This window comes from Diadema setosum, chromosome 19 (genome assembly GCF_964275005.1).
Source record: "Diadema setosum chromosome 19, eeDiaSeto1, whole genome shotgun sequence".
Taxonomy (NCBI): domain Eukaryota; kingdom Metazoa; phylum Echinodermata; class Echinoidea; order Diadematoida; family Diadematidae; genus Diadema; species Diadema setosum.
The window spans coordinates 33,158,620-33,230,708 of NC_092703.1; the positions used below are offsets into that span (position 1 = coordinate 33,158,620).

The 72,089-nt window shown below is 39.4% G+C and overlaps 3 protein-coding genes across 3 annotated transcripts in view; 1 reads left to right on the forward strand and 2 right to left on the reverse strand.

Moving 5' to 3' along the window:
• Window positions 1–209: 209 nt before the first annotated feature.
• LOC140242234 (CTP synthase 1-like) lies at window positions 210–21,025 on the reverse strand. Its single transcript, XM_072321977.1, has 16 exons — window positions 20,892–21,025; window positions 17,450–17,569; window positions 16,272–16,464; window positions 14,376–14,546; window positions 13,806–13,906; window positions 12,835–13,032; window positions 12,226–12,306; window positions 11,335–11,486; window positions 10,370–10,502; window positions 8,608–8,696; window positions 3,910–4,004; window positions 3,332–3,438; window positions 2,766–2,862; window positions 2,338–2,393; window positions 1,044–1,140; window positions 210–451 (listed from the first exon to the last, which is right to left on the reverse strand). Exons 3-16 carry the CDS (start codon window positions 16,435–16,437, stop codon window positions 210–212), a joined length of 1,785 nt encoding a protein of 594 aa, XP_072178078.1. The 5' UTR covers window positions 16,438–16,464; window positions 17,450–17,569; window positions 20,892–21,025.
• Window positions 21,026–24,023: 2,998 nt separating this feature from the next.
• LOC140242449 (histone deacetylase 8-like) lies at window positions 24,024–36,854 on the forward strand. The gene is made up of 10 exons (XM_072322184.1): window positions 24,024–24,476; window positions 28,307–28,496; window positions 29,559–29,700; window positions 30,356–30,468; window positions 31,172–31,249; window positions 33,373–33,481; window positions 34,153–34,325; window positions 35,108–35,202; window positions 35,644–35,749; window positions 36,786–36,854. The coding sequence occupies exons 1-10, from the start codon at window positions 24,024–24,026 to the stop codon at window positions 36,806–36,808; spliced, it is 1,482 nt and encodes a 493-aa protein (XP_072178285.1). The 3' UTR covers window positions 36,809–36,854.
• Window positions 36,855–47,607: 10,753 nt separating this feature from the next.
• The window catches only part of LOC140242667 (PAX3- and PAX7-binding protein 1-like), a 25,399-nt gene continuing 917 nt past the window's right edge, over window positions 47,608–72,089 (reverse strand). The window contains exons 2-17 of the mRNA XM_072322426.1: window positions 68,750–68,860; window positions 62,862–63,086; window positions 61,874–62,107; window positions 61,081–61,217; window positions 60,133–60,386; window positions 59,115–59,304; window positions 56,059–56,285; window positions 54,772–54,887; window positions 54,015–54,214; window positions 53,472–53,619; window positions 52,372–52,490; window positions 50,720–50,796; window positions 49,639–49,705; window positions 49,091–49,237; window positions 48,166–48,326; window positions 47,608–47,733 (exon numbers count right to left, since the gene is read on the reverse strand). Coding sequence (XP_072178527.1) covers window positions 47,619–47,733; window positions 48,166–48,326; window positions 49,091–49,237; window positions 49,639–49,705; window positions 50,720–50,796; window positions 52,372–52,490; window positions 53,472–53,619; window positions 54,015–54,214; window positions 54,772–54,887; window positions 56,059–56,285; window positions 59,115–59,304; window positions 60,133–60,386; window positions 61,081–61,217; window positions 61,874–62,107; window positions 62,862–63,086; window positions 68,750–68,860 — 2,528 coding nt within the window. The 3' untranslated portion in view covers window positions 47,608–47,618. The remainder of the gene's footprint in view (window positions 47,734–48,165; window positions 48,327–49,090; window positions 49,238–49,638; window positions 49,706–50,719; window positions 50,797–52,371; window positions 52,491–53,471; window positions 53,620–54,014; window positions 54,215–54,771; window positions 54,888–56,058; window positions 56,286–59,114; window positions 59,305–60,132; window positions 60,387–61,080; window positions 61,218–61,873; window positions 62,108–62,861; window positions 63,087–68,749; window positions 68,861–72,089) is intronic.

Consider the following 72,089-nt stretch of genomic DNA (forward strand, 5'->3'; position numbering starts at 1 on the left):
TAGCATTTGTCTTGCTGCAGTCCACAAGTTATAGTGGCTATCCCGTAAGGATATCCATGTTATCCTCCAGACATTCTACATCATGGCAATTTCATTCATGGCTTGCAATCACAGGCACGACATTGCGATTTAAGGAAACAATAAATTCAAAGTTTGTGCACGAGTGTGTCCCCAAAATACAATTCGGTGTGATGTCTGCAGCGTTTCCCTCACGGTGTCACCCCGTACTGAAGGTGCTTGGCATTCTCCGTCAGAAAGACCATCTCCTCCTCCGTGTCGGACGACTCGTTGTCGCTCAGCGAGCTGCGGGGTGAGAGGCGGCAGCCCCGGGCGATGTACTGGTTGAGCCGACCGATGGATTGAAGGATGAGGCCCAGGTACGGGGGAGAGGGCTTCATCGGCCGCGAGATGTACTCTGGGTGGTACTGGACGCCGACAAAGTATGGGTGGTCTGGAATGGAAACAATTGGTGAAAAAGGCATGAACTTTTCAAATTCATGACTGCATAAAATCTGAATTGAATTCATAATACTGTGAAACCTGAAACATTTGTGGCATGAATTTGGGCCAACAGACTTCTTCTTTTTTTCTGCATGAAGAGGGGTCCAAGCCCATCAGGGAAATCAGGGAAAATTATTTTTCTTTTTTCCAGTCAGGGAAAAGTCAGGGAATTTGATAAAAATACCTTCAATGGAACTCTCAAGAACTGGCAACTAGCATTCAATGCATTATGTAGCGACAAAAAACTTTTGCATGCATTTTATGTTCACGAGTCTTGGCTCCCTGCAAAATTTGCAAAAGATTATGTACACAGAAAGTTCTGGTTTTACAGTATCCTTTCTTTGTACCCTTCCTTTATACTCTGCTCTTGACCAGGATTCCACATCCTCTGACACTGAATTTCGTAAGATATTCTATGTCATCACTGCTGACACCGAGCCATCCCCTGAAGCAAAACTTCATGCACAAATCTAATGAATATGAAGAGGCAGTGGAATATTTTTAAGACAAGAATCTTCACATGAGAGGAAAACTTTTCTTACCTGCCAGCTCCATAATCTCCATTCTCTGGCCGTCTTCGCTCTGCCCAACAAATTTCATGCCATGATTCTCGAACTTCTCAACACAGCTGGGATTCACCTGCGAAACAAAAAACCAACAAAGCTAGAATTATCACTGAATGTGATTAATACCCCCGCCCCTAGTGTTGCTTTATAGTATGTGATGTCATGAGGGCAATGACGTTAATACCAAGTTTGTGCATTTGACGAATTGGAAACAGAATAATTTTAGTTTACTGTACAATTACAAAATTGACACCGAGTATAAAACTTACAGCAAATGGAAACATGCTTTCCCCCAGCATCACTACACGTAAAGACCATCATACACACCAAATTTGACCTTCATAGCTTGAATGGTTTATTTTAATACAAAAATGAGTGGTTACCAATCAAATACTGTATACGAAAGTAATGTAACAAACATGAAACCGATGTTATGTATACTCTGGTATCACACACTGTCTTCTTCTTCTAAATACTGTGCAACGTTCCACTCACTATCAACTAGGCAGGCGTATTCAATGCACACATTGCGGGTATTTGGGGCGGACCACTTTATCGAGCGACACCATGCTCTTTGCAACGAATGAATGGAGCAGGATCTTTTACGTGTATGAGTTGTGACTCTCTCACACATTGGACCTCCATTTTATGTCCTATCCCGGGGAGAGTGTTTTTGGCTCTTACCAAGTGGGAGAAAGGTATGATTACACACAACATGGCTCAGTTAGACTCACTGGACCTTGAACCCCGAGCCATTTGAGTGCAAGGCAGATCCTCTGTTCTTGCTTGTTAAAAAGAGATTTATCCTTCACACAATGGCAACATGTCTTCTTTTGCAGTTAAAGTGCATTTCTACACTATGTTAAAATTGGCCAGAACAGATTAAAATCAGCCAATCAGGATGCTAGATCTTCCATGGAAATTTGATCTAGAATGAGAAAGTTACAAAATTTCAAAATTTAATGTCTTTTACAGAACAGCAAAAAATAGTTGCAATGACATCAATCACCATATCCAAATGTAGTGAACAAAATCCATTTTCTTATTCTATGTGTCATTGTTTCAAAAATCTCTACCATCCTGTTTTTTCTGATCTTGCTCAGTTAACGGCTCTCAACTTGAACAGAGTACCATGTCTAATCACATTTTAACTGTACTGGTCAGAGTTGACCACTGTCCTTCTGGCAGTGCAGAGTGACCATTAGCAAGTGACCAACATCTGCCCATTACTTTCAGTAGTCTGTTTCAAAGACAGGGTGAAGATCCTCACCTCATATCTATGCCTGTGTCTCTCTTCCACATGGTCCATCTTGTTGTAGAGAGTTCCTGTACATGCAAATGAAATAAAATTGAATGATGAACAATGAAGGGATGCCAACCTTGTTAACGGTATTGCAGCATTGTGAGGGTTAAAAAATTTATGGTGGAAAACAATATTTTTTACCTTTCCTGCAAAAGACACATGTAAGAACCCAATTTGGAAAATCAGTGCTTTGAAAGATGACTTTCAAAAGTGCACAGTGAATAAGTACACAGAATTAATGCATGAACAAGGAATGAGTCTGCGAGGGTTCATTTCCAAAAACACACCAGGATCTGACAAAAGCCCTCTCCCGATCACCCCCTCCACCCTCCCCCCCCCCCCCCCCAAAAAAAAAGAAAAAAAAAAGAGAGAGAAAAAAAAAGAGAGAGACTCACGCATGACGGACTCCTCTGACTTGAAGAGCGTGGTCCTCTTTCCCAGCCGCATGGTCCCACCCATCTGGCCAGTGTTGTGCTCCGGCATCTCAACCACCTGAACCATGAAGAGAGAACAATAGACAAAATGAGCGGGAGGTTGATGACCTTGCCTGCTCACCTTCACAGACCAACGGACATACTGATTCACAGGAGAAAAATATTTTTTGAAGGAAAATTGTCAAAACGTATCACAAGTAAGTCCAAACGAACAGATTTAGTTTACACACTTTTAGCATATACCTGGATGAATCAAAATCTACATTGATATAAGGAAAATTATCGTATTTCAGTTTAAAAAAGAAAACAAAAATTGCTTGAATGAAATGAGGTAACTAAAGTTTCAGGATTAACATACTTCTCATATCAAAAACATCTTTTAATTTTGCCTACAGAAAAAACATACTTCACATCATTAAACTCCATCCATCCATTATTCTCCAACATCAGCATTTCAAAAGCTTTTGGATGGAACATTCTGTATGTTCTCCCTACCAGTCACCATACACAAAATATCAATGTCTCACCACATGATGTGTTGACTTGGGATCAAACTCCTCCGAGTGTGCATCCTCCCAACCCAGGACGTTCCTTGCAAACTCGATGACGGCCACTTGGAGACCCAGACACACCCCTGGTTCGGAATCAAAGAAAAACAAAACAAAGTTTGTGACCACAACTCTATTCCTCTGGAGCAACATCAAAGCTGGATCGATCAAAATTTTGCTTAGACAAAAAATGATAAAGAAATAAATGAAATATGAAACATCCCACATGATGTGATAAGGTGAAAACCAAAATCTACAATTGAACTGATTCACACTTGCTAATTTGGTATTTAATGATAGGTCCACATGACAACTTGCACACCCCAGGGATACCAACCTTGTAAACAGCACTGTAGTACTCTAAGGGCTGAAAAGGCATATTTTTGGTGGAAAAACAGTATTTTTACCTTCCTGCAATAGACATGTGCATTGATACAATTTGGGGGAACAGTATTTTCCCTGAAATATATTTTTGACAAAAGACACAAGTACTAAATACCGCCAAAAAAAGTACAGTTGGCATCTGACAACCACTAGATCAGGTCCACTTTACTTACCGAGATAAGGTTTCTTATTGACTCTCGCCCAGTTTGCTGCTGCTACCTTCCCCTCAATTCCCCTTCCTCCAAAACCTCCAGGCACAAGGACTCCACTGCAAGATGAGAACACGATGACACTCTCCATTAGACCGGCTACTTCCATGGTGGTAGAACATTTGGTGGTGAATGCTATCAGGTTACACCATGTATTTTTCTTTTTTTTTTTTTTTAATGTGAGTGTGGTCCTGAAAGGGGGCCTACTCAATCTGAACTTTTTAATAAGTATGTTCCTAACATCTTCGGAAGAAGTGTGAAGAGGGCATAATATCTCAGAAGTCAACATTAATTGTTCAAAGCCAAGGTCTTATGACAAATATATATATATATATATATTTATATATATATATATATATATCTCAGGGATCTCGCCAGCGTATATCACCCTTGTCGGCACCGACAAGCGTGCGGTTTGAAGAAACAATTGCCGACAAGGGTAACACCACGCGTGAACTTGCCGACAAGGGTAACACCACGCGTGAACTTGCTTGACGAGCTAAGTTCGGACCAATTTCTCGCCTTTTTTACTCTTTATTATCTGGCTAGAAAAGAAGCTAGATGTCGAAAGGAGCAGCAGTTTACAAGCGCAAAAAGTTATCCACGCAATCACCGCACCGATCACAACAACGCGGCTCAACATAACGACGTACATGTACAGCACATCACACACTTGCTCACTGAATGCGCTCTGATTCGGGATCCACACACACAATATACACCAGGGAGATCCACCTCCCTGGTTGTATGCACCCAGCCGGCCACAGACAGCCGCCGGTGTGTACGACGGTATTGTGAGAGGGAGAGAGAGGACGGAAAGAGAGGGTCGGAGGCCGAGGGAGGCTGAGGAAGGCTGACACGTGCTCGCTTGTTGTCACGCTTGTTGTCGGGTTACGCAAAAACAAACGATATGAAATGCATGTCCCCCTCCGCCAAAGGTTGTATTTTTTTTTTTTTTTGCTGCTTTGGTTTGTTTGTTCGTTTATCTGCCTGTCTGTCTCTCTATTCGCAAAATAAGTGACCATTTGGGAACAGATTAGGATGACATTTTCAGGAACAGTTGGTTGGTAAAATGGCGCAAGGAACAGATGATTAAATTTTGATAGTGATCAGGATTTATAATACCACCGGAATTCACCGCCAGGATCCAAGATTTTTAGACTTTGTTTCGTATATTTGAAAGGATTCGTATCAATTCTTTAGGAAGCTGGCCATCGGCAATGACGCAAAATATTAGATGCGTTCAAAGCATTGCCGCAGAGAGAAAATTAACTCTATCTTTCGTTGAAAAAAGAATGTGCGATGGAGTAAGCAAATGCAAATTGTTATTTTTATTTTTGGTAGTTTCAGCGGGTTATTTTTTGTTCTTTTTATTTAAAAAGCCATGCGTTCCATTTGAGCCTTTTCACTTTCAATGGATTTGTAAACGTCATTCGTGAATATTCCATTTTCCTTCTCCGGGCCGACATTTATAGTAATTCTGTCATGATGGTCTTTCAACTCAAGTTCAACGTAAGTAATGCTCCACGTGCTTCTGGCTTGGTTTGTTAGCAGGTGTGTTAGGGGGCCTTCATGGGCAGAAAATATATGGATAATCATTCATCAATGTTCCCAGTTGGTTTACATGCTATTTACACGCTGTTTACGACCACTGAAGCAAGGTGGCAGTACGCGCGGCATTCCTTTATCTGACACCTGGCTTTCGTGGAAATGTCGTGGAAATTTCCACAAGCCATGATATCAAGTTTCCCCACTGCCTGTGGTCGTGTTTTTTTTTTTTTATTCTTTATTACGAACATCAATTTGTTCATCTTGAAAAGTGTATCTGTACATTTTTCTGTAATTTGCTTCGAGCACGTGTTTCTTTTTTTTTTTTATTGACGCGTCGGTAACATTTTGTTTTGTTCATCGTCCGTGCATGGCAGGGGTTCATAAGAGTAGAACGATAGGAATGACTGGGGAGAAAATAAACTGAAAGAAGGAAGCATCTAGGGCAAGCTGTCTGTTTTTCTCTACACCAGCATCATGGTGTGTCTGTGTTTATTCATTTTTCTTTTATCATGCTCTTGCTTCAAGGAGCTACGCTTTTCCCGCGTAAAATTAATAATGGATACCGCACGCAGAAGCCCACGTTTTGACGTGTTATGAAGAACCATACATTCTTCATCTATTTGTAATAATTTTTGCAATTTAAAATAAAGAATGTTTGGTTGTTCAAGTAATATAAAAAAGATTATTTTGACATTTCATGCGCTTAACTGCCGAGCATTTTCTTCTTTTTTTTTCTTTTACGGGAGAGAGCGAAATGTTCTCTTTAGCAATGACGGCCTACCTAGACATGTATACATATTGTGACGTAGTTTTGATTTTCTTGAACACGTGAATTGTTCTCCTTCCAGATCACTTCTTGATTTAGTGAAAGTTAACAATGTTTTTCACATTCACAAAAGCAGTTTGGTTAGCCTGTGTTCAGTTCGCTGCCAATGAAATTTCTAATTAAAGCGATGCCCCAAACGGGTTTACCTTGAGGGTTTGTTCCGAAATAATAATAGAATAATACTACATTCCTTATCATTCTGAAGGTTTGTTAATTGGACAATAATAAAGAAACAATGTCCGTTAATTTCCAAACAAAATCAGTTTTGTTATTTCGAACGTTCTGCCAGTGAAATTTCGGAATGAAACAGTAACAGTTTTCTTACTCTGAGGGTTCGTTACTCCGACAGAAAAAAAAAAAATAGTAATGAAATAGTACTAGATTCTATATTCTGAAGGTTCATTAACCGAAAGATAATAAAGAAAAAAAAATGTCCGTAAATTTCAAAACGAAATCAGTTGTCATTTCGAACGTTCTGCCAGTGAAATTTCGGAATAAAACGACGGCACAAAACAGCGTGTTTTCGTACTCTAAGGGTCTGTTACTCCGACAGAAATAGTAGTGATAAAATAATACATTGTAGATTCTTTATTCTGAAGGTTCGTTAATCCAAAAATGATTAAGAAAAAATGTCCGTTCATTTCATAACGAAATCAGTTTTGTTATTTCGAACGTTCTGCCAGTGAAATTTCGGAATAAAACGACGGCCCCAAAACGGTTACAGTTTTCTTTCACTCTGAAGGTTCGTTACTCCGAAAGAGTAATGATGATAAAATACTTAAGATTCTTAATTCTGAACGATCGGTAATCGGAAAACGATAAAGAAGAAATGTTCGTTTATTTCCAAACGAAATCAGTTTTGTTATTTCGAACGTTCTGCCAGTATACCGGTAATTACGGAATAAAACGACGGCCCCAAAACGGTTACAGTTTTCGTTCTCTGAGGGTTCGTTACTCCGAAAGAATAATGGTAAAATAATACTCTACATTCTTAATTATCTTATAAAAAAATATTCGTTTATATCCAAACGAAATCAGTTTTATTTCGAACGTTCTGCCAGTATAATTTCGGAATACAACAACGGCCCCAAAACGGTTAGTTTTCTTACTCTGAAGGTTTGTTATTCCGAAACAATAACGATGATAGATGACAGATTCCTTTCTGAAGTTTCGTTGATCGGAAAATGATTAAGAAAAAAATGTTTGTTAATCTCCGAACGAAATCAGTTTTGTTTATTTTGAACATTCATCTGTAGTACCGACCTTTGGTGTTGTTGTTTTCGATTACAAACCTTCGAAGTACTCAGTAATGAATCGTTTCATTTTATGATTAAACAAACCTTCGGAATAATGACCATCATTACATTTTTGTATGATATCTGATGTCACGGCCAAACTACCGCAGTATACACAGAAAGGAAAGTGCAACGATGTCCCGAAAGTTCTCGATCGGTTCTCGCGCATCTGCATGCAATAGGCCTACCACGTGGTCGAGCAGACGGCGAGAAAGCAATTTACACCATGGGTATACGGCGCGCGTTGTTGCGATGCAGAGACGGCTAATTATTGCAACAATGAATGAAACAACAATGAAACAGGAAAGGCCTAAAAGAAATCGGAACCTTCACCATCAGCACCTACTTCTCTGTCATTTATTATTTAGGAACTGCCGCCAACAAAAGGTATGGAGTTTCTGCATTGTTTCTGTGAGAATATACCCTTTACAACGTTCATTACATCTCTGTGAAAATGTCGCATTTACTGGCATTTTAGCGGCGATTTATTTGTGTTGATTTGAGCATTAGCGAAGGCTTCCGCGCTTTGCGCGGGAGGGGGAACCCCCCTCCCGTACCCACCTCCACAAAAGCGCGAATAAATGCCGACAAGCGTGAAGAAATTCCTGGCGAGAACCCTGATATATATATATATATATATATATATATATACATACATATATATATATATTATATAATATATCTATCTATATATATATATACATATATATATATATTTCAAAGGTATACAAGATGATTAGACAACAAGAGTGAGATAAAATGCCCATGGGAGCTGCTTATGTGGTTGTTTATGTCAACCTTCACAACTTAAAGTTCTCTACCTTATTTGCACATCTGATATCGAAAGCATACAATACTAGTGCTTTCTTCCAGAAAGACATGTGATGAGTAATTGAACTAACATCTAGTAAGAAATCTTTTCAGGTGCTGCCCAATGGCAACTGACAACACTAAATACACAGCACTGCATTCAAGGGTTCCCATACTCACTCTGCACTACACAACTTCTGCCAAGCTTCATGGTAGCGGACTGGGTCAGATTTCATCACCTCCTGTTCCAAGTCATCGGCCTCAATGTACTGTGGGTAAGAAACAATAAACAAAAATAAACAACACTGATACAATATGGCAAGCATGGGAATTTCTGGCGACACACTGCTTCTGAATATTACAAATACCAATGAATGCTCAGAACCAAACACATGCACACACACAAGAAAATATAATCACATGGTTTGACATGTACTTTATATCCAATACAGTTTTACATATGAGCACCATAGCCTCCCTTATTTTTGAACATATCTTTGATTGTTGCATATCATAAATGGGAACTCTAAGAATAATTGCACTTTCTCACAAAATTTGCGCACTGTCAAAGTGTATATGCGCAGATTTTCAAACATAACTGCAGAGTTCTGAAATGAAAACCTGGTAAATTTTGGTAATATGGAAGTTATCCATTCTACTGTAATTACCATGAATGAAATGTGCTGTAACTTGATATCTTGCACGATGCAAACATTCAGATTTTTCCATCTTCTTGGTAAAACATGCACATTTCAGAGTATAACAAGGAAAAGTAGAAATTATGCGGTGCGCAATATATATGTCCCCGCCGGAAGTAGCATTTTGTAGCCAATGTACAATACAGGTCAAAAATCAAGGTCAAAGGTCAAAGAAGTCAAAGGTCAAAATTCTGTGTAGAAGTTTTGAAGCCCTCACCTAGTGCCATCACATAAAGCAAACGGAATCGAAATCGGGTTAGAAATGGCGAAGGAATAGCATTTTGTAGCAAAATGTACAATACAGGTCAAAAATCAAGGTCAAAGGTCAAAGAAGTCAAAGGTCAAAATTCTGTGTAGAAGTTTTGAAGCTCTCACCTAGTGCCATCACATAGAGTAAACGGAATCGAAATCGGGTTAGAAATGGCAAAGGAGTAGCATTTTGTAGCAAAATGTACAATACAGGTCAAAAATCAAGGTCAAAGGTCAAAGAAGTCAAAGGTCAAAATTCTGTGTAGAAGTTTTGAAGCCCTCACCTAGTGCCATCACATAAAGCAAAAGGAATCGAAATCGGGTTAGAAATGGCGAAGGAGTAGCATTTTGTAGCAAAATGTACAATATAGGTCAAAAATTAAGGTCAAAGGTCAAAGAAGTCAAAGGTCAAAATTCTGTGTAGGAGTTTTGAAGCCCTCACCTAGTGCCATCACATAAGGCAAACGGAATTGAAATCGGTTAGAAATGGCAAAGGAGTAGCATTTTGTAGCCAATGTACAATATAGGTCAAAAATCAAGGTCAAAGGTCAAAGAAGTCAAAGATCAAAATTCTGTGTAGAAGTTTTGAAGCCCTCACCTAGTGCCATCACATAAAGCAAACGGAATCGAAATCGGGTTAGCAAAATGTACAATATAGGTCAAAGGTCACAACTGAAATTCTGTATAGAAGTTTCAAAGCTCCCATGTAGTGCTATCATATAAAGCAAACAGAATCAAAATTGGCTCATAAATGACAGAGAAGTAGCAAATTGAACATTTTGATCACACACGGACGCACACACAGACAGACGGACGGACGGACACACGGACACACACACGTGCGGAGCCCGTTTCATAGTCCCCTGCTCGAACTCGTTCGGCGGGGACCATGAGTGATGCCAATAGCAGCTGTGGTCAATTTTTTGGACAGAAAAAGAAAATAATGCATGAACACAATCTCATCTTAAGCTACATCAAGCAGTTTCTTGGCTTACTGTGAGGTTGAGCTTGTGTCGACAGGCGAGGGCAGCATGATTGAGTGCCTTGGTGACAGATATGTACGAGTCCTCCAACTTGGTGTACTTGCCAACCAGAACGATAGACACCTGTTTGGACGGCGACTCGAATCTGAGGGTTTCAAGAAGAGACAAATTGTGGTTAAATTTGTCATCTTTCCAATTAGTGTCACTCAGTATCAATCTATATTCTCACATCATCTTGTTGCTTGATGCTACATACAAAAATATGACATCTATCCTGTGTTACAAGGGATATTCATGCCAAAATAGATAGCATGCGAAAACTATTTGACATGCTCACTTGGAAAAACAAAACCATACAGAAGATGCAAGAAATCACTATCTTACTTTAAAAGAGGAACTTTGCAGAAAAATGGCACAACAGCAAAAAAAAAAAAAAAAGTTCAATTATTGTGAAACAAGGATGAAACATTGGTGAAAATCAATTAAATCAAGCACTGATTGTGCTGTCTCCATCATAATTTCCCTTTGAAGATGCATGAATCCGTAAGTACAGAATATTCTGTTTAACTGAGTGTAACAAAAAATAAAAAGGGGTAGATTAACAGACACCAACAAATGTCCTCCTTTTTTCCCCATCATGCTCAGTCTTTTAAGATTTTCTTCAAATTTCAACTCTTTCGGAACTGAAGTGTGATAACTACACACAAAAAAACCTGCACTCCTTGAAGTAAGGGTTCCAGAATTCTTTTCACTTCATAGCTCACAACATTTCTTGCTGTATGTGTACTTATTCAGACACAACAAATTTATACGATACTGGAATGCCAAACAAATTTAGGCAAGGAAATAATAATCTTTATACCTCGCATACTACCTAGGACCTGTCTTACTTGGGTCTAAAGTCTGTGAGCCAGTGTGGATCTCCAACCCCTCTGAGGAATGCAAAATGTTAAATGATGGACTTTGGTTTAGCATACCTGTGAGCTAGCTCCCTCCACTTTGAGAGCACAGCTTTTGGTCTCCGCCGGAACTGCAGGCTGAGCCGGGAGCGGAAAAAGTTGATGAGCCCCTGCTCTTCCAGCAGGAGGGGTACACGGTAGACAGATGTGCAGTCATGCACGCAAATCACCTAGGCAATAGATGGAACACAAGAATCTCTGTTCAGTATCATTCTACTGTAACATTTTTTTGTTTTATGAATGCTCTCTCCTAGTATAAACAGAACCTTCTGGAACCATCTCAAATAGAGATATTTCTATGATGTAAGTGTGGGTGGTATGCTTTTATTGGCTGCTTTCCTGAGCAAACCCAAGAAAAACTTCATTCAAGCTTCAGGATTTCCATGAAATCCTGTGCAATAGAAAATTGCATAAAATGAATGTTGATACATCAGGAAAATATCTTATTGCAGCCTGCATACTATTATTATTGCTTTTTTAAGTTACACCCGAGAATCCTTTACTGACAAACAAATCATGAAATGTATTCAGTCTCCAGTTTTAGTTTCTTTGTTGGGTGATCCTCTTTCTTTATCAATTCAAGTAATCGTACAAGACTAACTCCTACTAAATCTGTGTTGATCAAAAGACTAATCAAGTTAGTTTAACAGATTAACCAGCTCTGAAACACCTCTTGCACCATATGTGTCTTCCTCAGAAGTATTAGTAGTAAAACGTGACTGCTACGGAAGTATGTTTTGTTAGGCAATGTTTACATTCTTGTTTTTACAGCAATGTTGGACTAACAGTTACTGCTCTTTCCAGAGAGCATATCGACTCAATACGTCATGATGCACAAGAAGAAATCAATTGGGGGTATATGCATGGCCACTTTGTTAGGAAAATCATACAGGAACATTGGGTGCATACCTGTTCTGGTGGAACGTGACAGAACATTGAGATTTTCTCCTTGATTCCATCGGCTACCGGATTATGACTGCGACACACAATCTACGAGAGAAAAAAAAACCCAATATATTTTTATGACTGATGCCACAAAAATGAAAGGGGGCAAATTTTGTTCATGCCCATTCAAAAGTCTTGCAGGAATTTTGAAGATCATTACAGTTGTTGTTATCATCATCATCATCATCATCCCCATTTCAATTATCAAACATTTTCTACACTCCCATCAGCTATAAGATTATAACTGTGAAACATAATCGATAGAATTTATGGATAATATATCTTTGTGAGAGATTGACAGACAGTTAAGAGCCTAAAAAAAAATTAAAGTCCTGCATACCTTTTGAAGATTGTCAATGTCATCTCCATCACCAACATCATCACCATCGTCGTCATCATCATCATCATCAGCATCTGCAACACCCCTGCCATCATGATCATCATCACCATTATCAAAGCCATCAGCACCATCACCATCACCAACGCCATCAACATCACCACTACCACTACCATTACCATTGCCATCTCCATCAAGCACAATCACCCTTATCATCATTGCCGTGGCGATCTCACCAGGTCAGGGGACAGCCCCAGACTCCTCAGCTCCCTAATGCTGGCCTGAGTGGGTTTAGTCTTTTGCTCGCCGGTGGACTTGGGCTGCGGCACCAGACTGACATGGATGCAGAGGAAGTCCTGTTTGACCCGGAACTGGAACTGACGGAAGGCCTCTACAAAGGGCATGCCCTCTATGTCTCCAATGGTTCCACCAAGCTGTGGAGAAAAACAGAATGAGACAAAGATGGCTACACCACGACAAAATGTACTGCTTAATTGCAACACTCTTGTTGTTAAAAAAGAATGGCAGAAATTCAAAAAAAAAAAATTGCCTGTCACAAAGTATTAAGCTGCAATGATTAAATACAAATATTACTTTCTGTGCAATGCAAATTATCTCCCTGATAGACATGAATTTTCTTAATAGAAAGCATTACAGCAAAGGAATAGACTACCAAAGTGTGATGTCATAGCCATTCATCACCATGGAAACTGGTTCTACGCAACCTCACCTAGCCCAAATATCTGTGAACACAATGGTTGCTAAAATGCTTCTACCCTCTTGCAACCCAGCGCCAGAAGTCTTATGCACAACAATATCTTGTTTGGAACCAGCACAAAGCTACAACAAAAGACTGTGACATCATCTCTCTAGCACTCTTATCTGGGGTACAATTTGGCTTGGGTGTAAAAGTCAGAACACTGAGGGCGCTCTTACCAAAAATGAGAGGCAGGTAAATTTTCCCATAGTACATCTTCTGACCAAGTTTGAACAAAATCTGCTGCATATCTGGTCATGGCAACCTTTCACCCTATAAAAGACAATGAGGACAATTCTGTAATCCCACTAATATTAATAACAACAATATTACACCTATATTTTCTAAGGATATGGTAAGATGCTGCCACATTGCCATGCAGTTCTTTGGTAGTTGCCGTTTTACAAATATTCATATTGACTGACCAGCACAAATTGGACTTCTCCTCACCTCAATGATGCAGATTTCCGGTTCCTGCTCATCACCATCAACCGGTATCTTAGCAACACGCTCCACCCACTCCTGAATGGCATTGGTGATGTGTGGAACAACTGTGGAATTCATGGCAAAAAAATAATACATATTTTTTTCAATTACCACATTAGATTTTTGACATGCTGATACACTACACTGGAAGGGAAGTGTGTGTGTGATTGTATGTGGCCTTGTTTGGCTGTTGGACTGCACAGAGTACACAGAAAATTCCAAGCAGTGATTATGATCAGCATATGTCTCCTCATTTGCACAGAAAACTTTAGATTACAATCTTCTGTACTGTGAAACCAAAAGAAAAATTGCAGGGAGGAGCCACGATTCATGAAAGTAAAATGCACACAAAGGTTTTTGTCTGCACAAACCAGTACATTATACTACACATTATTTTTCACGGATGGCAATTCGCAAAAGTTTCATGCTGCAAAAAAAAAAAAAAAAAGGTTATCTGGTCCAATTCAGAAGTTTCATGCTACGCATGTTCTTGGTTTTACAGTGTGTCTCATTAGGCCCATCCTTTCACTATACCTTGAACGGTTTTTCCAAGGTAGTCCCCTTTGCGTTCCTTGTTGATGACGTGTTGGTAGATCTTTCCCGTCGTGATGTTGTTATCACGGTGAAGCGTGATGTCCAGGAAACGCTCGTAATTTCCCAGATCGAGATCAACCTCACCTCCGTCGTCCAAGACAAACACCTCACCTGAAGGGATTGAAAGAATGAACACATTGAAGATTGCTAGGACTACAGCTATATTTACAATACGATGCAGAGGGCCTGAGGTGTTTCGTAAACTACACTGATAAGATTCTGACATTAATGACCATAAGTCTATTCACACATTACTTAGTCTAACCCACCAAATGCCCTCTCCTGCACTGTTTGAAAATTCTGTCATGTGATGTCCCAAAAACAGCTCCCATATTCAGTTTCAATTCTGTGGGACCACCATGCTATCCTATCCCATGAATTAAAGGGAAGGCAAACCCAAAAAGTAATGTGGATTGAGTGAAAGCAGCAAAATTATAAAACACATCTGTGAAAGTTTGAAGAAAATCAGACGATCCATGCAAAAGTTATGAATCTTTTAAGTTTTGGTGTTGGAACCGCTGGATGAGGAGACTACTCGAGGTAACGACGTATGAGAGGACAACAATATAAAGAAAATATAAAGAAAATCCCACAAAAATGCATTTTTTATGAAAATTACAAATTCCATAAACTTGATACTGACATATGTTAAGGGTAGCAATTATTCCCCCTGCTTTCTGAAAGCGGTTAGTCAATTGCCTTTTTATAATGCTAGAAAAATGAATTTTTGTTGAATTTCCTTTATATTTTCTTTGTATTGTTGTCCACTCATACGTCATAACCTCTAGTAGTCTACTCATCCAGAGGTTCCAACACCAAAACTTTAAAAATTCATAACTTTTGCATCGATTATCTGATTTCCCTCAAACTTTCACTGATGTGTTCTTCTAATGTTGCTTCTGTCACTCAATCCACATTGCTCTTTGGGTTTACCTTCCCTTTAAAGGACAAGTTCACCTTCATAAACTTAAGGATTGAGAGAATGCAGCAATATTAGTAGAACACATCAGTGAAAGTTTGAGAAAAATTGGACAATCGATGCAAAAGTTATGAATTTGTAAAATTTTTGTGTTGGAACTGCTGGATGAGGAGACTACTACAGCTTGTGATGTCATATGCGTACAACAGTGTAAAGAAAATGTAAATAAAATTCAACATATTTTCACTTTTTTGCATAATAAAAGAGCACTTGACTTGCCTCTTTCTAAAGGCAGGGGGAATAATATTACCCATAACATATGTCAGTAACAAGTCAAGGGGATGTGTACTTTTTTCAAAAGAGGAAATTTTGTGAAATTCTCTTTAAATTTTCCTTATATTGTTGTATGCATGTGACATCATACACTGCAGTAGTCTTCTCATCCAGCGGTTACTGCACAAAAACTTCAAAAATTCATAACTTTTGAACAGATTGTCCGATTTTCCTCAAACTTTCAATGATGTGTTCTACTAATATTGCTGCATTTTCTCAATCCTTATGTTTATGAAGGTGAACTTGTCCTTTAAAGTCTCTTCTGCTACTTATCAGGTTCAACTCGGGTACAGTCGAATGCACCCAAGCAAACATTACATGAAACTAGAAAATTTCTGAATGAAGTTGAAGCACTGAATGAAAATAAGGAACAGAAAATACTTGATAACCATTAGGGTCGCATTTCATAAAAGAGGTTAGGATAGAAACTCTTGCTGGAATAGTAACTTCCTGTTGCAACAACCAAACAGGAAGTGCAGTATTCTTGTTTAATTACACTTGCCATTGCAGCAAGAGTTGCTATCATAGCAATGAAATGAGGAACAGGACTCATTCTGGGGCAGAATGTACTGTATGATGCTCACCGTGTTCGTACGGCGAGAAAGTGCCTGCATCGATGTTGAGGTACGGGTCGATCTTAATCGACGTCACCCTCAGTCCGCAGGCCTTCAGGAGCATGCCGATACTGCTGGCGATAACCCCCTTGCCGATGCCGCTGATCACGCCTCCCGAAACAAGGATGTACTTCATGGCTGGCTGCTCTGTTCCTCTTTTGAGCTACACAGAAACCAGTTACACATTAACCTTCTCAAGTGTTGTGTGGTCTTATTAGTATTGTACTTTGAAAGGGATTCAGGTTTTGATTTCATAATGGACTGCACAATGGATAACAAGAATCTCAACAGTCTATCTACACACAATGGATGTAAACAAACCCAACCTGGACCAACATTGACATGTACATGTAGTTCACTGGGATGCATCATCTTTTTGCCCAACACCCTGCCATAAGTTTGGTTCTTTACTTATAACTGTACATATATTAATTTGTTCATCAACCTTGATGACTGACCTGGGGGAGGGGTATTTCATTGAGTGTTTTGTCAATGATTTTCACTCTCAAATTTGCCCTCAGCCAATCAGATGCAAGGCTTTCAGTAGCTTAAAAACACTTGCCAATAGCTGACAAGTATCATGAAACATTGCCCTGATCCTGTTCCCTCAGAAGAAACATATTGTAGATTCCAATTCTAGACCTTGACCATTCACATTCATCTTGTGTTCATCATTTCACACCAATTAAAAGATTTACACAAAATCTGCAAAAGGCTGTATACATCCCAGTAGCTGCCAAGATGCTTCTAGCTACTCTGTACAGGAGGGACACACCAAATTATGCACACAACTTTAATTTCATTACTCAGTTTTGTCAACAGAAGTACATGTAGATGCACTATTCACTTATTACTATAAATGAACAGGAACCTGTCTTTAATTCAATCCCAAAATGCTTGTGCAGGTCAATTCACAAAGGAAATCTTAAATTGTGATATTTAAAATCCTTGACCAAGCCTAAACTTGATTGACCCACAGAAATGAGGCATGAAAATCAATAACCACACAACAGTGTGCTTTGCATTCTATCCAGTGCACGTACTCATACTGGATCACAACCAAAAACACAAGATCAAGTGAAAACAAGCAAAAGACACTTTTCAATACTATACAGAGAAGACATTTCATAATTTGAATATTCACTTACTGAAAATCTTCCTCGAAGTCAAAGTAGAGTCGCTCTCTTGCAGTGATAGTCACTTACGAACAAAGAGAGGGATGGACAGCAACGTATCCTCTGCTCAACTCTATAAAGCGATTCCACTACCTGAGGGACACAACAAAAACACCAAAGACATATTACAGGGCTGCCAAGCTCTGTAAGTACATCTTAAAGGACAAGTTCACCTTCATTAACATAAGGATTGAGAGAATGCAGCAATACTAGTAGAACACATCAGTGAAAGTTTGAGGAAAATTGGACAATTGGTGCAAAAGTTATGAATTTTTAAAACTTTTGTGTTGGAACCGCTGGATGAGGAGACTACTAAGGCTCGTGATGTCATATGAGTACAACAGTATAAAGAAAATATAAAGAAAATTCAACATACATGTCTTTTCACTTTTTTCGCATAATAAAAGAGCACTTGACTTACCTCTTTCTAAAGGCAATGGGAATAATATTACCCATAACATACAATTTGTATGTCAGTAACAAGTCAAGGGAATGTGTACTTTTTTCAAAAGACGAAATTTTGTGAAATTCTCTTTATATTTTCCTATATTGTTGTACGCATGTGACATCATACACTGCAGTAGTCTTCTCATCCAGCGGTGACCGCACAAAAACTTCAAAAATTCATAACTTTTGAATGGATTGTCTGATTTTCCTCAAACTTTCAATGATGTGTTCTACTAATATTGCTACATGCTCTCAATCCTTATGTTAATGAAGGTGAACTTGTCCTTTAAAATATACACATTCAACGTAAAAGCATACAGGCAGTATAAAATGCTCTATTCAATGAGGGGATGTGGAATGAAGAGCATCTCATCTTTCCCCTTGTGAAAATCCTGTACAAATTGATCGTCACCCTTCACTACTATTTTGTACATTTATGATATCACTGGATTGGTACTTGTACAATTGGTACAGAGATAATTTTGTACTTTCTCTTACAGTTGATTAAAGAGGAATTAAACCCAAACATACAAGTGAATTGAGTAAATGCAGCAATATTGGTAAGACACATCAGTGAAAGTTTTGAGGTAAATCGGACAATTCGTTCAAAAGTTATGAATTTTTGAAATTTTGGTGATGAGACCACTGGATCAGAAGACTAGAAAAGATCATGATGTCGATATGCAATATGTTATAAAGAAAATATAAAGAAAATTCAACAAAATATTTCATTTGAAATTACAAATCCCATGGACTTGGTAATAACATATGTGAAGGGTAATATCATTCCCCATGTTTTCTGAAAGAGGCAAGTCTAGTGTTCTTTCATGCTAGAAAAGTGAAAATATGTTGAAATTTCTTTATATTTTCTTTACCATACATAACAAGGATGCGGTTGTATCCAGCGACTCGGGCCATGGCTTCAAACAATCACACGCATGGCTGGATGGTAAAGACACACGACACGGGTGTGGTTGTATACACTGCCTCTCTATTTTTGGCGCTAGTGTATTTTCGCACCTGTTTGTCAAATGATCTCCAAACATGCCCAAACTCACCTTTGTTATTCAGAAACCTAAAATACTCGCATCTGAGCCTCCAAAGTCGAATAGATGTCAAGTTTTAACACTTTTAGTATAACGATTATCCGAAAATCATTGGAAAATCTTGATCACTTGAAATGCTGCTCTGTAAACAAGCACAGTACCAATACGTTCAGTGCATGCCAAGGGCTGATCATTTGGTCTGAATGGTGCGACATACATTGTAGCAGCTTTTTCTATGGTGTCATTGAAAAGCTGAAATTTGTTTAAAATTCTCTTTTCCTTGACCAAGTCTTGTGTTAGTGGTTGTAGCTTCAAAATGGTTGAGAGCGTGCGCTAATGTGTGCTGCCACTTATATCTTTCTCTTTCTTTTCTATCTTTTCTTATTTCCTTTTCAGGTAAAATCTATACCTAAATTTCCCTTTCCTTCATATCAATCATTTCTTTGTGTAATTCCTCTTGTTTAACTTTCTCAATTTCCTATTCAACTGTACTTTCTGCCTAGACTCTAATTGTTCTGTGTTTTCTTCATGGGCTGTTTTTCCCTCCATCTACAAGGATTTTTCCTTTCTATCCTCTCCAATATCCTTTTCTAACGTTTCGTTCTAATGAATCCCTTTCATCATTTCCTTTTCAACCTGTGCAATTCTTTCTTTTCTCCGCAATCATCTTTGCTTTCATCAGTTTTGATTCCATCTCTTATTTCATTATTCTACCTAGTGCTTTTTTGTACACATTCAATCTATATTTTTCGCTTTTCAAACACATCCATCTCCCCCTTGCTTTCCTTTATAATGCAAGTTTTTCTTCTTTCTTTCCTTACATTATCTTCTAGTGTACTCTCTATTTTGTAAACTTTTTGTTCATTTTTCCAGGTTTTTTCTCATTATATTTTCTTTCATTTCCTTTTCGACCCCTCCTCCTTTTCCTAGCCTTTTTTTAAAGGCTTTACATTCGTTCACCCTTGTCAAGTTATAACCGCATTTTTCACAATCTTCTTTCATTCACACACACACACAACACAACACACCACAAACAACTCCAATCCTCAACTAATCACTACCGCGACTCGGAACACGCTGAGAGAAAAGCGGAAAAAATATCATGTTTTTAAAGATACCTTAGAAGAACTTGCTCTGATCGACATGAGATACAGTGTAGCTGGAGGTCTAACCGTTACATTTAGATCAATCGTGGCGCTTGCTGCCGCGAACGTGTTTTGAACACCGTGCTGCACTGCCCTGTCTGCTCCTGTGCAACGCAGTTATTGCAGAGGGAACCAGCTGCGATCGACATAACCCAACAAGTGTAACACTCAAGTGTCAAAACTGTGAAAATTTCTTTTCTACTGGACTTGAATCTCACTCACACTCAGATGCAAATATTCGAGGCTGTTGGTGTGTTGGATATTTGGATGTTGGAGTTTGGGCATGTTTGGAGATCGTTTCAACTCATTTGACAAACAGGTGCAAAAGTACACCATCTAACGTTAGAGCCCTAGTAGATACCTTAGCATGATTAGTCTGTTAGTATTCACTAGAGTAGGCTTATTATTTACTAATTTAGACCACCAAATTTAGAGACAGAAATTATCGATGACAAATTGATTGATAGACAGCAAACTGACACTTCAAACAGGTTTATTTTATTCTAATCTAGAACAATATTTCATTCTTAGTTATGCATTTTAATTTTCCATTTTATGTTAAAGAAAAACAACAGCAATAGAAAAACAATATTAGTGTCACGCTCTCTCTCAGCAAGCTCAGCATTTCCATGATTTCGGGACTGTGTCTTTGTCTGCACTGTTTGGTTTGCTAGTGGAAAGTGCGTAAATTACTGCGTGCAGTGTGGCAATGCCAGTTCTGTTCTGTAAATTTATTTTCACTCAGTTTACCAGTTATTACGTGCAATTAAAACTTACCGTAGCGTAGTTTCTCCTTCAGTTCGCGCTCGAGACAACGAATAGTCTAGGTTAGTGCGAATAGATCTCTGATCTTATCATCCAAACAACATCATTTGAAAGACAGCACATGTGCGATCCAACAAAATGATTGCACCACAATCAATGTCTGCTAGCTGCTCGATGATTGATAGTTCTACTGGCGCGTCGCGTACCGGTACGGTTTCTGTCACAAGAATTCGAGTGCATGCAGTGCAACGGAACTTCGCGCACTTCGCTGAGATGTCCCGCGATAGGGAAATACAAAATAATGAACACGGCGCGGGAACAATGCATGAATGAGAGATCGAGAGAGCTGGCAAAATAATACAGTAGGCTCTTTCAAAATAAGTAAATACTTATTTTCAGTGGCATTAGCACATTTAGAATATTTTTGTCATGATTCATTTATATTTATAATATTATTCTTTTAGATATATTAAAATATTTTTTGAACTGATCTGATATTAAAACACATCAATAAATTAGATTTGATTAGGTACTGCCAAAACCGCAACAAAAGTAAGATTAAAGCACTCAGTGTACGAAGTGACGTGATATATTAATTGAGTATAAATCACTTATTTTGACCTACGTGGTGGTATAGTTTTAAAGGGAGGATCTAGGAGATTGAATGAGATGTAAGTGTACTATAATCTTGACTCTATTTACATAATACTGTGACAGTATCAGACGATCTATTGGATATCACTTTACACACAAAGCTATCCAAGAAGCAACAGTCCCGTGTGTTTATTTCGATGTTTGCTTCTTGTAGGGTACATGTTGTAGGCGACTGCAGGTGTGACGTTAGAAGGTCTAGAACTCTAGAACCCTTCTAGTGCATGTCAATGAATCATGGTTGTCATGTCGCACACACGCACACGCGAGCTGAGCTTGAGTGATCTTCACATTTCAACATCCAGATCTTTAAATCTCTAATTATCATAATTTGTATGACTAGAGTAGATTGTAGATACTATGCTCCCACCCCACATTTGATTTGTATGTGCGTAGTTCTTAAGTTAATGCAATGTGGCAAGGCTGTGACTGTGTTGTAACTTGTAGTTGTAGGACTTACACGTAGATAATTTTTGTTTTATGAACATTTTTTTTATTGATGAATTTGTGACCAAATTGTCCTTTTGCCACTATTTGGCACCAATTTCAATATTGATTGATCTTTCAAATTTCATGAAATTCTTCCGTCGAGATGTTTTCCTTGCAACTGATTGACAAATTGCCCAACATCGACATAGGGCCTAATTATTAAATTAAGCACTGAACTGAATTGATCAGTGTCTTATATAGTGCTTATTTACTTATGTCGATGTAGGCCTAGTAGAACCTAGGACAATTTGTCAATCTGTTGCAATGAAAACATCTCAACGGAAGAATTTCATGAATTTGAATAAATTACACAGTACCCACTATGGCACTGCTGCATGCTATACAGTGTATTTATATGGATATAGAACCAACATTTGCTGTAGGGTGAAAGCTCGATGGGTGATCAGGAGGTCGTAGGTTCGAATCCTGCTCGAGTACGTACGCGCATGCCGCGCCCATGATTTTTTTATCATGGCTGGTACTACTAAAACACTGATCAATTCAGTGCTTATTTATGTCAATGTAGGGCAATTTGTCAATCAGTTGCAGTTGATTGATCTTGTTGTTTGGCACTTGGCATTGGGGTATTTTTAATGTAATTTACCTAGCTGTTTCCAGATCCTGATGCCAGTGCAGTGATATGATGGGTTTTGACACTTGAGAAGAACAAGAAGTAGTTGTAATGAATCAGAGTCAATGATAGCTTTGTCCAGGATGAGGACACCTTATATTTAATGTTGGTTTTGATGAGTCTATGTTTTCATAAACTTTTTCATATGATTCGGCGTGCCATACACTGGGCTACCGTTGTAACCCGGGGTATGGCGTCGTGTAGTGCCATCTCATGTCCATTATCCTACAGTTGTGCAATGTTGCCATGGCGACTATTTTCTCCCTCAGTGCCAGCTAGTGCCAGCGTAAAGCGGTGCGGCGATAATGATGCAAATGCTGATATTCCTTCCATGTCAACTTTTCAACAATGAAGATTACAACAGAGCATGTATATGAGGAAAAAAAAATGTCATTTGCAGGCATTTATTGTTGCATAATCACAGACAAGAAAACATTTTTGATAACCCAGGGTGCAACACTGACGAAAAAAAAAAGATTTATAAATAATTCAACAAAATGATGAATTTTCATATTTGGTACCCCAGGATACCAAATATTGCATCATATGTTGTTTTGATCACCAGATTTAACAACAATCATTGAACCTTGTTAACTGCAAATCACAATAGTTCTGCAATTATCAGTCCAAGTACCATAATGAGCTCTAGATCTCCTAATAGTTTGTAAGCTCCAGATTTTCTGCTCTTCCTGCAAGGAACAATCTTGACTGGCCTTAGTGTGCAGACTGATAGATGACTTGCAGAGTACTACCACTACATGTATCTTATCATGCCTCATTTATATGTGTTTGCTCTCCTCTACTGCCAGCAGGAGATGTTGAAGCTATAAACTTGGGTTCTGGGCACTCCCTGTCCTGTATTAACATGCTCCAGCTTAAGTTTGCAGTAAACAGCAAAAAATGAATGAGAAAAATGATATTACAAGAGCAAAATAGCAAAATATATAATACAACAATTTTTAAAATAGAACATTAAAAAAAAAAAGAAAGGTAGCAGAGCTTTCCCAAGGTTTAATATTTGCTAGAAGAGCACTCATGCACAGAAAGCCATGTTTTTGATCATGTTGGGCTAAAGAATATTGTGCCCCTACATTGTAGTACTGCTGTAAGTATGCAAAAAGAAGGTGCAAACAATCTTGAGTGGTATCTCCCTCTTATTAAACAGTCTCAAGGAATTGTGAGAAAAAAAAGAGAGCAGAACAAGTGTGTGTTACTGCATACTAGTAGAATACTCATTGAATCTCCACAAATTTGTATAACCTTGTTTACTCTGACTTATACCTTTCTAGTCGTGCAGTGGTTCAGACGATGTTGTGCAACTGCTACTGTTGAGAGTGTCCTTTGCTGCCCATCCAGCTGGGGACTGCTGAAATATGAATGAAGGCGATCCATCTGACACGGAAAACAATGCGGTCCCCAAAGCATCAGAATCAGCCCCCAAGTTGCCCCTGGCGGCCCCTCGACTCCAGCCGGCCAGACCCTCTGAGAATGTGCCCCCAGAGATCAGCATCTATGACTGTAACAGTGAAGAGGAAGAGGAGGAGGAGACAGTGGCCCCACCCAAGCCGCCCCTCTCCCGGAAGCGGGCCGCTCTCTCCCCTCTCAAACCGCTGAATCCCACCGTAGCAAAAACAGCCGAGCCCCTGCAGCCCTCCAAGACAAAGATGAAGTGCATGGGCGGCGGCCCCAGTGGGGAATCGGTTAAGTCAGACTGTTTGCTAGGAGCAAAGGACTCGCCAGAACAGACTGGCAGCAATGAAATCTACTATGTATTCAGTGAGCGACTTCTCAAGCTGTGTGACCAAGTCCCAAAGATTCCCAAACGCGTGAGTAGCCTGTACCAGTAACAGTTTCAACGCTAAGCTCCACAGGAATTAAAAACATTGAGAACATTTGTAGTCATTTCAAGTGCCAGTGATGTTCACTTACAAATGTTTGTAGGGTTATGAAAAGAAGCAGAATTGATGTACACTGTAGCTTGAAATAGCCAGGCATAGATGCCACAACTTCAATATGTTGTCATTTATAAGGTAATGTCTCCCAGATATTAAAATTGATCTGTTTTTAACTCACCTGAGCCGAAGGCTCAAGTGAGCTATTGCGATCGCTCTTCGTCCGGCGTGCGTCGTGCATCGTCTGTCATGCGTCATCTGTCGTGCATAAACTTTTTACATTTTCATCTTCTTCTTGAGATCCCCATAACCGATTTTCACCAAACTTGGCAGGTAGCATGCCTAGAGGGATAGGATCTCAATTTGTTCAAATGGGCACCATGGCCCACCTGGGGGGCCCCAGGGGGGCCCAAACCCCCTAATATTAAGGAATCTTTTAAAATCTTCTTCTCTGGAACCAGAAGTGATAGGGCTTAGTTAATACTATGAGTTAGTACATTGATGACTGTAGTTTCAAGTTTGTTCATGGGGGAATCAGGGGTGCCCCCCTTGGGACCCATGGGAGGGGGATGGGGAGGGGTCCTTATGGGGCCTAAATTGTACATTTTCATCTTCACTTTGATATCCCCATGTCTGACTTTCACCAAACTTGGTAGCTAGCATCCTGAGGGGGATAGGATCTCAATTTGTTCAAATGGGGCACCATGGCCCACCTGGGGGGGGGGGGGGGGGGGGGGGGCAGGGGGGCCCAAACCCCCTAAAATTAAGGAATCTTTAAAAATATTCTCTAGAACCAGAAGTGATAGGGCTAAGATAATACTCTGAGTTAGTACATTGATAACTGTAGTTTCATGTTTGTTCATGGGATTGGCGGAATCAGGGGTGCCCCCTGGGGGGCCTGAATGGGGCCTGAATTTCACATGTTCATCTTCTTTTTGAAAACCTCAATGATGAATTTTGACCAAACTTGGCAGGTAGCATCCCTAGGGGGATAGAATCTCAATTCCTTCAAATGGGCACCATGTCCCTCTTTGGAGGGGGGGGGGGGGGGGGGGCCCTAGGGGGCCCACCCCCCCCCCCCCACATTAAGGAATATTTAAAATCTTCTACTCTACGTGTAGAACCAGAAATGATAAAGCAAAGGTAATACCATGAGTTTGTACACTGATGACTTTAGTTCCAAGTTTGTTCATTGCAGATCCAGGGCTGCCTGCCCCCCCCCCCCCCCCCCCCCCCTCCACCCTGGAGTTGGGGGGGGGATCCATATATGCAGACCTAAGTTTCCAATGTTCTCAGGTAAGAGTGTGCAAGAATGCATGAAAGGTGAAATTGCGATACTCAGGTGAGCGTGTGACCCCTGGGTCTCTTGTTTATTATTTCTTTCCATTTCAAGGAAGTTAATAAAGAAAATCTCTTGTAAATTGACATATTGTGTAAGTCGACGCAATGAAAAAGTCAAATTTTTTCTTTAATAAAATGTTTACTTTTTATGATATTTTGTTTTCTTCTGCAAATTCCCTCTAGTCCCGTATAATGTACACTGTCCATTCTATAAACAAGGTTTACTGTAGCAGTTTTCAATTCTTACAGGAATACACTGTAGGTAAACTAAGTCCATTTTGTTTCAGAGACACGCTGTTCTGACAATATGTCCATATCTCAACTAAATGCAGTCTTTTGATGAAAGTCAGAATGACTTGCAAAGACAATGTCACCTTAATAATAAGGTGCAATTCCACATCTTGCTCAAGTCAGCTTTAAGAGATCAAGTAAAATCAGATGTAAATTGTTCATCTAAACTTTCTCTATATTTGTTACATTAGAATTAACTTGAAAGTTGTGTGGGATGGTGCTGAAGGGGTTAAACGTGCAGTCCTTTAATTTGATTAGCTCTCCTAGTCTCCAGCAATGTTACCATCAAGGTCGCATTTAGGAAGGAAATATCATCTGTTATGTGTGCAATGTCTATCACAGCATCGAGCATGGGGGTAAAAGGGGAATTTCCATTCAATTTTCTATTATAGCCATTGTCCATTTTCCTTACAGTGCCTACTGTATTAGGTAGACGTACAGTATGGCAGACTGTATCCATGCACTTAGATTATTTAATGCATGAAGGAATCACAATCATAATGATTTCAGACATAGCTATCTGTCTTACATTTTGATATGCATCAATGTCTTGAGGATGGACATATGGGCAGAAGCTTGTCAAATCTTAAAGGACAAGTTCACCTTCATAAACATAAGGATTGAGAGAATGCAGCAATATTAGTAGAACACATCAGTGAAAGTTTGAGGAAAATTGGACAATCGATGCAAAAGTTATGAATTTTTAAAATTTTTGTGTTGGAACCGCTGGATGAGGAGACTACTAAGGCTCATGATGTCATATGAGTACAACAATATAAAGAAAATATAAAGAAAATTCAACATATATTCACTTTTTTTCGCATAATAAAAGAGCACTTGACTTGCCTCTTTCTAAAGGCAATGGGAATAATATTACCCATAACATATGTCAGTAACGAGTCAAGGGAATGTGCATTTTTTTCAAAAGATGAAATTTTGTGAAATTCTCTCTATATTTTCGTTATATTGTTGTACGCATGTGACATCATACACTGCAGTAGTCTTCTCAACCAGCAGTGACGGCACAAAAACTTCAAAAATTCATAACTTTTGAACGGATTGTCCGATTTTCCTAAAACTTTCAATGATGTGTTCTACTAATATTGCTACATTCTCTCAATCCTTATGTTAATGAAGGTGAACTTGTCCTTTAACCAGTTGAGGACGAGTTCCAGGTATACACGGGCAAGTGTCTATGGGAAATGCGTGTTGCAGCAAAATCAGCCCATCCTCAACGGGTTAAATGTGTTTATTTGTGAGCGGCAAAACGAGACATATTAGGGAGCTTTAGATTTTCGCGACAGTGACGTTCAGAGGGAAAAAATATGTTCTAAGCATGCGCTGAAATGCGCATCAAGTCGATCTATTTATAGCTCGCATCGTCTGAGTTTTTCACTACACGTTCTGGGCTATTTTTACGTCTGCTCAATTCATGACGTAGAGAGCTGCTTCATGCACCCATCGAATGGGGGCGCCATTTTATTTTTCATACGTTGCGTCCCAGCGTAATCTAAAGCTACTTTTCCGCACAAAACAAGGGAGAGGAGAACGTCCAATGCACTCATCGTCTGAAACGTCCGCGCCACATTAATATACAAATGATGCACAGGATAGAGTGTGTTAGTGAAGGTGCGGCGCGCTCGAGAGTATTGACAATGGTGCGACATGCACGAGGTGCAGCCGAGTGCATGTTTGCAACCGTTGTCAATACTCGAGAGTGCGCCGCACCTTCACTAACGCCACAAAATAATCCTGTGCATCATTTGTTTTATAAAATGGGTCGAAAACTAACAGCATTATTCACGTACCTTTGTGGGTCAATACCAGTCAGCTACATGTAGCACTCAAAGGCCGCCGGCTGTTGTGGTAGCCCGCGGCCCGAACTAGAAGTTGTTTACAGGATTGACAGCGCGTATAGCAGTGCGTGACGCACTTGTAACAACTGATTGAGTGCGCACTGCTAGTGTAAACATTGTGACGTACGTCAGGCCAGGGAGGTGGAAGAGAGACTCTTCTTAGTGCATACCTGAAGAAATTAATGCACGCACACGTGACTCATTTCAGCGCTTCCAATTGGCTACATTCTTGAACCCATTTTATAATGCCTATTAATGCCTTTGTAACTTCGACAGGCGAGTATGGTTCACAGTCTGGTGGAAGCCTACAGCCTCCTAGAGCACACCACCCCCGTGACTCCCCAGCTGGCTACCAAGGATGAGCTGCTGGCTTTCCACTCCCAGGACTACATCGAGTTCCTGGAGCGCGTCAACCTGGAGGAGGACTCCGAGAAGGATGAGGAGCTCAAGCAGCAGTTTGGCCTAGGTCAGTCCAGCTGAACTTTATCTCTTAAGTATGGTAAATGCAGAAATTTTTGCGGCACATTAATTTTTGCATATTTCCCACTACTTCTGGATAGCACAAATTCTAAAACCCACAAAAATATCTTCACAACTTTTTCTGCATGTTTTGAATGGGTTGATAATTATGCAGCACCGCGAATACATGTATGTTTTGGAGGTGTTCAGCGTGAAAAATTAATAATGTGTAAATATCAGTGTTGACAGTATCTTGGGATTCTGCCCTTCCCCAAGGGTCCTCCCTCACTCAGAAAATGTTTCACTAGTAAGCAGAACTCTGCTGCACAGAAGCAGTGGTGCAGATGGCCCATGTAATGGCCCCAAGGTCTGCCATTAACTACATCATATATGATCAAGCCAGAAAATGCCAAACTTTATCTTTTTGTTTAAATGATGATAATGATGATTTTAGCAATAATGATGATTTTAGCAATGAGTATGATGATGACTTATATTGTCCTAGTGATAATAGTAATGATAATTGTAATTTATAAGGATTCTGAAGAGGAACTTGGAACTGAACACCATGTCAAATAGGCAACTTTTATGCAGGATGTAGTAAGTGAAGACAAATAAGATATGTGCATGTAGAGTCAGTAGGCTGTCAATCAAATTTGATTGGATTGATCCAGATACTTACATACAAAGTAGATGAAGATTTGGGGTTTTTCAGACCTTAGTCATTGCTGTCATTTTCAGCTATTTTATCATTAATTTCATAAAGATCAGTGAAAGAAAGGGAAGGAGGGGAAAAAAGAATGAGAAAATGATCAGATAAATGATTGAAATGCTGAAATGTTTTAATTTGATGGAGATACTGGAACAAATAAAAGTTCAACATAATAAAAATCATAAGTTGTTAAATTTTGTCTCGCTTAAGTTGAAAAAGGAAAAAAATTGATGTAATAAGTTCAGATTCCGTGTACTAAATATATATTTGATTTCAGCTTTCGTTTTGTTTCCCAGAAGTATTTTCACTGGGTCATACATTCAAAATGTTTGTATTTCTTTTTGTTGAATCTCTCAGGCTATGACTGCCCCAGCCTTCCTCTGGTGTATGACTTTGTGAGACTGGTAGCTGGTGCCTCTCTCAGCTGTGCCAAGGCTCTCATTCAACAGAAGTGTAGGGTCGCCATTAACTGGAACGGGGGCTGGCACCACGCAAGACGGTGAGGAACGGATGCCTGTTCTCTGGGGCTTTATTGCATCATGTGTACTTACAGAACGGGTCGTGAAAACTCCGTAATATCATTGGTTGAGAGCTGTGCATTGATTTCTTGCTGGCCTCTTGTTTGATATCAAATAATTATTGCAATCACTGGTGATTCAGACTGTAAACATACTATTGCACACTTTGCAAGAGATTGCTAGCCGTCTATCCAATGGCAAAAACAAGTCAGAATTTTTGCACTTTGAAAGAGATTGTGAAAAATGTAGTAGCAGTGTATGAAGTCTTTCTCTTGTATATTTGGGGGAACAAATCATTGAATATCGGGTATTTTTTTTTTACATGACTGTTCTTATCAGAACATAATGACTAAAAAAAGATAATAACACAATGTAATAATAATAATAAAGAATTCTGGTCTCCATTAGAATATAGTCTTCATTCTCACATATTTGACCAAACTGCTCCAGTATGTGTTTTCACTTTGTGCGATATCGTTTCATTTAACAAGAAATGAGCTGGAGGGAGCGTACGCAGATATATTCCCTCATACTTTTGTGTATATGCACTAGATAATATGAGCTCATGTGAATGAGTTATGTAATATTTAAATTCTTTGTAAATTGATTGATTTCATATTTTTGCATTTCTTTCAGAGATGAAGCAGCTGGTTTCTGCTATGTGAATGACATTGTTCTTGCCATCTTGAAACTCAAAGAGCATTTCAGCAGAGTTCTCTACATTGATCTAGACCTTCACCATGGGGATGGTGAGTGTAGTATTCACTGTGCACAATTTACACACAGTGGTCGATCTAGAGGGGGGTGCACCGGGCGCGCGTCCCCTCTCTATTTTTTGTTAAAGCAAAAGAAATAAAAAGAAAAAATGGGGGAGGGGGGCTTACCGGGCGTGTGCTCCCTCTTTATTTTTTGGTTAAAACAAAAGAAATAAAAAGAAAAAAAATAGGGGAGGGGGTGTGTGCGCCCCCTTTAATTTTGTAAAGGCGCCTCCCCTTCATGGAATTCCTGGATCCGCCCCTGACACGTGGCCATTTCACTGTTTGTGGCAATTGAAATAGATGCAACATATTTCTAAGGCAGTTGTAATCTTAAGATGTCTTCTTAGGTGTGTCTGAAAGTGTGCATGTGTGATAAAGAGAGTGCAGTATGTTGACAGTATGTTGATGCTAGGTAATTTTCATGTTAGGTCCTAGGAACACAGCACAATATGGACACCAGGGGCCCATTTCATAAAACTTGTCATCAGTGGCTACTGCCACATTTCTATGACAAATTTGCTCTCAGCCAATCAGATGCAAGGATTTCAGTAGCTTGTCACATCTATGACAACTTGTCACTGATGACAAGTTTTATGAAACAGGCCCCAGTTAAGAATGCTCACCATATAAGTGGAAAAGGGTCAATTGTTTTTACTTTGACTCCTCCTCCTCCTCTTCCTCCTACCATCCTCAGCTGTCGACGATGCCTTCATCTTCACTCCCAAAGTGATGACGGTCTCACTTCACAAGCACTCCCCTGGATTCTTCCCAGGTGAGTTTACAGGACAAGATTGAATAGCAGCCTGGTGGAAATTTACCACAGAATGTCTGTCTTATCATCTCTTTTAATCATGTTTTGATACAGTGCACTCCCATCATAATAAACACGGTTTTAACAAAATTCTTGATACAATGAAGCAAATATTCAAGTCCCAAAATTGGTACATGTATGTATATCTTTATACACTTTACTGTTCCACTATAGCGAAATTTGGATATAGCAAAAGAAAACTGCAGGTACTGAAGACTTCATTGTGACTGGAGTCACGTGTATTGTATTCGGAAGGAAATTTTTAAAGGCAGAGCTGCCAATTAATATGGCTATGATTTTGGTATCACTTCTTCTTCTTCTTTTTCTGTAGTATACAAAAAAAGATGATAATTAAAGTGTATTTATTTTGATTTGGTGTTTGGGTTTTTGTTGTGTTTTTGCTGAAACTGTATTTAGTATGCTTAGTTCATGCAAGTTCCCCACTTCTAGTAGAACAATTATGTGAACCTTTGCTTATTATGATCAGGTGTAATGGGTTCACATATGTTCATGAGCCTTGTAAGCTACACTATGTAATGTCTAATCTAGCTTTTGTATATAGGGGCTATTGTTCTACTAGAAGTGTTCCGGTAGGTAAAACCAGTGCAAGTGGAGGTCATTGTAAAAAAAGAAAGGGCAGTAGGAAAAAGGCAATTTTCAAAGAATAAGAGAGATTACAGTGAGGTCATAGTACGGTCATCGCCTTGCTTAATCAAGCAATCTATGCTTCACACTCCGACAGTGTTTGTAGCAGTTTGTCTGGAAATGTCGTTTATTTCTGTCTCTACATACAGAAAAATATTGTACAATGACAACTTCATTTCCTCTTGTGTGTGTGTGTGTGTGTGTGTGTGTATGTGTATGTGTGTGAGTGTGAGTGTGTATTTGTTTGTCTGTTTCTTTCTTTCTTCCTATCTTTGTTCTGGCTTCACATCCTGACAGTGGAATGTCACATTCAGTTTGCAATGCTGTGTTTGTGCTGATGAGATTGAAAAAGAGACCTTGCTTTGTTGGCTTTTAAACATGCAACAAACTTTCCATGAACTTTGCCATGTGGTGATCATGTGACTGAGTGAAATAAGAGCAAGAGGCCAAGATAAAAATGTCTGTTACAAAGTTTATCACAATAGCTCTTTGATAGTTGATCTTCCCTCCCACCAACTCATGGTGATTGAGGTGTGAGGTGCACTTCCTGATCTAATCAGGTTGCTGAAGTAAACATCCAAAATAAAAACAAGATGATGAGCCTACCACAATCTCTGGTGGAATGATCACATGAGCATCATGTTGCTGCCATGTGACAAAATGCAGTGCTGAATGACTTCATTCTGCTCCATGACATGCTGGAATTATTTGGTTGTGATACTTGAAAACTTGACACAGGATTTTCAGCCTGTTGATGTTCATGAGGCCATAACTGCTGGGATTTCAAATTGTCCTCTTTGATTTTCATTTTGACAAAGAGATTATCAGAAATAGTGCTTTTCATTAATATGGTTGTTGCCTCCCCATCCTTTACCCCCCCCCCCCCAAAAAAAAAAAAAATAAGATAAAATAAATAAATAAATAAAATAAAATAAAATAAAAAATGGGCATCAGATCCAGCTTACTGTCTGTATACTAAATAAATTATTTATAAATGAGAAAGTTAATAAACCGGATATTTATAGAATTGATACCACCAGATCCATAAACAAGAATTCCATTTTGAGATGCCCTGAGCATGTTCTATTGGTCATAGGGCATACTTATTATTCCTGTTTTTATCTATTCATTTGGGGGTGGGGTGAGGGAAGATCATAAGTTGTAAGAAATTTATTGCTCATGTTTGAAATGACTGTTGTGAGTAATTTCCTATGTCACAAAGCAAGATCCTATGTCAGCATCTTAAAGGTGTGTCATCTTATTTCTAGCGTCGTTTAGTCTCCTGCTTGTTAACCCTTCGTGCGCGCTGATTGCCAGTTGGCACAGAAAACCCCATAGTGTTGTACGCACTGTCCAAAGTCCCTGGTACTGAAAGGGTTTAGTGGGGCAGTGTACCCAATTTTACCTCCCATGATACCTCTCTGTGTTTGGTTCCACAGGGACAGGCAGTCTGGAGAGAGTAGGAGGTGGGCGGGGCAAGTTCTACACCATCAGTGTACCCCTCAAGGATGGCATCAAGGATGACCAGTACACAGACATCTTCACTAGGTGAGACGGTGGTTGACTAGTAGGAGCAAAAGCTTTTAAAGGGGAAGTCTGAACTTTAAATTAGTTTGTGTAGATAGAAGCAAAAAAATGACAAGAACAGGACAGTGAAAATTTGAGCAATTTCTGATGAGAAAACTAAGAAAGTTATGATTTTTTTTTTTAAAGTTTTGGTTAATCAAGTACAAATTAGCAACTCTTTGATGTTGCATATGAGCTCACCTTCCATTTGCCCTATGCTCACGATTCCATAAAATTTCTTTAATAATGTTCATTATTGTTGGAATTTATTATTTGTTTGTTTGTTTTGTTTTGTTTGTTTTCTTTAGTGCAAGGTTGTACGGATAGATATTTGCAATGATTGTTTAGAGGTGAATGTATGATCAGAAAATTCAGTCTGCAGGAAAAAACAGCAGTGGCAGAATGTTCTTTGGCCTAAAGAGCCTGACCCTTATAATTGCCAAAACTTATTTGAAGAGACTAGGAACATGTTTCAACACTATTCTCAGGAAATATAGCACTAACATGGACAAATCATCAAAGATGTTCAAAATACTGCAGAGGAACAGAAAATTTGCATTAAAAGAAAGATTGACTGTGTCTGTGTGCTGTTTAATCTCACTCTCACGCCCAAGTCTGAATTTCAACAACATTTCTTATGACGCCTTTCGCAGGGTGATGGAGCAGGTACGCTCCAAGTTCCAGCCCAGTGTGGTGGTGGTCCAGTGTGGGGCCGACACTCTCTCCTCAGACCCCATGCAGTCCTTTAACCTGACCCCTCAGGGGGTGGGCCAGTGTGTCTCCAGGGTGTTGTCATGGAAACTGCCCACACTGCTCCTGGGAGGCGGTGAGTAACGATATACATATTTATAGAACAGGTAGCGAGAATCCTGCCTAAAAAATAAAATTGAAAAAAAAAAAAAATGCATCAGTAATTGCTGTGACATGGTTGCATCTATGGCAAGCCATAAGGAAATGTAAATATCTGGTTTCATGATCAAAAATAGATTTGATGACATAAATGGTATCCCAGGGTACCAAATAAAAATCAGCCATTTTGTTGAATTATTTTTTTTTTTTAAAGGTTGTACCCTGGGTGCCAAAAAGTGGGAAATTATTTTGGTGCTGGAGGTAGCGCGCGCTAGCCACTGCACTACACTGCACTGCATTGAAGCACACGCTATTGCTAGCACAGCGTACCATGCATGCATTGTATAACATGCAGTGGCATGGAAATGACTATGTACACGCACACACAGTGCATGCTTTTCTCTACGGCTGTCCTCGAGTGGACGTGAGGTGGCGCTACACAACGTGGTACCCCGGGGTAACGTGTGATGCATCATTCTGGGGAAAAAAAATAGTTCCCCATTTTATAAGACAGATGATGCACATGCCTTTTTGTGCATCAGTAGGAAAAGTGTGCATGCGATAACTACGGAATGTAGCCTAAACCCTGCTGCTTCATTTTTTTTTTTATATACCACCTTTCCACTTCTTTTATTTCATTGCTTCCCCTCCACTTTTACCAACCCCACCCTCTGCCCCTACCCTTCCAGCCATCAACTCCTCTCTGGTATCAAGAAACCTTCTCTTTTCACACTCCTTTCTCTTCTTTACCCCCTACAGGAGGATATAATTTGGCCAACACTGCTCGCTGCTGGTCCTACCTCACAGCCCAGGTCCTGGGACAGAAACTACCGTCAGAAATCCCAGAACATGAGGTAAGCCAGTCATTACAGATTTAAGAACTACAATAAGAACGACTGTAAAAGCAACTACTACTACTGCTGCTACTACTACTACTGCTACTACTACTTCTACTGCTACTTCTACTGCTACTACTACTGCTACTACTACTGCTACTACTACTACTACTACTTCTACTACTACTCCTACTACTACTACTGCTGCTGCTACTGCTACTACTTCTACTACTACTACTGTTACTACTATTGCTACTACTACTACTACTGCTTCTACTACTACTACTACTTCTACTACTACTACTACTACTGCTATTACTACATTTGTAGCTTGGATTTGTTAAACTTGCCAAACTACATGAATTTACATCATGTAACTCGGGCATATCCAATCAGTGACAAGTATTTGCACTAATCCAAACAAGTTGCTTCTCTCCACTTTCTCCCTTTCCAACACAGTTCTTCCTGGAATATGGTCCAGGCTATCAGCTGGAAGTGTGTCCAGCCCATTACACAAACTACAATACGGCTGAATACCTTGATCACGTGGCCCAGACCATTACAGGTAAAGCAGAGGTTCTGTGTTCAGATTGATATCAAATTTATAGCATATACATGTGTATTATGAAATTGATATACGCAATACAGCATAAATGTTTTCAATGATCATGCAAGCTAGGTGGATAATGTTCCAAGCTGAAACCGTGTTGACGGTAAGGATTCATGATTTTTTGGTGCACTTTGCCAAGGATTTTGTTGTTTTGTTGTGCATGGAAAAATTGTAATTGTGTTATCTGCACTGAAGAGAAGTCTAGTATGTATCACCATGTTGCAGGGAAATGCATTGTTGATTCTGTACACATCTGTTCCAGTATGTTCCCCAAGAAAAACTCTTTTAAAGATAAATTTGAAATGATGTCATAAGGATAGAGCAGTACAGATTCAATTAAAAAGGAGAATTAGACAAATGTTGAGACAGTTATGGTCATTTGATTAACACTGAATTATCTAATGACCTATGTGTGATTTTTATCTTAGTCACACAGTAATGGCAGCAATTCCCTGTAATGGGTACTCAAGATTCCACATGTCTTGTACATAGCATGTTTTCAATTTCTTTCTTTTTTCTGTAACACCACTCAGTGAACACAGAGGACAGTATGTTTCTAGGCTTTATCCAAGATGAACCAGTTCTAATATTCCATCATATGCTTAATGTTGCTCAATGTACTGGCTGACTTATCAGTTTGGTTTACAAAATCTAGAGTGTATGTTGTACCCATTTACATAATACATAGAACATTTTTCTAGTGTAACTTTTCAGAACTAACGGGAAGATTTTGCAAAGGTGAATGATATAATAAGTTCTGGAAGTCATGCAAAGTTTCAGCATTTTCACATTTTTTTTTTCTATTTGTAAGATGTCAATATGCATTTCTCAAAGCACCCTGTTCTTTGTTCATGAAAATTATGCTGTGTCATAAGGTTATGCTGGAGACTTTAAAGAGAGATGTCAGCTTTGACGTCATTTGATTTGTTATCCTGATCGCCATATTCACATGAATGAAGTTTTTATTTGTCTTTGTGTTTTTTGTTCACAGATAACTTACAGAACATCAGATGACTTTAAGGACACCTTCATCAGGGAGAGTGAGAGAATGAGAGAAAAAGAAAGAGAGATAGAGAGAAGGAGAGGTAGAAGACACTGATAAAGTGTTACAGACTATGAAGGATAGAGTGAATGAATGAGAAAGGAAGAGAGAGAGAAGGAAGGTGCTGAAGGGAGAGAACGTAAGCAGAGATTGGAGCTCAGCATTGGATCCGTGCAGAGAGGGAGAGTTGAGTGAGCGAGAGAGTGAATTAATTACGATGTACAAAGTTGCGTCTGCATTCTACAAACAGTCATCATTATGCCCTACGCCATATATTTCGCGAGTCTAAATTTTCACAAATCGGGAATTCCCGACAATTTCGCGAGTGGTTAGATTCGCGATCGTGGAGTCCTGTACTGAACGGAGAAGGTACACGCGTACATCACATCCACATCGGGATCAGAGTCAATATTTTTGTGTGTTTTTAATGTCGCGAATAGCACCTGACTCGCGAAATTCGCGAAAATAAAAACCTCGTGAAATATTCGGCATATACATTAGCTGCTGGAGAGAAAACTACAAGACGTTGGTTGTCGGTGGCAAGCCACACTGCCATGGATGATCAAATACATTTTTGTCGAGGGGAGGGGGACGATCCCACCGCTATGGTCAGCTTTCACAGAGAGATGTAACCGAAAACTCTCACAAAAACAGTAGAAAAGAGGTACTGGTCAATGGATGGAGCACTGGACATTGGATGGAATGGACAACAGACTTTATAAGAACATGCAACTCTGAATCAAGCCAAAATTGTCTCCTCATTCTAGATGCAGGTGGACGTGTGTGTGTGTGTGTTCATTGCAAAAATGCCGCGGAAGGGACAAAACGGGATAAAGAGCAGATTAACACGAGACCGAACGAAGTCGAGCCGCGACTGGTGTAACGTTTGCCAAGGAGGCCATATTGGAGCCACTCCCATTGATCACTGGAAGCAGGAAAAGGTAGAAGGAGGTTTGTGTGTGTGTGTGTGTGCCCTCAAACATTTGCAGGAAATTTGACCATCCAGCATCTACTATAGATGGCCTTCGTGTTTAATTAGTTCATCGTCAAGCATGTCCAGGATCTTTGTATTTTGACATTATTTACAAGTGTTAATCACTGGACATTCTTTCATTAAATTATATGTAATTTTATCTTGATATTAAGAAAAAAGGGAAGAATGACAGAATAGAAATACAGCTTACCTTTTCTCTGCCACAAGGGTTAAAGGTCCTGTTTACCTTTGGGGGCAATGATTTATAAAACGTTCAAGATATCACATTTGATGCATATGTGTACGTCTGTTGTACCGCAAAACATCCTACCATATAAAATTTTGGCAATAAAGCCTAAAATATATGGAGATATCTCAATATTTCTCATTAAACCATAGCTGTATACGGTTTAGTTTGAAAACATTTCTGTTATAACTATTGTTCACATTTTGTGTATTTAACAACATTTAACATCGATTGTACAGATTCAAATCTTTACAGTGGTTGTTTCTATCCCCAACTCACATTCTGTAACTATTTTAAAGCACTAATGCCGGACATGGATTTTTAGTTAAGGACAGATTCGGAAAGAGCAGACTATAAGCTTTAAAGTGATGTATAACTCAATTCAAATGGACTCTCCTAACCTACCTAAATACTGGAAAGAAGGCACACACTCTGGAAAAGTGTGAATTGAAAAAAAAAAAAAAAAAAGGCTCTGAAGTACAGGGTCTATTCAAACGCTTAATCTTTCACCAAGCCGCGCTAGCTGTGAGATGAAAGGGACAAAACACAGGATGTAAACCACTGGAGCAACAATAATGAAGGGATTATCAGATTAAGCTGAAATGGAGAATGTTCTATTAACACATTCTGTCCATGATTAATGCCAACTTTCAAAGCAGTAGCATTATCCTCTTCAAAAGTTATTAGACTTGAAAGTGAAGAAGTGTACAAAGGATTTCAAGAAATGAAAAGGGGCCTGTAAGACATACCTGATCGTTCTACTCTCCCCCCCCCCAAAAAGGGTTGTAGAAAAACTGCTAAAAACACACTTTTCCATGCATGTTACGATCCCAATTGAAGAATTATGTAGACGAAGGAAAGCTCTTTCAGAAAATATGAAAAACTCAAGGTTGACTTTGTTGAACCATTTCACTTTTTTGAGTCCTCATATAAAATCAAGGGGCGCGACTTTTTGTTTGTTTTGTGATGCACAGTCACATATTATTTACTACAAATATGTCACTGCATTCAAGGTTGACCAATCTCAAATAATATATACATGTATATGGTCACCATTTTCATTTATGATGCTGATATTTATCTGCAGTGGTGGATGTGAGGCAAATGCAGATTTTATAAGTGCCAATCATATCAATTTCCCACAAAACTTCCCATCGTGCAGTGTACGTTTTATGAGCCCAGTGGGTGTAGTGTTTTTAAATGAGGGAAGGTAACCATAGACATTACTTTTGTAATCTTTTAACAGGTTATATGCTTATTTAAATAATGCTGCTGTTATGTTTTCTATCATTATGGGATTATATCATTAACAATAGTTTGTTTTTACATTTATTATGAACACAAGCAAGGCTGTATGATCATTTTAATATCATTTGTATTTCATATGAGATTTCCTTTTTTATTTTCTGGAAAGAATGTCCAATTTCAGGTAAAAGGTGAATTGATCCATATTTATTTTGAGATAGTCAAGAGTGTTCAACATTACTTGTAGCTAGTCCACTTTTGGTTTCTTTTTCTTTTGGTTTTAACATCAGTCCTACCTAGCATGCTAAAAATGTGAGGTACACAAGATGATGCATGACACATGAATGGCTTAAATTTGTGGAATTTGTATCACTTTGTTGTCATCAGAGATCTCAAGGTATTTCATGTGCCACTATAATCACACCAATAGATTTATCCATACCACTTTGCATTGGATGTACTTGAAAAAATTGTGAGCGAAGCAAAGCAAATTTGATAAAGCCACCAAATCCCCTTTCAAAAATTTGTTGCACTCAATTTTCAATCTCTTAGCCTAAGTATTAACAGCATTTTCTTGGCATGGGAAGAATCAGTGAAACAGCTCACACTCAAAACAATATACGAGTATTTATGAAAACAATGGGAAACATCAGGCATCAGGTACCAAAAATCAACACAAGTTGATAGAGATCTTAACTGCAGAAGGAATGTGAAGATGTCAGAAGGGCAGAAAGGAAAAAGAAATCAGTTACGGGAAAAGCTGCCGCAGTTCATGGTTGGTCAGATAAATCTTTATGGGCTCAATACACAGACATAGAGAATGCTTTAACTAACCCATTGAGGATGAGTCCCGAGTATACTCGGGAAAGTGTCTATGGGAAATGCTGTTGTAGCAAAATCAGCCCACAAGGAGGTTGAAGAGATGGAGTAACAACAGAGTTATTCCCTTTGATCTATGTTCGAAGCCGCCGCTCAAAAATATTTGAAGCATGTGCCAAACAGGATCTGCCGTGCCGATACGAAGACAATTGACTCGTGTCTCATTGCATAATCACCAGCCACTTTCAAAAGAAGATATGTCTTTGTGATGGTAATTACTTTTCGCTATCCCTTCTTATAAAAGCTAGGTGGTACAGACACGAGGATGTGCGAACAGAAATTGAGGAAAAAATGCTGAAATGAAAATGAAAATTACTCGACTGGGCATACACGGGCAATAATCTGATATATCTATCAATAAAGAATTATACTTGAAGATTATTATATGTTAGTTTCATTTGGGGAAATTAAGTCGAAAAGTGATAAAACCAGCTTTCCAGGATGGTACAGTTTTAAACATTTTCACATAATACAGCACTGATTTACACTTTTGTGCAAATTTCTGAACGGAATTGACTTTTGTTTTACATGCTTTATTATTAAGTGAAATTTAATTTCATTTAATAAATAAATAAGCAAAATATTGCCAACATTATGATAACGTTCAAAATGAATCTTCAGATTGCTCAGCAAGATGGCGGCTTGGAACATCGATCATCAAAGGCACAAGTGCACCTGTGGAATTCTTTTGTACATCAATAGAAATCTGACAACTGTTTGAATAATTACAGCCAGTTGGAACTCCATGTATAAAACCTCCTTGGTTGTACCAATAAACACAGGTGTACTAGTTGTCATGATCTAGGTTATTGTCACTCTCTCCCTTGAGGGCCAAAAACATTCTGAAAATAAGCATTTTATATTACAGTGCACTCCCGTTATAACGAACACGGTTACAACAAAATTCCGGGTATAACAACATAAAAATTCAGGTTGCAACATTATCTTCTCTTTGTTTGTTTTTTATTGTTTGTTCGGTTATAATGAAATTTTAAAAAATATAACCAAAGAAAACTGCTGGTCCTGAGGACTTTGTTATAACGGGAATCCACTGTATGATTTTGTAGTTATGACATAGCATAGAAGCCAACTCACAATCTTGAATTTAGGACATATTTGATCTGTGCCATTTTCACTCAGGTTGATGTACAATTTTCTTGCAACACATTTTTTTTTTCTGTGTGTTCTGTAGATCTTTTGTTTTCAAATTCTCCTGTATGCAAGTTCTGTGATTATGTAATCGTAATGTAATGCTACAAACAAATAGACTGATGGTTCATGTAAGTCGTTAGAATTAAGTTGAAAAGAAAGAAGAAAATAAGTAGATCTTATCATGCCTCCACAATGCAGGCAGATTATAGGAAGGCATTTTATTTTCTAGATATCTTCTTTATTTGTTGTTTGTGTGGTATCTAATATTTTAGCTGATTTTAGTGCAAAGGGACAATGTGACAGGACAATTGAATGAGTTCACTTTTTAAAAGATACAATTTGGGCAGTAGTCACTATCACAGTTTATCTGATACCTCAAATATCTGCGAGTACAAACTCTTTACTACTTCATGTATAATTAGCCCCCCCCCCCCCTTCCTTTCATAGTGAGGTGATATATAATACTTTTTACTGTTAATTATGAGATGAGGACACTTTTATTTCATTGTATAATCTTTTTTTTTTCCTTTTTAACTGGTAATCTTTTTAACCTTGTTCATGTACAGCTGTTTATATTTTAAAGATCTTTGTATCTGCAAACGTAAAGGACCACATTAATGTGTAGAGTACATGTTGATGCTGTACAATGGACTTTATGACCTAAATAACATTGTACATGTATGCACATCTGTCCGATATTGGTATATTAACAACTGGAGGAATGTTGTAGGAGATAACATGTATCAGAGGTGGAGTACAAATGCAGCTGAGTTTGAAACTGACAAGAAAACAGATGAAACCCTGACATACAATGTACTATGCAGAGTAGGATGCTACTGATCTACAACTAGGTATAGGACTAAGTTTAAAGGGATCGTATAGTTTTGGTTGAGACCTAATTTCAGGTTTCTAACATTTTTTGGTGAGATAATGAGAAACCTCTTATGAAATATGAAAGAGCATGTAATTCTATGAGGAATTCAATGTTTATTTGATGAAAATTGGTGTTGAAATGGCTGAGATATCAAAAAAAGAGCAATTCTAATAAAGTGTGGGACCCACACTTTATTATGATCGCTTTGTTTTACTTTGTGTTTGGATGTTTCAGTCATTCCAAACCTGATTTTCATCAAATAAACATTGAATTCCTCTTAAAATGGTATGCTTTGTACTATTTCATAAGTGTTTTCTTGGTATCGCAAAAAGTTAAAAGCCCAATTCTCATCTCATCTCCACCAATACTGTACCATCCCTTTAAATGGATTACAGAATGCTGATGAAAAAGTTTGGCATGAGAAACTAACTACATAGGCAGGTGATGGGATTGATTAACCAATCTCTTGCTGGCATTACTGTAAAAATGGAAATTTTCGTGGTGTCAACATTTTTTGCATGTTTCACACAACCGGATACTAGTGCGAAAATAAAAGCACATGAATATTTTTGCTTGCTATAATGTTCCAGTAGTTGTCTTGATTCCACAGAATTAAAAACATGTGAAACTCATCTTACCCGGCTGAGCATGAATAATTAGTCATGCGAAAATATCCACTTTTACAGTATCCTTCCAACCAAACCTTTAGGAGGGGACGGGAGGCTAAAGGTTAAAAGATGAACGTCTCCTCTAACTGTGGTGAATGTGTGCATGGGTGTATGCAAGGGGGGGGGGGGGGGGGTTGGGAGGGTCTTACGACCCCCCCCCCCCCCCCCCCCCCAAATTTTCAAAAAGTCCACTTTTTTTATAAGACAATTTCTGTTTTTCGAGGGCTTTTTACCCTGGGGTCTATGTACTTTAGGAAGGTGTAAGGTTAGCTAGTTAGCAACTTTTTTAAAATGCACTTATGCAGTTTTCAACTTACCGATTAACGAACTTACAAGTGACCAACACAGGTTTTATCACCAATTTTAACATGATATATGGGTTTTTTTTAAGTATGCTGAAAAAGTCACTTTTGTATGCACCAAATGGCCCCATTTTAAGATATAAAATTCAAAAACTCCCTACTGTGGGAGGGGGGACACCCCCCTCCCACACCCTCCACTGCACAAATTACTCGTACGGGTGCTTTAAAACTCACTAAAAGATCAGATTACATATCACCACTTTGAAGGTCTCTTCACTTGCTCCCTGTAGAATAAAACAACCCCCCCCCCAAAAAAAAAAAAAAAAAAAAAAAAAAAATCTTTAAAATCCTTTTGCTGATTGATACACCATGCTATCTGTTCATCCTTCCCTGATTATATGAGTAACTCAATCACATTGCACAAATCAACTTGAAACTTCTGTTCTTCTACAGATGCACTAGTACCGTTTCATGTACTGTACCAAAAATCAAACACATAAAGTGTTCAAGCATTTTCTGTTTTGGGTCCAAAACTTTGGAAAGATCTCCCCAAGACTCTTTGCCAAATTTTTGCAACAGACACAATTAAATCACAACTGAAAGTATACTTATTTAACCTTTAATTATCCATGCCTTACTTATATTTCTAATTATTGTTTAATTGCTCCTCTGTTCATGTATGTCATGCCATATGTACCAGTAGTTGATTGTTTGTATCATTAGTGGTACATGTAGAATTATTGATACACACACACACACACACACACACATAAATCGTAGCAGAATTCGAGGTTAGCTTCTGTGGTGGACACTGTGTGCAAGGTTGAAGAATGATAAGTAGGAGCAACCGACTTCTTACAAAGTATGACCAATAGCAAGCTCTTTATTTCCAGTGATGTGGAGACTAACACTTTATGTACAAAATATAATTCATGAGCAATTTTGTGCACTGGGCATGGTGAAGCGTTGTACAATAGAAATAATAAAATCACAATTTCACTCCATATTTCAACAACTTGTATGAGAGTCTCAATGTCTGCGTGTTTTAATCTGCCCTGATTGTCAGCAACTCCCACACATTCATATATATGTGTATTCTTGGCACAGTATTTATCATTTAAATGAATGAATGCTTGAAGTACATGTATTTGCAACAATGCATCATGGATACTAGCCACACATAATATGTATACCTCTTTCTTGTGCATGTGAATTACTGTATACGCCGTTATTTTCACAGATATTTTCGCGGATGTGAACATGGACATTTTCCCGAGATGCTGTTTTCGCGAATTGACACAGACGCCTTCACAAGCGCAATATTACCTTAGCGCGTGGTGACATTTTTGCGTGTTGCTAAATTCGTGGTCTAACTGTGATTCGCGAAATTCACAAAAATTAAACCCTCGCGAAAAGGACAGCTTATACAGTAGGTCACTGGCTTCAATTTTTGTTTCAAATCCTTGACATAAAACAATGAAATTACACTTCTGGGGCCCCGTTTCATAAAACTTGTCATCAGTGATAACTGCCACATGTCTATGATAAATTTGCTCTCAGCCAATCAGATGCAAGGATTTCACTAGCTTGTCACATCTATGACAACTTGTCACTGATGACAAGTTTTATGAAACGGGCCCCTGGTCTTGCATGTATCAATGAATGAATGGTCAGCGTCATTCAGACCTCATGATTTTTATACCTTTTGTTGTCATCGTTGTTGCTTCTCATTAGCCATACTTTTTATCCATTGGAGGCCAAGAACAGAAGTAGAGCACTACTTGTACAAGTTTACATTGACTCTCCTTTGAACAAACTGCTTAAGACTGGTGAAATTTTTTTGTTATATTGAAAGTTTGTTATTCAGGGTTTGAATTAGCAGGGGTCTTGTTAAGTTGTCATAGGAGTTTCTATATCAGTCTGTTTTAAAACAAGATTCCACATTATGCATACAATATGAGGCTTGTACAATATTGAGTCTTAGCTCCAACAGCATCCTTAAAAGCAAAATTTATGCCAAGAATTTCTTACCAATGCCCATTCCTTCAAGCTTCTGCTCATCGTTGCAACATTTACAACATTTTACAACAAACTGATCTCGTAATTTAAAAGGATGTTCCCAATGTACATGAAGAGGGAGGCAACTCACATGCTGAAGTCATAAGATTGTAAATTTGTCAACTATTTATTTTCCCCTGTATCTCCTACCAATCAATGCTTAAATTTTTCTTGTCATTTTTACCATACGCTACTTACTCCTGGAGTTTAAAGGAGTGAATAAACTTCCTAAACCATGAATGATGACAGAATTGTACAGTACACGTATTTGATGACAAGCCTTTGCTCTAGATTGTCAAAGAAACATTACATAGTTGATGGAATATTTGCCAAATTTGTGCAAAATAACATCACTGTTGATGTCAAATAATGAAGAAAAAATGCCTTGGATTACATTAATGGTTGTAATGTTTGAAAACTCAAATCAACATATTTGATATTCAAAATTGAGTCAGGATGAATTTAACATTTGCAAATTGAAATGCGAGGTCTTGTTATCCTAAGGATAATATGGAACAAGAACTCATGACATTAATCTTGGCAGACACTTTGTAAGCAAAATACAAGGGCTGTGCCATATTCTTCTACAAATGTTGGATTTTGATTCATCATTTGGATGTGAAGATAATTTGATCACACACTCAAAATGTTAACTTTACATATCTTAGCTAGAGAGAATAAAGCTGCTAACTTCTGATTTCTTTTCACCCAGGTTGATGCTTATGGAAGTAACATGGTCTGACTTTCAAAAAACATATTTTCATCTCTCGAGTGCCAAAAGGGCACAAATGCTGTATGTGATATACAGCATGTACAACCATCTGCTCCTAAACTGGCCAACAATATCCATTGCACATTCACTGAACTTAGCTATGCTTTATACATGAAAACGAGCGAATGACAGATTTTGACTTGTAACACGAATTCAAGAATGTACTCACTACTGCTATAGTGCTACACCAGCTTGGTTAAACACAGACAGATTTAACAGTTGGTGGGACTGTGAACAGCACGGTATGCATCGGCACAGCTGGAGAACAAAACTATGATACCTGCCTCATCCTTGACATGAAACATGAACAATGCTGTGATCATTAATGCTATAGCAGGTTCTTATAACACAAAAAAAAAAACTGATGTTCAATGCGACAGCGCAAAAATTGGGGATGTATCAGCACAAGTCAATCCACCGTGCATACATACTGTTGAGAATGAACATGGCACGTCATGAGGCTTCATCTGCAACACAGTGAGGATCGGTTCAACTAGCTTCATGCAGCCTACAGTGTTAAAATCCCTCTTGTGATCATGGCTGTTAGCATATGAAGAGTTTGTTTGCAAAAACCGATAAGTCCATTTTTGAAGATTTTGAAGTACGGTCTCTGTCATAAAGTACAAAATAATACCTTTTAAATGATACATTGGTCACTACATATAAAGGTATATTTTTGAAGTTATGGTCAAAAGAAGCAAAAAAATTTTCTTATTATTCCCTTTATTTTTCTTGACCTTTAATCGCAAATATCTCCATTTGACAAATATGGACTTATCGGTTTTTGCAAACAAACTCTTCATATATGTATATGAGAAATTATTTTTTCATAACTACAGCAACTCAAAAAAAATCTTTGGTGCTAGACACTAATGGAGCAGATTCAATACATACTTGTATACTTGCTAATGATGAACTAGTTCCCATTCCATTATAGATATCAAAATCATCATCACTTGATTGGACCGTACAAAGTTTTCCATTGACATTGGTCAGGTCTCATTTAAAATCGGGTTGCCAATTGTGACAAGATGGTAGAAATATTCATTAACTCCCTTTTTCTTTTAAGATTACAAATAATGCATAGTTTAGTCATTCAAGATTGAGGGTGAGGCTTGGCGATGACACATCGATGACATTTTCTGGTGGACAGAGTGCCGATCCTGAAGTGATTGATTATTACCGTGAGGCAGATCCTTTGGATTGTTCTTCCCACATCATCCAGGAAGAATATACACCACGAATACAGAGAGGGCGCCAGCTTCCTGAGTCAGCCATAAGATACGCACACACTAATCTAATGTTCTTCGACGCTTGCACGCTCCCAATACTGCTTTATGTCCGTGAAGCGATTGATCCTAAAATGGCAGCCACATTTGCTTGCATTGGTATTCAATACCATATGCCCCAAGCCCCTGTAAGGGTTTCATGAATTCAAGTCTTCTTCACACATTACATATCATAAGTGGTGAACTGGCGCAATCTCTGTGGGACACGGACACGTTACCGTAGTTTTGTCCACATCGCGGGCAAAGATATCGAGCACGGGCTTGGCGGTCAGTTTCGGGATGGTTAGAATGGACACACTAATGTGATCGCTGCAGTCCCCCTCTCAGCTGGTGACCATTTGCTTGATGTCTTTGAGGCTGAAGTCGTTGGTCATCCTGAGGGCGTGGTCCATGGCTCGGATGTTGACCAGCTGCTTGATGATGAGTTTAATCAGCATCCTTGGAAAAATGGGTAAAATCATGAAATTTGTAAAAGACAAGTCTAAAAGGGAGATTTTCATTGACATCAAACATTTAGTTATTCTTGGCATCAAGGTTATTCTTATCGAGGTAATAGAAATACTATGAGATGTAATAGACTAATTTTAAAATAAAAAAGCCTTCTGCATCTTCATGCCCTCATGAAGAATTTGAGTTTATAACAACTTCATAGCAATGGGAATTAAAAGTCTAATATTTGACATACATCTTTAGTAACACTGTTTAATGAAAATGAAAAAACAAACAAAAAAAAGTTCTCATGACAATTGAAACCCATATTCCACATATATTACCTTACAGACTATTCATACTAATTAGTTGACAAATGAAAGGCAAACGCTAAAAAAATATAATGCTACCAACTTCTCAGCAGTAAACACCTCCACTCACCTACTCATCTTGCGGTCCGGATCAGAGCCCTTAGCGCTGAGGGCGCCCTGTTGGATCTGCGTAGCAGCATGCTTGAGGTATTTACAGAGTGGCTCTAGCTGCCGTAAGGTGCTGTCTCCCTCTAACTCCTCAAACCAGGGCACGGGTAAGGTGGAGACCAGCTACATACGGGAATCAAAATGGAGCAGACACAAACATCAGCAGAGCTCACAGAAAAGGACACTGATAAAATCTGTCACTACTAAAAGAGTACGTACAAAGGAGATTTTTTAACACTGGTGCCTGGGAGACTGGTAATCTACCAACACTGGATGCTCACTGGGACTTCTCCCTGTGTCCCAATGAGGCTTGTCAGGTCCAGGGACAAAATTTAGAGAGAGAATAACCTTGGGCTTGTTAATGATAGTGACGAATGGTATTCATAAAATTGTGTGCATGCATAAAATCTGGTGTTAAACAGCAGGACTAACCCAAGGGTAAAAGACTGCTTTTGTTTTTCTCTGACCAAGCTAATTTTTCCACATATGCTACATCAAATTAGGCAAGGTTGACTGTATATTAGTATTCTTCATAAAAAGAGACCGCTTTACTATCATCCACTGTCGGGAAAAAAAAATATCATCTTCAGTAACCTTTTAGGGTAAAGGTTTGACCCCATCTCCATAGTTCACTCGTTTGAGTGTACATAATAGGCCAACCACAAATCTTCTTGACCGTATCAATTTGTAACAATATGGGAATATTTCCGAAACACATGTACACGATTCCCAAACAATATGATTCACTGCATTCAATAGCTTGTACTTAAACAAAAAAATAAATAAATAACAGAGGTGGAACAACAAAGCAGTGAATTACGACAACCGCGTCATAGAAAAAAAAAAAATAACGCACACAAACCAAGTGTTTAGAAACAAGTCCTCACCCTCTCGCATTTGGCAATACTCGACTCGTCGACATCGGAGTTGTTGAGGGAGAGGAGGAGGTAGCGGTTGAGGAGGCCGTCGATCGCCAGCTCCAGGAGCTGTTCCTTGACCACCAGGCCATGCCATGACAACAGGTTGCCTAGCAACTGAGGGATGAAATTGACAAAGCAGGTTGAGATTCATTCTTGCCTACTCCTCACTTTGAGGGCAAGGAAAAAATTAGGAAACTATTACTGTGTGGGTGAATAGTCATCCAATCATGGTATGAGTTGAAATAAGTATTTCGGGAGATAGAAACAGGATTAAGTCACTTCATCAGCTGTACACCAGAGGGAAAAAGAATGATGATGAAAGTCTGTGGAACCAGCAGCGTTTCAGTCTCGGCCAATAAAGTGTATGACTTCATTTCTTTCTTGCCCAACAAAACAATGCAGAATGTGATATCTAGCATTTTCATCTAAGAACAGCCTCCAGACTAAAAGCCTCACATACCACTCAGTATTTGGTGGAGTATTACATCTAAATAAAGGACAACGACAAACCTCACCTTTAAACAGGACCAAAACTGTCTCTGGAGAAAGGAGTTCGCACCTGATGCCTTGTTTTCTAATACACTGAAAGATAAATGGTTACATTTATGAATATCAAATACAAATGCAAAGAAAATGGTGTATGCACTTAGAGATTGCTTAGGACTTCATTACCTAATTATGTTTCTTCATCTTGACATTCTCTGACCAAATAAGAGTAACAGTACTAATAGTAATAGTGATAATTATAAAAACGACAACGACAACAAAAATTTGCATTTATACCGTGCATAATAGTCTAGAAGACTCTTTATCCCCCCGCTGTACAAAACTTCCTAAACATAGAGATATATTTCATATTGCGGTCCTTTGGCTCTGAAGAAGCAATGTCATGACAAAAAGTATCATAAACTTCATCTTTTGGAGCTTATGCATTTGTAGTGACACCTCCAGTATTCAACTCTATTCTTGTATTCTCAATAGTTTATTTCTCTCCCTCTCATTCTTACAGCCATATCCCCCCCCCCCCCCACCTGCAATTTCTTCTGTATCCCTTAGTCACCGTCAGCATTGTGTATAGAGTTCTTCTTCCACAAAACCTTACATCTTTCAGTGTGAATATCTCTCATAACACATCAGTGAAAGTCTCTCGCAAATATCACACACTGATCACTTCCTGCATGAATACTATATACCCTGTATATCTATCAAGTTTTACATTTTTACAAATTGGCACTTTTCCACAAATTCCACTGAACTGAATGGATTAAAATCCCACACCTTGTTCATGTACTGTTTACTGCCTACCAGTATATTCAAGTATGAGCATTACATTCATGCTGGGAACACAGTTCATACTTTTGCATGCTCTTAAATTTGCCAACAGCTTCCAACTCACAAACTTCAACAACAACAAAATCCCTGGAAAAAATATGACACTGACAGTATATCATACTTCCTGCATATCACACTACTCTCATTTTTACTTTTTGTTTCAAATCCGTCCGTCTACTTTTTTACACAGAGAAAGGAACTGTCAACCAATTGAAAAGATCTAAAGGGCCCCTCTGGGGGGCATTGATTAAAGGGAATACTCACTCGGCTGGGAAGAGAGGCATGTAGACATCATTATCCAACGTCTTCCTCATCCTCATTACCACTGTCTTCAGGAGGAGCTGAGCAGACATGAGAAAGAGGAAAACAACAACATCAAAATATGATGTGAAATTTGTTGCTTTTGCCCTGATCTCATCACAAGATGTAGTGTCTAGTCACGTTCACCTCACACATAACCTGTAACTTACTCATGACAAATGACAGCACTATTTGTACCTTTCTGTCATGTTGTTTAATCCTGTGTCCAGTGTTCATTCTCCTAAAGTTGTTGACTAGCAGCTATTCCAACCATACAGACAGTCTATGGTGTGAAATTAAAGATAATAAAAAGTTTTGGTACCTCAAAAGTGTCCTTGAATTTCCTTGTCTTAGTTTGTGTTTCAGGTTAAAGTACCTTTCATATAACTAACACTGTGAGACTTACTCGCCCCAAAGTGCTCTCATGTCTTAGTAATCATGCAATTAACTGCGACCAGCAGCCCCATACGCATAGCGACCAGCAGTCCCATACGCATAGCGTAATCGGGCTTCGCATTGTAGCATTCAGGATCATGACAGATTTAGTATCGCAGGGTAAATGTCAACTTAAAATCCCATAAATTCTTCAATTTGAAGACTTACCAATTAAGTTGAAGTATTGAAAACAGGCTTCGGGCAACGTTTGGTTCTGCCTATAGTCCCTTTCTGTTCGAATTGATGACTGAATGTGACTCGGTCGACAGGACCTTAGGAGAGCTACATACAGTACAATGAATACTACAGCCATTGCCTGCGAACACATCACATGCGCACAAATTTCAAATCCATGAACGGATAAGATATTTGTGTGCGCATGCGCTGGCCATAGTATCCAGTGTATGTAGCTCTCCCAAGGTCCTCTCGACCGAGTCACATTCAGTCATCAATTCGAACAGAAAGGGACTATTCAGAACCAAACGTTGTTCGAAGCCTGTTTTCAATACTTCATCTTAATTGGTAAGTCTTCAAATCGAAGAAATTTTTGGATTTTAAGTTGACATTTACCCGCAATACTAATTCTGTCATGATCCTGAATGCTACAATGCGAAGCCCCATTACGCTCTGCGTATGGGGCTGCTGGTCGCAGTTAGCTATGCGTACAATGGGCTGCACGCTGCTGGTCGCAGTCAGTGGTTTCGTACAGTATTTATCGACGCTGTACAGCGTCGGCTCTGGTACGAAACCATTATTGCATGATTACTAAGACATGAGAGCACTTTGGGGCGAGTAATTCTCACAGACAACGTACTTTAACCCGAAACACAAACCAAGACAAGGAAATTCAGGGGAGCTTTTGAGGTACCAAAACTTTTTATTATCTTTAACCTTGCCTCACATACTTCTTGCAGTGTCCAGTTATCATACAACCATCATTATTTCATCATTTCAATTACCATTCAATGCAATTTATAATCACATAATCTGATGATCTATTGCAACTCAGAATCTTAACAGTGGGGTCTACTGAGACATGTACATGCATGCAATACCTAGTACTCAAATTAAAAATATGACAGTATAATTCGGGTGGGATGCTTTTTTTCAGATCAGGAAAATATTGCCATGAAAAACAAGAATGGAAGGGCTCCCTCGCCCTTGAAGGTGACACCTCGTACCTGAGTGTTCTTGTTGTCAGCAGACACAGTAGGGTAATCTTGGGCCAGCTGATGGACAGTGTCTATCAGGCGATGTGTCTGGAAGGTGGACATGGGGTCCCAAACCCCCTCTATCAAATCTGGACACGACAGAATGAAAACATATATATGCTATACATTAAAGGTATAATTTACCATTTGCAGATGAGACAAAAACCCAGCATTAGTGCCTTAAAATAGTTCTAAAATGTGAGTTAGGGATAGAAACAACCACTATTAAAACTTAAATCCATACAATCGATGTTAATTATTTTGAAATACATAAAATGTGAACAATAGTTATAATAAAAGTGTTTCCAGACTAAACCATCTACAATTATGTTGTTGGGGTGTTTTTTTTTGAGAAAAATACTGATATCTCCTTTTATTTTAGGCTTATTGCAAAAATTTTATGTGGTAGGAAGTTTTGTGACAAAACAGACCTACACATGTGCATCAAATGTGATATCTTGAAAACTTTTTAAATCATTGCTCCCAAAGGTTAACAGGACCTTTATGGCAACACTGACAACACACCTATTTCAAGTACCATACACATATCACTGTTAGGGCAACAAGGCATCATATGTCAGAAATATCAGACATCCAGGAGAGCATAAACACATAGGCCCGAATTCACAAAGGTGGTACAATTGAAACCATGGTTTATACCATGGACAAAAACCATGGGGCGCCAAGTGTCGCACAGAATATTTCGTTACGAAATAGGTCATTTCGTGGACAAAATGACCATTTCATTAACAAAATTTACCATTTCATACACGAAATGTTCATTTAGTTACAAAATGTTGTCATTTCGTTACAAAATAATCATTTCATCGACGAAATAACTGATTTCGTAATGAAATATTCCATGCGACACTTGGCACTCCATGGCTTTTGTCCATGGTTTAAACCACGGTTTCATTTGTACCGCCTTTGTGAATTTGGGCCTAACAGTCAAAGCACTGCCCAAGACACTTTCCCTTTTGGATGAAACACAGAGCATACTGTGGTTTTTATTACATCATGAAGAGCTGAGTTACATCAGAGTGCTATCTTATCAGTGGATGGTCACTCACCGGACAGTTTGGGCAGGATGACCTTCTCCACAATACGCGGAATCAGCTTGATGTCATCGTCCTCACTGTCAAAATCGTCTTCATTGTGGAAGCCGTAGAACATCAGGACGTCGTACCACTGGTAGGATTCTAGATCCTTGCAGTTTGCCTGTGTTGAAGGAATCAATGGGTGGCCGGAATGTTCAAAGTTTCTTTCAACATGAAACATAACCAAATATCTTGATGGATGTAGATCAACAAACATATCACAAAGATGAGCCGTTACTACTTTTTCCTTTCAGAGCACATACAAGGCATAAATGCATCTATCAGATCTATTATCTGATCATTGCTTTTCCATATTCACAGAAGTACAGAGCAATACTCATTTTGTGGTTTCTTTGATTCTGGAAGAAGAGTGAGGAGTGAAAAGATGTCCATAATCCTGACTGAAAGGATTTCGTCAAACTTTCACATCCTGTTCCTCTCAGTTTCCTGGTTCTATTCCAACATAATTTAATTTTAGGGTTGACTTCCCTTTTAACAGCTGATGTTGACCCATACCTCGAGTGGATTCCAATCCAGCATCTGAAGTCTGATGAACGGCTCACAGAGCTTGGGTAGACACAGGCCGATGTAGGCATCGGTGTACGAGTCGCGCTGCTCAAACTTCCAGCGCTGGAACCGCTTGAGGATCGCAGGAAGCGAGCAGAAGTCGTCTTCCACGTCCTCAAACACCTTGGCCTGCTCAGCCATGATGCGGTCTGACCAGCAAGAATTGAATTATGACAGTTAAAATTTTAACACGAAATGGTGATATGACTTCGATCAAATGATTGCCTGAAAGCTTTCATGTAACTAGTCTTTTATTTCCCCTAAAGGCTGAACTTTTCATTGGGCATTAGTATACTAATGATCGGTACTATTGACTGCACCGTCTGCACTCAGCTATGTTGACTGTGTATTACGAATGCGTTGCAATTGTTTGTGTGTGCAACGCAAAATGGTATTTCTATGATGTTACATGTCAGCTACCCCTCCCCCCCCCCCCCCGCCACTTGCTCTTACTGTCACTTAATGAACCAAAATGAATACCTCTTTTACTGAATCTCAGTGTGGTTGCTCTTCATATTTGTTTCCTAGTGCTGTTTTTGGGCTATTTCATAAAAGTATCACTTCATCTTCAAGAGTATTTAGTGCTGCTTATACAAGAAAACTCATGTGCAGTTCCTGCCTCCGTGGCTGCTGGAATGATCGTCAGTCAATAAACCATCAGAAACAAAGAATAGTACACTATGCTGAGGCTAGCAAAGAGGCATACCTTTTTCCGTCTTGAACTTTGCCAGCATGCTGTCGGTGATCTCATCATCACTGGACGTGCCATCGTTGTGGGCCTGGGCTCGCTCCGCCAGCTGCCTCGCTCTTCTCCTCCTAGATCTGTGGGGTGACACGGGTCAATAACAAATTACTCAAAGCCTATGATAATTAGAGCCCTTATTGGTGAATCATTGTCAGTTGTCTTTTTAAAAAGAGGCATGGACCAATCAGGGTTTGCATGGAAACACATTACTATACACAGAGGAAGTCTAAACTCATGACAGTCAATATATGAAATGGGAGGCACAATTACAAAGCATCGTGGGATAATAATTTATTATTTCTGGCTGAATATTATCAAACACATCTCCACTATTGTATAAAAGTTTTTCATTAGAGCAAGATTAATGACATAAACTATACAATAAAACTTTGATCAACATGTTTATAGTAATTTCAAACAGATAAATTCAGACTGACAAGTCTTAAAAAAAAAAAAAAAAAAAGTCCCTGGTACCTGTACCTAGTACTGGTGTACATGGTGTAAACCCCCTATGTGCTACATTTGTATCAGGGCAATTACCCTCCGCCTAAATACTGGTTAGTGATAAGGTTAGAGTAAAGATTAGGGTTAGGGTTAGGTTTAGGATTAGGGTTTGGGTTAGGGTTAGGATTAGGTTGAGATTAGGATTAGGGTTAGGGTCAGGGGAAGGGTCCGGGGTAATTGCCCTACACCCGCTGCATTATTCTGAGATTGCAATGCATGACTGCTTTTGAAAATTATTCTGCCATAAACAGTCATGCAACTTTTTAAACAAGAATTTATGCTAGAAATACAGTACAGCAAAGTTGTAGACAAAAATCAAAAGTTTCTCTGTCATGTAAATATTATGGCAAAGTTATGGCTATGACACATTTAATGTACTGTGGCATACTGTGATCTACTGTAAAACGAGGAATGTTCATGTGCATTTTAATTTTGTGAATTTTGCACGAGCCAAGATTCACAAAATTAAAATGCACGCAAAAGTTCTTGTTTTTTCTAGACGCAACTCACGAAAATTTCAAGCCGCGAAAAGGCCGTTGGCTCCAATTTGCGAAAATTTCATGCCGCAAAAATATTGTGCTTTACAGTATTGATCAGTTTGTGTGCGCTTGTGGATTTGAGCAAAACATGCAAAGGTGGCTAGCCGTCGACTTAGACAGGTGTGCGAAACGTGGCACATGTAGAGTTAATTGGCCTGTATTCCTTAAACAGTTCTAAACACATCAAACGTGGCTAGGACTTCACCTTCTTGCTTCCCTCTCCGCTGCCCTGCGCTGTTGTGCCTCCTCGTCTTCCCTCGCCGCCTTGCGCTGGCTGCGGTTCATGTTGGCGCCCGCCGCGGCCTTCTGGGACAGGCCCGTGAACTCGTCCGACTGGTCCTTGATGTCTGTCTGGCGGCGCTGCAGCAGCTGGTTGGCCCGCCCCTTCAGCAGCATCAGCATGGCTGTCTCTAGGCCAGTGATAAGGGGCACCTGTCGGAATGAAAGAAGAAATGACAAAGGGGGAAACAAAAAATGGCACAGTTATAGGACTGCCAATGCTTACACACATCAAAATAAACAGTGCTAAAGAACCATCAAGGAAATAATCATGTGTGACTCACTAGGTGATAGTTATCAACAAATCAAAGAGACATTTGCCAGGACAATTACAAATCATTGATTATTTTGAGAGCCTGCCTCTCGAAGAATCTGGAGATCTGCAGTCATTACAAGTGTGTCTGCAGTCATTACTAGAGTATCTGCTGTGACTGCTACAAGAAACTGACGATAAAATACATTTACCAAGCTCTTTCATCATCAATAACCATTCTGTATACATTTAGAAGATTTGAGCAATTTTTCAGAATGTTAATTCTCATTTATACCAGCAAGACTGTTTCTAAGCAGCATTTTCAATACACGTTCCACTCTCTTATTATCATTTCAAAAGATAACTGCGTTCTAAAAAAAGATATTTCAATCATGCTTCCATTCAGCGACAATCCTCCTCACAAATGAAGATACACTGTAGTATTCATGAGATGGAAGTTGTTCCCCAGACCAAATTTCTGCTTTACATTTCAGCAAGCACATGTGTATTTTTAAATGACACTTCCAACATGCATAATACAGACAATATTGGGTCCTATTTCATGGAGCAGTTGACAATAATTCCACTATAAACAAATGCAGTTTCCATGGTAAAGGAAAATAAATGCATTACCCATGGTAGCAGTACGACGACAACCAATCAGTTTCAAGTATACAGTGGTTACCATGGGAACTGCATTTTGTGAAACTTACAATCACTATAAATCACTTTGTATAGTGGGCCCCCATGCCTCCTTCTTAATGGTAACTTTGTAATTCCATAAAAATTTCACTTTGCCAATATATGAAGTCATGACTCGTGTAATGTTGTGCTTAAACATAGATGTTTATTACTACGTTCAACTTGCAACTGCCTGCAAATAGAACACAGTAAAGGAATCCTTTCTTCGAACTGATTATATGTGTGCCAGTCCAAGAAGTAGCACAGAAATCGTACAAATGTCCCCATTAGGAACATTCTTGCAGATTGTTAGAATGCTAAAGATTGGTAACATTGACCGTGTTTCCTGAGAAGATAGTGGCATCCCAAAATGACTGTTTATGCCAAATATTTCATGAGGGTTTTTTTTTTGTGCGAATTTTGCTAGTCAGGTACTCTTCACAAATTTAAAGACACACGAAATATCGACTCTGATCCTGACATTAATGTGACGTGCACGCATACATGTACATTTATCCGTCCAGTACAATACTCCAAGATTGCAAATTAACCATTTGTGAAATCGTCAGGAAGTCCCAATTCCCTAAAAATTAGACTCACTATTAAATATATGGCATATACAATATTCTCGGATTCATTTAAAATAAACATTGCAGTTGAGGAGAGCAATGAGAAAGTTTGCATTTTTTAAAACAATTTACAGATAAAACTGATTCATCAGGAAAATTCATAACTGTCAAAAATATTGACAGTAACATTGGAGTGTTACTACATCCTTTGCACATTTTGAAAATACAAACAGATTATATCAAATCCTACTTGTGAGCAATAGAAATTAATTATTGCTACAGAATCAAGTTAAATGCTTTATATGATTCTACAGGTTGGCTACATTGGACTGGATCAAATGAAATTTATATGACTACTATCTGTAACACTGAATTCATTAATGTCATGAAAAATGAATTACAAGGTGTATGAATGCAAATGCATAGAACAAAGAAACTACTGAAGGTGATGGCAGACATATACAAGACAGCTACAGTGTACAACTACAGTCAAACCTGTCCATAGCAGCTATCCAAATAGACAAAAAAGTGGTCTTTATAGATAGGGGGCCTCTATATGCAGGGTCTCTAACATGGCTTTTCTTTCAAGGGAAATTTTCATTAGTGGCCGTATACGGCACGTGGCTGCTATAGACAGGTGGCCAATAGGACAGGTTTGACTGTATTTTTAAACTGAACAGACACACAGAAGAACAATCAAAAGTGAACATCACCGTGAGGAAAAGACTTTTCAATATCTAATCCAAGGCTCGAGAAAGTTAGGAAATTCTCAAGTTCCTATAACTTCACAAAACAGTGATAGTGGTGGCAACCACATGTAGAAATTACATTTGAGGATGTCATCACCTCATAGCTCTCCCATTGATTTGTGCACAAAATTTTTTACGAAAACCATGCTTTTGGTCAAATATTTTGCAACCACAACCCTTTCATCTCTACAAATCATTGTTATCTCAACATAATAATATGATGTGAAACAGGAGCTATTGTCTTTTATTTCATTTAATAAAAAGGAAATGTAGCGAAAAAACATTGTGCAAAGGTATACTGAGGATTTTTGATGTGATGACTTCACTATCTCACCTAATTTACACATAATCATTGTTACAACAACATGGGAAACTTGTATATCTCAATTTTTCTTAGTTTACCTTCCGCTCTCCTAAAACCTCTACCATTCCGATTGTACGATTTTCACTCTACTTGAAAAGAAGAGTGGATTTTCTCTTTCATGAAATTGATCTCTTTCTATCCTTGCAGGCGTATTTGTAAATTCGACTGTCTACTAACAAACAGACAAAACAAGAGTGAGCCTACGGCATTGGTGCTGAAACCCGAACCCTTGGAAAATCAAACGTGAATTATCGTGAAGACAACAAATTCATAGAATGGCACAAGCAAACAATACAACATAGAATAGATGAAGAAAAAGTTTTAAAGGGGGGCAAATGAATGCAACCCTCGCTACTTGTGACGCACCTTCTCGTCCAGACATTCTACAAGGTCTGTGACATACCCCCTCATCTCTTGGAAGAAGTTGTACTGGCCAGAGACGTCGCCCTGCGTGTCGCGGAGGTTCTCCGAGCTCAGCGCCGCATCCTGGAGCCGGTCGGTCACGCTATCGCTCTCGCGCAGGTGAGCGTTATGAATCTCTGTCACAGATTCCAGCCTTAGTGAAGAAAAATGTGATGTTAAAAACAGGAATATAAATCGTTGCCTGTCCAGCAGAAGGGCTCTATTAAATCAGCTACAGCTCGCCGGCTCAAATAATCACAAACAAACAAAATGATGGTCGCATCATATAAAACAGCTTTCAAAACTCTGTCAAATTATGTCACAAACAAAAATTTGATTTAAGGGGTGAAATTTCATGCTAAGGCCCTTCTGCCTGTCGGGCAACAAAATATGCAATGTAATGAACATGAAGATACAATTGTAAACATGGGCTGGTAGCATATTTGGAACTGTGTTTCTCACTTACATAGGTATATTCCCAGCAACATATGTCCAGAAACACCAATTCTATAAGTTACAACGGGAGATCTCCCACTTTGAGACCAATTTATCAGAATCTCCAGCTCTCACAATTGAGTTGGTATCTCTCACACTTTGGCCTGTGATGCATTTTCTCCCACTTAGAATTTAGCTGTCTCCTGCCAAACTTGAATTTGTCATAACCTATGTTCAAAAGTAAGGCCAAGATAACATCAAAGAGCATCAATATCCCCGGAGCTTCAGGGCCCTGGACCTTGTCCGCAAAAATGTCGCGCTTTGGGCTCATATTCACACAATCAAAGTCTCCGGTTTGCTAGGAGTCCAGGCGGGAGAATCTCCCATTTATGAGGTGCTCGGGGTTGGAGTCTGCGTATGTCCTATTCCTACTTTGAAGCAAGCAAATATGAGTTGGCTAATACCCTTTTGAAACCTGTTAAAAAAAATGCCAGCAAACGGACAAAAACAACGGAAATATGACTCATAAATTAGATTTTTAACTCACCTTTGCTTTAGCCTCATCACTACATTTTCAACCGTGATTTCTGGCAGCTGAGCAGGCAGGGCCAGGGCATCGGGCACCTGCCTCTGCTGCTGGGGCGAGTCTTGGCCAGTGGAGTAGGCCGAGCCATAGACCAGGCTCTGGTCCACAGCAGGGTAGGCAGAGCTCTCAGTCGGGTAGTAGGAGTACTGCTGCTGGGGGTAGTAGCTGGTGGGGTCAGGGGTCGCCGTCTCTGTAGCGGGTCCACTAACCTGGGCCTGGAATGTACCACAGTGCATGCATGAGTAATGCAAATCAAAACGCTTGTCAAACCTTTTTGAATTTGAATTATGAATTGTTTTACATGGCCACTATTGAATAATGGACAAATCTCAAACAGCATGATGTATTCAAGTTGATCTTTTTTTTGGGAAAAAAAATCAATAAGAAACTGAATCAGAAATTTGAATAGGAAGCAAATTTTCCTTGCACTGGTATGAATTAATGAAGCCTCCAAATCCAACCAGTTGGAGTAGTGCAAAGATTTCCAATATCAATCTAAGGTGGTAATGCAACAATTTGCATCAATGCTGCAAAGAAGGCAAGACCGACCACTGTCCATCCAACATTTGTCTAAACTCTGGTGCTGCCGATGGTAAGGAAAGAAAATGGAATGGAGGCAGTTTATAATATCAACAAAGTCTTCAATCACACATTTGAAAAGATTCTGCCAATTTTGCTTCAGAAATGTGCCGTCATATCAAAAATTTGAGGTGGATAATCTTTCCCTAATAGGGCCAGTTTGAAGAATGCACAACCTCCCTACCCCCATCCGTCTCTTCCATCCTTCATCACCAAAATTGTATGCCCAGGGGTAAACTGCTAAGCCACACCTCCTCAACTCACCCCCCCCCCCCCCCCCCCCCCAGTCCCACTCCCAATAAGAAGGGGGAATGGAGGCAGGGCACCTACCATGTAACTGGGGAACATTTGGTTCTGGGGCATCACCTGAGGTACACTGGTGCCCTTTTTGATCTGCTCCTGCTCCCATCGTTCCAGCTCCTCGTTGCTTTCATGGCCGTCACTGTGCACCTCCGGGCTCAGTCCCCCTGCCATGGCAATGTGTAAAACATCATCTCACATCGAAAAAAAAAAAATTCCTCTTTCTCCATGTTTTTATGTCTTCATAATCTATCCTGATCAAAATCCCTGATAACCAAACATAAATTCTTCATTTTTAAAAAATAAATCTTGGAAATTATGTGTTACAAACTTTGAAGTACAACATAAATACATGTAAAAAGATAAACAATGCTATAGCTAATACCAAATCTTCAGACCACTTCAATATATTATGCATGTCTTGTACAGATGCGACTACATGGGACAATATGAAATTATACCAAATACTTGGAAAATTGTTCAATTACCATAAAATTCTATTGAAAGGTCACCTTCATTTAATACATAAGGATTGGTAAACAACTGGTGGTAAAATAGCTTTTCTGCGAACATTATTTCTTTCTAGCTCTAATTTCATGACTGCCGTAACAAATCAATATCTTATCCACAGCTAGTGGGCTCCTGAAGAAGTTAACAGCTTTATTGCACCACAAAACTTTCAAGATTCCCCACTAGCATTCAATGCATTGCGCAGGCACACACTTTTGCATGCATTTCCCTGTTGTGAATCTTGGCTCCTCACAAAATTTGCAAAAGTTTCATGCATTGGAAAATTTCAGATTTTACAGTGGATCACACAAACCTGCATCCAGGGCCTCTTGCACTCGCTGCCGGCTGGTCTGCTGCTTGACGCTGAATCCCATGCGGCCCTCGTCGCTGTCGCTGCCGCTCTGGTCGTTGTCATCCTCTCGCACCAGCCGCGACTTTTCAGACTGGAAGCGCTGCGTGTCGTCCACGGGGATGAAGTCGCCCCTCTCCCGTGCCATCTGGCGCCGTTTTCGGGCAGCATGGATCAGGTTGGCATCAGGGATGACACCTGGAAGAAAGTAATCATAGACAGTTCATGCAACATATATCAGGGCTCAACACTAACTTTTTTTTTCTGGTTGCCCGTTCAAACCACTAACATCTTGTCATTTGAAATATTGCTTACCAGAAAAAGGAATATGTTTGCTGAAAGGAAAAGGAATATAACATCCATTTTGAATTTCAGTTGCCCAATCAGGCCACCAAAAGATACAGTATTTGGAAATATGGTGGCTTGACACTAATTTTTAGTGGCCCCGGGCCACTGCTAATGTCCGACCCTGCATATATGCAGAGCTGTGAAAGTTCTATCAATATGATTTGCTAATTCCTCATATACATCACTGCATATCTCAAACGTGACAGGCACAAATGTTTTCATAAGCACATAGTAGAGATTAAAGCAGTGCAGCAAATGTTATGCTCACACCAACACTAGAGATGTCACAGACTTTACTGGTGGATGTGAAAAGATGACCTGTGCCTCGTTTCATAAAGAGGTACAATTGATCTTACGCTCGATTTATTAAGCATAACTCTGTGAATCGAGCTTAAGATCAATACCGATCTGAAGTCTGTTCAATAAAGATACTTTTGCCTGATTTAAAGAACAGATTGAATAGCAGATCGAGTGTAACTTTTTTTGAAATTGCATCAATCATACGATCAATCTCACACTCAATCTTTATGAAACAAGCCCCTGGTTGTATGAGGAAACATTGATTATCTTTCACCCTTTCCCTGCAGATTCTTCAGTCCTTTACCTGGCAAAAACCCTGAGAACTCCTTCTGTTTCCCAATCTCCTCCAGGTCTTCCTGGGCCAAGGCAGCTGCTTCAGCTGCCATTCCATTCAGCACCATCTCTCTCTCCTCTTCTTCCACTTCCTCCTCCTCCTCCTCCTTTTCCTTCTCTATCCTAATGGCTTGATCACCTTCTGCCCGTTGAGCTCGAAGAGCGGGCCTCGCTCCATTCTTGTAGCTTTGGTCACCTGGTAGATATCAAAATTTTTTAAAAAGGCAGACATACAACCAAGAGTTCATTGCTTTCAGGTCAACAAAGCATGATGAATGAAACACAGTTAGTAGAAAATCTTTGCACAGAGAACTGTAGTGTATAGACATGTGATATGCTTGCATTTCTGTTGACAACTTTGAGGAATGGCATAAAAAATCAATATAATGGACATTAAAGGACAAGTTCACCTTCATAAACATAAGGATTGAGAGAATGCAGCAATATTAGTAGAACACATCAGTGAAAGTTTGAGGAAAATTGGACAATCGATGCAAAAGTTATGAATTTTTAAAATTTTTGTGTTGGAACCGCTGGATGAGGAGACTACTACAGCTTGTGAGTCATATGCGTACAACAGTATAAAGAAAATGTAAAGAAAATTCAACATATTTTCACTTTTTTCGCATAATAAAAAGAGCACTTGACTCGCCTCTTTCTAAAGGCAGGGGGAATGATATTACCCCTAACATATGTCGGTAACGAGTCAAGGGAATGTGTACTTTTTTCAAAAGATGACATTTTGTGAAATTCTCTTTGTATTTTCCTTATATTGTTGTACGCATGTGACATCTAAGTTATTCATACAATGCAGTAGTCTTCTCATCCAGTGGTTACTGCATTAAAACTTCAAAAATTCATAACTTTTGAACGGATTGTCCGATTTTCCTCAAACTTTCAATGATGTGTTCTGCTAATATTGCTACATTCTCTCAACCCTTATGTTTATGAAGGTGAACTTGTCCTTTAAGATAAGAGAGAAGAAGGATGCCTTTGGGTAGAAGGACTTCATCTGCTCTGTGTAGAGAATACAGTGTATTGATTTAGTCCCCTCTTCCACAGGCCTGTAAGTTTGATTTCCAAACTCATTTATAGCATAAGAGCCTATAGACTACATGTCACTTGTCAGATGGAAAATATTCCATATCAACATAAGTGTGACTTGCAACATCATGTCTTTTACATCTGTACACATACAATTGTAATACACATCAAAACACAAGGCACAAACATTCAAGGAGTAGAAGAGATAGCAGAGTATAAACTACATTTTAACCCTATAGGCCCGAATTCACGAAGGTGGTACAAATGAAACCATGGTTTAAACCATGGACAAAAACCACGGAGCGCCAAGTGTGGCACGGAATATTTTGTTACGAAATCAGTCTTTTCGTCGACAAAATGACCGTTTATTAAACGAAATTCTCATTTTCGTGGAAGAAATGTTCATTCAGTTACAATATGTTGTCATTTCGTTACAAAATAATCATTTCATCGACGAAAAGACTAATTTCGTAACGAAATATTCCGTGCCACACTTGGCGCTCCATGGTTTTTGTCCATGGTTTAAACCATGGTTTCATTTGTACCACCTTCGTGAATTCGGGCCATAAAGTCCAAGGGGGGGGGGGGGGGGGGTGTTAAACCCACAAATGTAAAAACGCCCACAAATGTAAAAACACCCACAAATGTAAAAATACATCGCCCACAAATGTAGAAAATCGACCACAAATGTAAAAATTTAACATCGCCCACAAATGTAGAAAACGCCCACTAATGTAGAAATGATTTCAAACGTCGCCCACAAATGTAAAAACGACAAGTAGATTCCCCATTCTACTAAACGATACGTTGATATAGGCCTAAATAGACTCACTTCTTTAGGATAGCAGTGCACTTCTTGTAAAATAATATGTACGTGTTCGAGTGCGTGTGTGTGGGCGGTGGAGAGTTCAGCGGGGGAGATGGATGTGTGTGCGTGTGTCTGTCTGTGTGTTACGGTGTGCTGCGTGTCACACATTTCCGGCGGGCAGCTGCGCCTCCGGGCAAGTTACGCGGGCTTGTTGCGAGTACGAGCAGTACAATTTCTGCGGATGGACAAAGATGTTAACTGTTAAAGAGTTCCGTACTTGCGTTTTACCTGCTAGACGCATGCCACTTACCTGCCATTTACATGCCGGCCTGCCATGGAGTATCGTTGCATGTACTACTGTGATAACATGCTTGTCTTCTGTCTGTTTGTGTGTACGTGTGTGTGTGTGTGTGTATGTATGTTTTCCTGCAAGTTTCTGTTTCTGGGCGGCGGGTGAGGACTGCATGACTTATCTGCAAAGGAATCCCTCTCGAAGTAATTTGAAATGGCTGAAAGTCACACAGAATGTCTATTATACTAGTACTCTCAACTAAACCAGCAGAGAGGCAGTAACTGGACCCTCAACATGCACGCAGATGGCCAGCGACACTGGCAATTAATCAGACTTGCGTGCGCATCTCCGGGTACTAGTGCGGGCCAACACCACTGCGGGGAGCTCCGGAGGAGAAAAAACAAAACAAAACAAAACAAAACAAAAAACCTCCCCGCAAGTCAACCTGCAGGCTAAGACACGATGTGACAATTTAAGGCCTTTAATAGTTTTAGAGCTCCAGTCCCCGTATGTCGCTCGTAACTGAAAACGGATCGGCTTCGACAGGTCTCACGGAATATATGTATGCAATTAAGTTGCGCGCGTCTAGTAGCAGGTAAGACGCATGAAATAAGGGTCTACATAAACGCACACTTAGTAGAAATACGTCAACCACAATGTAAAAATTTTTTACATTTGTGGTTGATGTTTGAATTTTTTACTACATTAGTGGGCGTTTTTTACATTTGTGGGCGCTGTCGTTTTTACATTTGTGGTTGAAATTTTTTACATTTGTGGGCGGTGTTTTTTACATTTGTGGGCGATTTTTACATTTGTGGGCGATGTATTTTTACATTTGTGGGCGTTTTTACATTTGTGGGCGTTTTTACATTTGTGGGTTTAACAGAGGGGGCACATTGTGCCCCCCCTACCAGATTTTCATTCGCCACTCCTTCGCCCTAATTCAATTTTAACCAAATTTGGTGACTTTTCCTAAAATCTCATTCCGAACATTTTAATATATAATTTTAGCTGTATTTGATATTGCTGGTTGCCATGGCAACCATAAATTGACAACCATGTCAGTCAGATTTTGCGTATTTTCCTGTTCCAATTCCAATTAACAATGTTATAAAGTATGAAATGGGCGTTTCTTGGCTGAAATTTGCTAAAGAAGCAAAATGTGAAGTAATTATGGCCCTGAAATGTTTTTCCTATTATTTCCTTTGTTTTTCTGTGATGACAGCATAAAACAATAGATATAATAGAGATACTTAAAAATAACAGTATTTTCCAAAGATTGCTGTTCTATTTCGAGTCATTTTGATTCCTTCACCCAAGTAATACCTCAAATATCATTTGTTTATTACATTATCAATCTGCAAACTTACAATTCCAATATTATGGGAATATGAAATATGATAACTATGCATGTACCTATCCCAAACAACACATCACAGGTCTCATAATGTATTTCTTTACTTTGTTATGAATAGCGCCCCCATGTGGTGACCTTCAGACATTTCAACCATAGAAAATAATGAGCTTTGACTTGCATATCATTTGTGGCAAATATGAAAAATATTGGTCTATGATAAGACATAAGTACTGGGGATAAAGAAATTATACAGATAAATCATGTTTTTAGCATATTTCCTATCTATTTCTTTATATTTTGGTAAATAGCGTCCTCTATAGGTGACCTTGAAAAAATTCAAGTATGTGGTCATGTAGAGTACGAGTTGCTCTACCCATGTGCCAAATATGACGATGAAACATCGAACAATAACAAAGTTATATACGGGGGGGGGGGGGGGGGCACAATGTGCCCCCCCCCCCCCCCCCCTTGGGCCTGGGAAGGGTCACAATACCTTGGGCTTTAGGGTTAAAGCCAGCCTGCATTCTTACAGTCATGCCTAAGCTTACAGTTGTAGATGCATCCCAAGTAGCAGAGTACTGTACACTCCAAGTATTTTGCAAGGTTTTTATTTTCGCAATTTCGCGTGTCAGCTGCCATTTGCAAAAATAAAAACACGCGAAAATATTGACTCTGATGCCGATATGAAGGTGTTGTACACATACACATTTCTCCGTTCAGTACAGGACTCCACGATCGCGAATTTAACCACTCGCGAAATTGTCGGGCAGTCCCGATTCGTGAAAATTTAGACTCACGAAATATATGTGACCCGCGACAACGGTTTCAGGCAAAAGTCGCAAGAGCAAATTCCCTCCTAGGCGGGGCACAAAGATTTTTACCATAATTTTTGTCGATTTGGGTTTTTTGCAGAAATCGAATCTTTGATATGTTTTCTACATCTACACTAAATTTCATAGCATAAGACTACCTCTTTCCTATCGAAAATGGAATTTTAAGCACCCTATGTTGATTCGCACTCGTCAGTTTCGAGCTTCTTTCGAACGCCGCGCCAATATCCCTAGCGTTGCTACGGCGCAGGGTCTCGCATGCGATTGGCTGGTGCGTCGCACACATTTACATAATTCGGCTTTCGGAGACACCAGTTGCAGCGTTTTGGGAATGCTTTGTCCACGCGTGCATGATTACAATGTACATGCTCCATTGTTCTTGCTATAGTGGTTTATACGCTCGCTCTGTAGTGCGTGCTCTTCGTTTGGCTTTCTATCCAAACTATTCTACCGCAATGTTCGACAACGGAAGTGAAACAAAAAAATCATGTAGCACGACATAATCGTGTAAAAAGAAAAAAAAAAGTCTACTTGTACATGTAGTAAAAATTATGACAGCAGACTGACTCAAGGGAAGGATGATGAGAGGAAAGGAGAGGTCACATGTAACCTGTTATATTGAAATACTACACATCAAGATCGCACCAAACTTACGAGTCGTACGTGTTTGTTTGTTTGTTTTGATATAATCAACACCACCAATCAAGGCAACATATGCACGGCTTGTAAAAACAAATCAAAAAGGAAGCGTGACCCTTGCCAGCTCTGGCATTTTTCTGCCTTCAAAAGGGTCGCCAATGATAAAGTCAAATCAACAACAATGAAAACGCGATTTGTAAATGTGTGGATTCGCCACCCGCTCCTGTTACATGCACCAGATCATGGCGTGTGGATGCCATTGTTTAATGCGTGCACCATACACATGTACACCATACGTGCAATTATCTTATCCGCCATCTTGAAAGACGTACTGGTAAAACGAACCCGAGCGAACCGCATTGTTTTTCGGCTCCATACGCTGAGCTCCGAGGAAGGGTGCCCGGGAAATTTGACTCTCTCAGTGAGCCAATCAGAAGGCGATGTGGTTGCTAGAGGCGGAGCTTCACATCGATTGGCACCATCGTACGGATGGGTGATTCTCACCTCGCATCGCCGCTCGGACATTGTCTTTGAGTAAGAGGTGAATCTTCAAAGCCCGTTTTCTCGCAATTTTGTCTGGCTAACAACTTAAAAAGTGCATTTTATTTCGCTTTCTATGCCCACTTATGGTGCCGAAGAATACAAGTGTTTTATATCAATGCAAAGCTTAGGAAATGGGCAATGTGATTCAGTGAAAAATGAATTTTCAAAATGCCCGACTTTTGCCTGAAACCGTTGTCGCGGGTCACATATGGCGTTTACACGTGACAGTACATGTAACTGTCAAAACTACGATTGCTTAAAGGAATGGTACAGTTTTGATTGAGGATTGCTTTGTTTTATTTTGTTTTGTGATGAGAGAGGTGCCATCGATCTGGGTCTCACAAACCTTTCTTCTCTGCACCGGTAGCCTCCTGGTTCCTGAGCTGTCGCTGTCTCTCTCGCACCTTCCTCGCCTGCTTCCGGCTGTGGCTCGACTTCTTGATCTGGAAAACCTCTCCTGAGGACACACACGCAAAAAAAAAAATAAACAAACCAAATAGAATTTAGACATGTAGCATATAAAAACTAAAACGTCCTCAATGTGACTCTTCTTCCTCCATTAAGTGCAGGTTTGATCATGTTCATGCTTGAAGATAAGCACAATATTTTTGTATGGGTAGGGTAACATCCCCAGTATTCGGTCACTTAAGCTTTTTTGAAATATTTTTCAAACTAAAATAATACATACATACATCATATCTACAGCAATGTATGTGAAATATATCAAATTTCTTTAATCTCAACTTTCATTTTGTTAAGATTTATCTCACAGAATTGCACAAAATCCCGAAATATTTCACCTTGAAAATTCCCCAGTATACGGTCACAAGCACCAGTATTTGGTCACACGATGTGCGCGTGCAAAGTCAATGCGTGTTCAAGGCAGCTGAAAAATGCGCGCGCACGCTACCTTGTTGGCGCAAAATCAGAAAATTGCATTGGGAACGTTGCAGCGACAGTTGGTGACCGAATACTGGGGCCTTGGTACTTGCATTCAACCCTTGTACATTGGGACACTGTATCGGCACGTACGGAAATTTTGTTTTTCTTTTGCGTTTTTGAGGATACCATTACACTCCAAGCTTGCGATAAGCGAAAAATCCCACGAGAGAACGGCATATTTCTCGATTTTTAGCGCTTTTTTGGCAACCCGTACTCTTAAAACTGGGCCTTATCCGCGCGCGCTTTTGGAAAGTAGCGCCAATTCTGCACTTTTAACGGTAAAATTGGGGATTTTGGATGGATTTTTGGAGGGGGCTAAAAGGGAGTTTCCTGTTGTGGACGAGTGTGCAAGTATGTGAATTAATGTGATTTGCGTGTGTTGTGATAGTTGAACTTACTGGCTGGTGCCCTTACCCTACTAGATATTTTCTTTAGGGCAGTTCGCAGCCACTGCACTGCCACTGCTGGCTGGGCCGGTTTAATTAAAGTATTGTGAACAAGAAAAAAATGTCGGTATTCATAAACAAAGTGATTTATATATTTCTGCAAAGCTTAAGTCTCTAGGAATATGAATAGTTAACTTTCAGAAGGTGAAAATGTCTTTAGAACGATTGAGAGATGGTGTTTTGAGGCCCTTTTTAGACCACCTGAACCCGATCTGATGGCGAAATTTTGGTGACCAAAATTATGACGTCATGACATGGACGAATCAGCCCTGCGCTCGCTGATGTGATACGCTATACCGCTAGCTAACTTTGCACCTAAGCTACGCTTTGTATCACGCCGCCGCGGGCGATGGCCTGAGTGCACCGAGGTATCTGTACGTGTCTTGTTTACTCTATCAAGCAAAAGTGAGTTATAATTTCACTTATTGAACCCATCTTCCTTCAAATTACCATGAAGTATACCTTTTTAATTTTCTACTTGCGCTTTCGCGCCTCAGTCTCTACTGTTAAACGGCTTATAGTAACCGTTTAATAGGCCTAGTTAGTACAGTAGTAGAGCCTATGATAGTATGAAACGTTACGGTAGAACAAGAACTCTGACCTAGCTAACGTAAGGATCTACGTTGTGGAGTAGCCTATGTAGGGTTGGACCTACTACTCATCGACCGCCTAATGTTTATTTGCTTGATAAGAATATTTAACACTGAAATTCACGTTAAAAGCTTGACCTACGTGATTGAGAAAATCCAGCTCTATCAAATGCCGTTGTTCCCTTTTCGATTCGAGGTTTCAGTGCAAAAATGTCGCCGACGAACTAGCGTGGCCTCGTTTCAGCTCCCCGCGGTAAATTGCGTTATCAGGATCGACCGCTGTTTTTTGCATTGACAATGCACGCAAACCGTGTTGTAGAAAACGTCAACGAAGCTTTTTAGGAACTTCCATAGACATTACATTGTGCTGTCATTACGATTCGGTGAAAGTATTCATTCGAAATTTTGTCCTTGATTAAAACAATTAATGAACAGTGAATTATCGCGTTTTCCCACACCATCCTCATAAACATTCAAAGCCGATCCATTTTTATGTGCTTTGCGCGCAGACGAAGTGCGTACTTATACTAAGTGTTCAGTGCGCGAATTATACGCGGTCGGATATGTAGTGGGGCTACCATACACACCAAACTAGCTCTCCGGCGGGGACTCGGCGGTTCGCTACTGACGTTGCTTCAGACTATATTATTAGTATTATTATGGCTATTATTTATTTATTTATTTATTTATTTATTTATTCATTCATCTCTTCTTCTTTTTTTAAATAATGGTACACTGTACATTTTTACCCTGCTGTTTCTGCCGATAAAGCAGATGCGACTAAAGACAGGCAAGGTACAGTATTGTATTGCATCCGCTCACAAAGAACTACGTGCTTTATGAATGGCGGACTCGATGTGTAGAGCTAGCTAGCGCTGCACACTCGATCGTAAAGGGTATGTTCGTCCATGTCATGACGTCATATTTTAGGGCCCCGAAAAGACGGCCGTTCTGGAGCGAAAATCGGTGAAGTAAATCAGTCAGTTTTAACTCGCGATTTTTCAGTGGTACGAATATATTTTAAAAAGTCACATAAAAAATCTGTTTTAACAGACATTTCCCTCTGCTTTGACACCTTCTTTTGTATGATTTTCTTGATTTTAATGTCTCGTTCACCATCCTTTAAGCACCCTGCAAATTGCGAAGAAGTGATTTTGTTTTTCTTTTGGAGACGACCAGTAAAATTACTGTCACTACTGATGACTAACCTTCAGTTCGACTCTTTTTACTAGCACATACAACTAAAATTTGTGTTATGTTTAAATAGAAGCAAACTAACATGAAACACTCTGCCCATTGCTCTGGGCCGGGAGCACTAATCTACAATGTAACATTGGAAGTCAACAAGTCAGTGCACCACAGTCAGTGCACAACTAACTGCATGCTGCACTGCGGAGCTGCCCAGGCGCAGGCAGGGGCAGTGCGACGTGCAAACGGAAGGCTGCCAGATGTCATCAGCATGCAGTGTAGCCCGACCAGACACTGTTACGCTATGCGAAAACAGCGTCTGACACGCACGGCATGCAGCCTCGAAGTGAGGAACCTCAACACAACTACAAAACTTAGGAACATGTATACTTTTCTCCTTTAAACAGAATACTTTACTCACGTTAAATGCTACAGAAGAATAGTTCGCCACACTGGGTCCATGGAGACCACTTGCGATAAGTCCGTGGAACAAATAAATGACACTTTCTGGCGCAATTCC

What these genes read in the sequence shown, in the direction of transcription:
- LOC140242234 (XM_072321977.1), bottom strand. Translation starts at nt 16,437, where the DNA reads ATGAAGTACATCCTTGTTTCGGGAGGCGTGATCAGCGGCATCGGCAAG. An exon ending in TTTCTCGCCGTACGAACACG is followed by an intron (nt 14,547 to 16,271) that starts GTGAGCATCATA and finishes CAATCCCTTCAG; the next exon opens with GTGAGGTGTTTGTCTTGGAC. An exon ending in CCTTGGAAAAACCGTTCAAG is followed by an intron (nt 13,907 to 14,375) that starts GTATAGTGAAAG and finishes TGAATTCCACAG; the next exon opens with TTGTTCCACACATCACCAAT.
- LOC140242449 (XM_072322184.1), top strand. Translation starts at nt 24,024, where the DNA reads ATGAATGAAGGCGATCCATCTGACACGGAAAACAATGCGGTCCCCAAA. An exon ending in TCCCAAAGATTCCCAAACGC is followed by an intron (nt 24,477 to 28,306) that starts GTGAGTAGCCTG and finishes TAACTTCGACAG; the next exon opens with GCGAGTATGGTTCACAGTCT. An exon ending in CACACTGCTCCTGGGAGGCG is followed by an intron (nt 34,326 to 35,107) that starts GTGAGTAACGAT and finishes TACCCCCTACAG; the next exon opens with GAGGATATAATTTGGCCAAC.